At 39.0% G+C, this 72,089-nt stretch overlaps 1 protein-coding gene and 1 long non-coding RNA gene across 12 annotated transcripts in view; both read right to left on the bottom strand.

Moving 5' to 3' along the window:
• The window catches only part of SEMA6D (sema domain, transmembrane domain (TM), and cytoplasmic domain, (semaphorin) 6D), a 382,134-nt gene extending 362,043 nt beyond the window's left edge, over nucleotides 1-20,091 (bottom strand). For 4 of the 11 annotated variants that reach the window (XM_014944560.1, XM_014944559.1, XM_014944564.1 and 1 more), the window contains exon 1: nucleotides 19,969-20,088. The gene's annotated coding sequence lies outside the window, so the exon portion shown is untranslated. Of the gene's footprint in view, nucleotides 1-19,968 lie in introns of all 11 variants that reach the window. The other 7 variants (XM_014944555.1, XM_014944562.1, XM_014944566.1 and 4 more) reach the window with 3 other exon arrangements.
• Nucleotides 20,092-21,778: 1,687 nt separating this feature from the next.
• Nucleotides 21,779-43,840, bottom strand: LOC106889421. Its single transcript, XR_001412309.1, has 4 exons — nucleotides 43,701-43,840; nucleotides 27,288-27,399; nucleotides 26,232-26,272; nucleotides 21,779-21,987 (listed from the first exon to the last, which is right to left on the bottom strand). It is a non-coding gene; the product is annotated as an uncharacterized LOC106889421 (long non-coding RNA).
• Between the last annotated feature and the right edge of the window lie 28,249 nt (nucleotides 43,841-72,089).

The raw sequence follows: 72,089 nt of genomic DNA, 5'->3' as shown, positions 1-72,089 counted from the left end.
GTGAACAGGCAGCTCAGGTGAACTCTCATATCAAGATGGCCTCCTACAGAGAAAGGTGGGTCTTCCCCTGCTATAAGTCCCCAAAATTCCACTAGCTTCCAGAGAGCTACAAGTGAGGATCTAGGAAAATCTGCATCCAGTACTCTGAGGGCTTTACAAATGAAAGGTTACAATTTTTACAGTCAGATAACAGATCTGCATCTCTGTTACTATTTCATAGGGTTCTTGTAGCATCAGGAAAAACATAAAATAGAAGCAGAATAAAGAAAATGGATTGAGCAGAAAGTTTTATGCAATGCAACTGAAAGAATAGCCATGCCATTTCTAGGAAAAAGCTTAGATTTGCAAAACAGCCTCTCAGGTTTTAGAACTAAGGTACTGGAGGGATGGTGTGAGGACACTTCTCCAACTCAGCCTGCATGCAACAGCACCTCTGAAAACAGTTGCAAGGGCAGCTCAGTTTGAACTTGAAATCACTGTCAAGAAGAAAGCTATTAGGAGAGGTGTGTCAGGTGAGAGTCACATCATGCAACCCCAAGTAAAGCTGATAGTGATGGTGCCATCATTGCCTCTCTGACCCTAACGACACTGAGACTGCTCAAAAGGGAGAGACATACCATTATCCACAACAAGGCATACAATTGTGGTAAGGTGTAAGGTTGGGTATAACTTATTACCACAGGAATGGGCTGCTAATGAGTCAATATGATGTCAGTGACTGAATTTGCCCACATGGGGATGCTCAGGAGAGTAAATCCAATTTACCCGTAGAACTCATTTAACAACTAGGGTTTTTACAACTGTTATGGACTTTCACTCGGATGTGAAACAGCATCAATTCAGTTTTTGCCTAACTCACTACCACAATGAAATTAATGCCAGTTTAACTGACATTAAGCTGTAGTGGCTGAGATGTAATTAATTAAGTGATAATCACATATTAACTCTGATTCGTGTACCAAAAGCATTGGTTTGACCAGCAGGGTCTCCATGAAATCCTTGCCCCTCCTTCAGTTAACAGTGCAGTCCAGCAAACGGTGCCAGCGTGATGAGGGGATGGAGTGCCATTGGTGGGAGTCTGAAGAGCTCCTACTGCTGGTGCTGCTGCCAAGTCCCATGTTACCAAATCATATGCCTCCAAACAAGGCAGCTCTTATGCTAACGTGCCAGAAAGGGTGCAGCCTGCATATAAATGGGAACCCTGATGTCCATTCTTGTTTCTGTATCCTCACCATGAGATAGGAAGATCTGGGTACCATCTGGGGAGATAATTTGCTCCCCTACCCACTCACTTTGGAGAGAACCTTTCCAGGAATCTTTCCTTAAGTCTAGCACATGGGGGCAGGGAAAGTTAGAGCAGACCTGTAGCACTTCAAGAACTGTGGATGGATTACTGACTTGGATAAAGTGGCTTCAGCCCTGCCTGACCAGCGGAAGGCTTGGAGCATATCCTGTCCTTTATCTCTGTTGCTACCAAACTATGTTAGCTTTGTCACAGACACCAGGATTCCTTTTCATATATTCCATGTATTTTAATAGACTCTGAATAAACAAAGATTTAATATAATAAATGAAAAAATGCCTTTTTTCTATGCTCTAGCTGACTCCAGCTTATTAAAATGTCTTACATAACTCCTGGTAATATGTACAATATACAGAAAATTATAATGGCCACCAATAACTTTCTTGTTTTGAATACTGGAAGACAAAGTTCTACTATCACCTACGTTTTCATAGTGTCTAGAATATAACGTGTCATAGTCCAGGTCTAAGGACAGTACACAGTAGAACTTTATTGTGTTAGAGTCTAAAGTAATAAACAGTCAGGTTTCTTTTCCCAAAGACATTTCAGCTTAAGTCCTCATTTAAGTGGATGAGGCAATATCTCTAAAATATTTCAGTTTCAAAACCAAAACATGTTCTTCATGCAATTTATCGTTGAGCCAGATGAATTAGACATCTAACTTGGAGAACCGCTGTTGTAAATCTCACTAAATGTCTAAAAATAGATATCTAAATACCTTCATAAATCTGGCTTCTACTCCTTAAAATCAGTATTTCTTGCCAGTAAAAACACTGATGAAAAATGGTAACTGCACTTATGGCACTATCTGTTTTCCAAATACAGCTGGTAATGATTCTTACACAAATACGGAATCAGTTAAAGTAGCATTTTTGACACTTATCTTGATTGCCACCAAGCCCTACAGAAAGCTTGTGAAGTACAGGCAAGAACATACCTTCCTCTGGTGGTCCCAGGGCACAGTAGGTTTACGGGCCTGTATGCATGAAAACCAGGATTGTGGAGTTCATGCCAGTGCTTGTAGTCAGAAAAGTTCACCCATAGGAGCAAACTGGAGCACTGATATTAGTTGGTAGCAACAGATTAGACAAGGAGATAATTTCACCTCTCTTGGAACTGCAATGCAGTTGGAGTTCAAAAGGTCTCAGAAGAGACCTTTTAGTGAAAGCTGCAACAGATAAGCAAAGCATTGTTGTATTTTATCCAAAACAAATCGCTTCTCTCTTGCTATGAAGTCCTTGGTTAGGTTAATCAAACATCTCTCTCCTCCACTGCGTACTAGAGTTTAGGAAAAGGAAAATTAACAACTTGTGCCACCCATTGCACAAATCTCCCTTTCATCTTGTAGCTTCTTAAAGACCCTCTCTCAAAGCAGTCACACTGCAGACTCATTTCCTGTCTAAGCAGTAATACTCACTCCATCCTTAGAGCAAGCCATCAGGTTTTTATTTCTGCTGCTGATCTGCTGTGTGACCTTTCTCACTCTGTGCTAAACCTATCTATATGGACATCGTGATGTCCTTACTGCCATGATCATCTGGGGGCAACTTTCTGTCAGGTTTGCAAATGACAAGTGTTTTGCATAGAATTATATGGGATATGACATCAAGAAATTGTGAGTTCTACAAATGAAGGATGGAATTCTACTCAGCCCTCTAGAATTTCTGCAGAAAGAAACACTGAAGTCCAGGCTATCAGCAGCACCCACATCTACAGAAACTGGAGTTCCAACCGTATTTCATAACTATGACATATCTATTATTTCAGCTGAGAAATTCGGGTTGAAAGGCCAAATCCAACATGAGAAATTCTAGTCAGATGACAGGTCCATCTAGATAGAAAATGCACCTTCAAATTGACAGGTCACTTGTCACCCAAAGAAAGATAAGCAGATCAGAAAAAAGATGCACTGCATGCAGTGAGGAACATGAGAAAACATCCCCAAGGATGCCTCAATTTTGAGGGTCATTAGGGAGAAGAAAAAATGTTCTTTTCTATTTGATGTATGCAAACCAGCTAAATTCTCCTAGGATTACATATGTGGCAAAGGAGAACAGAAATCACTGACTGAGGTAGCCAGAGCAACCAACTTCTATTGGAGTCTCATACCCCCTGAAACAGTGACATTGGGCTTTCTTTCAATGCACCTTACTCAACCTGACCAGTCTTTTAAGATGATAGCCATGGTATGAGACAAACCCACAACCTGAAAAATAATTGGAATCACAGAGAGAGAGAAGATGGACAGAGGAGAGTTTGCTCCATAAAGAAAAATCACATTGTGCATTTACTTGTGCTTCAGATTTCCCTCTGGAAGCTCCCACCTAAGAGACAGCTGTGACATGAACTGGACTCATCTGTGCCAAAGATCACTACAGATTATAAAGTGTTTTTCATGGTCTTGTACAATTTGTTCCCTGGGAAAAGAGGAAGAAAGTATATCATATTGGTCATGATTTGGGAAATTCTAAGGTCTTTCATAGATTATAACAGTCTGAGGCTCAACGTGTTTCTTCTCTGAGTAAGTTTCTAATGAAACTAACTAAAAGTATCTGCAGAGCTTACCAGAAACACTCTATTTCCTAGCTGATCACTCCCAAACACACTGAGCATGTGGGTGGACAACTCATTGTGATACCTGCAATTGTTTGTCTTCTGAACATTCACATCGTCATCATTTTTGATTCTCAGCTGTGCTATTTCTTAATAATAGGCATAAAGCAAATTATAATTATACTTATTCATAGCAAAACAAATAAAATGGGTGGGATTCCAGGTAACCTGTGATATCCTAGCACAATAATATCTTATTTCAATATAGGCAGGCAGAGAGACAATATTGCTAGGGTCAGAACATTGATTGTTACGAAATACACCTAACTTATTTGTATGAAACAGTTTCATCCTCCCTCTCCTACTCCCAAAGTAACTGATGCAAGCAAACGTGAATACAAAATAAGATGATGTGATTCTTTGGAGTCATTTCAGGAAATTGCAAATGTTTCTGAAATGAAAAATCCTTGCAAAGTCAATCAGGCATTGCTGGGAGGTCAGCAGGGAGCTGTGCTGTGTCAGCCTATTTGCTCAGTGGTGCCAAGAGCAAATAATAATGTACTGACAGAGCAGGTTTAATCGAAGGATCAGAAGGATCTTTACAAAACAAACAACCAACCAACCCACCCCAAAACACACAACATAACAAAACCACACAACAACAAATAATCACTATTTCAGAATATCAACAGCTTTTCTGAGGTATTTTCTTATTGGAAAGTTAAAATGAGCAATGATTCCATGGCAGTCCTGTCATCTGTTCTATATATTCTATCATAATCTACCACCCAAAATTATTGCATTTAAATTCTCGCTCCTGCTCCTCTTGAGATCATTAGTAAATCTGACATCAACTTCAAGAAAGCCTTTTGTTTCATATGTACAGTGCACTCAAACTAAATCTATTGGTTTCTAAATTTCAGAAGTTTTCAAACATTGTACATACTTGGATCCAAATGCAATTTGTAGGAATAGATTCACAAACTGTTTTCTTTCAGGCACACAAAGGGCTAAACAATAATTCCTGGAGAAAAATAATAAAAAAAAACCCCAACACTTTCTCAAAAGCAAGAGAGAGCACCAATTAAAAAAACATGGATACAGAGACAGAAATACATAAAAACAAGAGAGAAGAAGAGGAATTAAATGGTATTCAAAAGCAAAGAAATTTGAATGTAGGTAAGATTTATTGGAAAACTATCTCTGACTCATCACTACATAGGTAACAAATAGACTGCTCCCGACCAGTTCTCCACTGCCTAGTTCCCTTTGGTTATCTTGGATGACAAAGTATTACTCTTCCAAGTGAAAGAGTTGCTGGAGCAATTCAGGGTATCTATTGATAAAAAACAAACAAACCCACAACTCCCTAACATATGCTGAACCACGCACAGAGCACTAAAAGAATTGACGCCCATGAGGCAGTCACACACAGAAATCCCACGACAAAAGAATTACAGTAGGTTTAAATGCAGAATCCTTTGAAGCAACAGAGAAACAAATATTCCTTAATCTTACCTCATCCATAGAATACAAGAAGAAATTCCTGGAAGCTAATTAACATTGGCAGCCAAGCTATCCAAGACAGATAAAAGGAAGACACTTTCCTGAGAAAATATAGCCTAGCAGAGTCAATATTGGTGCTAATCTTTCCCCTTCCGAGATAACCTGAGGCATGAATGCCTTTCACTGCTGATACTGAGCAACGAATAAGCCATTTTAGCACACAAAGACAGTCATGTCACTGGGGCAGAGACCATCCACTACTCTCTATTTGTGTTTAACAATGAGATTTTATTCTTGTCATCTCTTAGTCACAGTAAGTGTAATAAATAATGTGATGGAAAATTGGGACTAATGTTCTCAGGGAAGTAGACATTATGTAATCCTATACTGAAAAAGGTAAACTGATTCATATGGTTAAAGAGAAGTAAATACATCTCCTAGGAAGGCTGCTATTAAGACAAGTAGCAGACAGGCAGCCATGATAGATCTGAAACAGAAGGTAAGAAAGATAAGAACACATAGTGATATGCTTGACAGGGCAGCAGGAGATTTCCAAGCTGTCCAAATTCTGGAAGAATTAATTGCAGCTTCTTGTTAACTGCTGAACTTTGGAAATATCACTTAATACTGAAAATCTAGCAAAGACCTCCCACTATTTTTCTTCAGTCTAAACAGAAGAAAGAACAACATGTTGTTTATGGAAAAAATAGTTGAAAAGTTATACCTGTGGAAGTGAGAAGACTGTGAGGGAAGGAGAAAATGTTAGATGCAAGATCCTGTAACTGAACTTTCTCTTTTGCTAAAATCTTCAAAGTCCCAAGCTACACACCTAAGAAGCTTGATCTCACTTGATGTAGAAGAGGATCAACAGCACTGCAAAATTTACCTCTGATAAGGAGCTAGTTCAGTTACTGCACTTTTACAGAAAGATGGTTACAAAATTAGAAATTGAGAAAAATCACACCCAGGTGCTAGGAGAGGGATGCCAACACTGCCTTCTTGCCAGTGAAACACATCTTTCAAACAGGTCTTACTGAGTTTAAGGGTCCACTAGAAGGGAGAGCCTCAGCTACAGTGTAGTATGACAGTACTTCTCTTACTCCTGAACCCGTACATCTGGTGAATCCAAAGTTACAGATAAGCAGTGCAAGACACAGGTATTTCAACTGAGGTGAGAGCAACTGAGTAATTCCAGCATCTTTGTGTACTGGAGGGGGTTCCCTGACATTCTACTTTAGTAGAAGTGCTGACACTTTATTCACTGAAGGCACAACTTCGTATCTAACCTTAATATTCTTACTAAAATGATGCTTTTCACAATTTTAGTTCTGAAGTGATTCTTCCTAATGTCAATGAAAAAAGGATAATAAAAAAAATGTTAGCAACCATTGCAGTGCTTAGTACAGGGGTGGCTTTAGTGACTTTTTTTTTTTAAACTTAACAGCCTGAGAAATCAATGGGGAATTTGAAGCAATAAATGCAGATGATACATTTGGACATGGAAAGAAAGGAGAAAAAAATACCCTGAAATCTCTCATGACAAATTTTTCCATCCCCAACAAGGCTGATCCATTTAAAACTTGCTGATGTTGTGGGGTACAAAGCTAATGCCCAGCAGGACTGTTGTCAGGGTTAGGAGAGGTTATGACTTAGGGTGCCTGGAAGAGAGTTGGAAAACGAAAAAAAATGTAAAGTGTGAAAACAGATTAGCAATGAACAGGTAGGATGAAATTTGCTGATAGACAGTGCAGAAAGCAAGCAAGGAAGAGCAAGGAAGAGCAAAGAAAACTCAAATTAAGAAAAAGATTTGACAGCTTAAATCTGCTACTGCAAATATGCCCCATCCCTCTCCCTCAGGAGGGCGTCATTTTTAATTTCTTCAGCCAAATCCCGTTACTCAGCAGTTATCATGTTTTGAGCTCTCCCCAGGAGATGGGGGAACAGGCATTTCACACTATTGGTGCAATCCATTTCTGGGCAGACTTGCCAGCGACTGTGGTTTCTGGGATTCATGCCAACAGGGATAAGTCTGCTTGTCAGTATAAATCCCATGTATACATAGGCCATAAACTTGTGCCAGCTTTTTTTGGTTTTGTTTGCCCTTCCATCCCAATTCAATGAAGCTCTCCCATTAGCTAGTGTTTTTTCCTTTTACATTGAATTGTCCTTGGAAACCGTAATGGTTTATAAGTTCAGGGAAAGAGGAAGAAAAATAGATCATGGATTTGAACTGGTTTTGCAGACCTGGGAAATTCAGCAATGGTTCAGGAGGTTTGAAAACCCCCAAACTCCAAATCTCTCAGTCCTGCTCAGGACGCAAAACTGACAGAGCTGCATTTTATTAGATTCTACCCTCACCTGGTGCAATTTTTCTTCCCTGGAGTTTTCCATGGGACTGAGGTGGGTTTTTTTGGTGCCAGTAGCTGGGTTTTGTACTTGTCACCCCCTCTGAAGAATCTGTTTGCATATGGTATTTATGCCACTTTTGAGTGACATATGTTTGCATGTCTCACTCTCAGAATGAGAAGTCTCAGGCACTGGGTAGGAGGAGGAACAGCAGGCCAAAGCCTTCTGCTTTTGATTGGAAGAGTTATGAAGCTCCAAATGGTTTCATTTTTGTTTTTCTGAAGAAAAGGATAAACAAGGGCAAAGTATAAAGAGGGAAGAAGCAGTGGTGAGTAGGAGGACTTTATGTAGTGTGTGTGCATACATATGCATATATATACACACACACTCCCATCTTATGAGGCCAGTCTCAAGAACCCAAGATCTCTCCAACTCCTAAATGCTACAGAGGTATGAACTAAAAAAAAAAACCAAACCAAAGTGAGAGCAATTGCATCAAAGGCATCAAAGATGGTTTAAAGCAAGATTCACTGCTGATGGCGGTGAACTCACAGAAATACCTCTCCATTTTTTCAGAGCCATTCTAATTGCACCAACTTTTTTTTATTCCATCCCAATGGTGGGGGATAAATAGAAAAAAAATAATAAAATTCTTCCCAGAAAAATGAACAGCCTATATTTTTCATTAATACAGTTAAACAACTATTTTTGAGTTGTTTCAAGTAAATGCTGCTTTGGTCATTTCTTTTGTTAAAAGAAAATTTAAGTGTCATTGAAGGTGTTTACACAATGCACCACCTTCCCTGAGCACTTCTGGCACAGGGTCCAATGGCACAAGCACACATATATATATATATTTGATGTTATTACTCTGAATCATTCTTCCAGCACAAGTGGAAGAGGATAGACAGGCTGACTAGAGGCTCACTCTATTCCACACACCAGCCAAATCTAACAGAAACTCATCAGATTTACAGACCTCTCCTTCGATCTTTTTGTGCCTCAAATTGCCACTTATGCTACACGATAACTGCATTTCATAGGAAAGCTGCAATGATAAATAGCTGAGTTACTGTGATGCCCAAGAAACTGATGTGGAGGGTCCCATGAGTTTTGAAGATGTATCAAACATCCAAGTCTTCCCAGCTTTGCAGTAACAGCAGTGTTTGAAGTCCTTTCTTAACTGGAATCACCCCCTGTTGGGGTTCTCGTCATATTTTAACTGTTTTGTTCACCAGAGCATCGTCCAGCAAACCACGGTTCCATGGACTGGCTAGTGAACTCTGTGCACTTTAATACAATAGCAAAAGTTATTCTACTACTCCACAGATCATGAATAGGAGAACATCTCAGATTCTTTTTTTACTAATGTCTTACACATCAATACCTTTTCTGGTTTAAAATCTATTCAATGAATATTTTTTTTTCCTCCTATCCAGCTGTAGCAAGATTGGGTTTGTGCCATTATCATTCTCAGATTTGCATGCTCTCCATTTGCAAATGAGCATTTCAAATGAGTGGGAGGTATGTTAGGTAGGGTGAGGACAATATCTTCCTTTCTATTCGAGAGCTTGCCAACAGAAGCATATGTAGGCTGGGCTGATTCCAAAAGTCTCTCGAGCATATGGAACACCAGTTTACACTGCACTCAGACCTCCCGCTTGATTTGGTATGTTGGCAGAGCTCCCACCACAAGCACCTCATTTCATAGTCAAAATTCTTTCTGCTATTATGGCTATTAGTCAAAGCAGCCATAAATCACATGCAATACCAGGAACATATTTTTGTTCTATGATTAGTCATGCAGGGAGTTCTAGACATCCAAGTTTAAGTTACCAAGCATAGAGAAAGAGTGTTGCCACTACTTTTTATATGATGATGCTCACAAAACTGACTTCAATTTTGCTGGCATAAGTGAATTCAAGAGTCAAGCATGGGTATGAAGCATATTCCAGGCAGGTGCTGGAACTTTGGAAGTGAATTGCAATAGGATCTATTTCAAAGCCTTTAATAAATGAAGCTAAACTGTTCTCGATGACAAACTTGGAAAAGGACAAGGCACAATTGGCAGATTGGTACATTCTCCAATCTGTCTGAAATTGCTATCCAGATTTAATCTGGAGTCTGTATATTACATGTGCTGAAGTGACCTTGAAGTCATGCAGTTTTCCTTAGAGTAATAGATAGGAATGCTAGGGTATGAAGTGGTGGCCATTCATACCTGAATCCCATTTTTCTAATTGACTTTTCTGTCTATGACTGTTCAATCTCTTTTGATGGCTCCCAAAAAGTGTTGAAAAATATTACTCCAGGGTTGAATTTCATCCCACAATTTCATATCTGCACAGTGAAGTTCCTACCTGCAGTTATTGCAAATGAGCATTCCCACAAGAAATCAGACACCGTTGATTTATTCCAAATAAGAACATGTAGCAGTCTGCATCACGCAGTTCCATATACTGAAGAATAGCCTATTACATTTAAAGAAAGAATATCTTTAAAGAATCAAGGTAGCGTGAATCACACTTAGAATTCCTATGAATTCTTCATATTGTAGCCTGCCATGGCTCAAGGAGGGCATGGGCTCACTGATGGTGGGTGGTGCTGCTGCTATAGTCTCCTTTTATGTTGCAAGAGCCATCCTGGAGCCTGATTGAAAACAGTTTCAGCCTTTTAAAAAGTGCTGGTTATGGCAAACCATATCAGTAGGAAATGCTGAGTAAAAACTATCTTTCCCAAGATTTAGGCTTATGCCCTCTCTACCTTCAAAAGACTGTGGATACAGTATTAGTTCCTGTTTTCCTATAATCTCTGGTATTGCAAGCTTTCCCCATGGTGTCCTTTATTTTTACCCTTTCTGCTACTCCAAAACAGCAGTCCCAAGCTTCTGATCATTTTTCTTTCACTTATTCCAATGTAGATGGTGCAAATGGCAAAAACTATGTTTTCTGGACTGAGGAAAACTATCAGGCTGCTCTGGCCTCAGGTCTCACAGCCATAAAAAGGTGGTAGAGAAAAGTGAATTCATATGAAAATACAAAAATGCAGATTATTTCTGTCTGAAGTATGGGCAACAGTGCAGTATGGCTTCTATTTACCTTTTTGACTCAGTCTAGTTTCACTGTTACCCTCTGTCACATGAAAGATTTGTGTTTTACCACTATTTCTCTCCTTTCCCTAATTACATTGAAATTCTGAGATTGCAAATGTCCAACTTCACCTTCTATTACATTCTCTGTCTCTTTTTTTAAAAAATAAATTCAAAATATGAAAGGTTTCAGAAGTTCATGAATAAAATAGCATTTTGTACTCACAAAGCTCTGCTCCCAAGAGGTTTACAAGATCTTTTAAAAACATTAATGAATTAAGACTTCTATAATACAGTGAGTGGTGAAGTGTGATCCAGTCCTTCAATTAGGAGAAAATAGCTTGGAGAAATAGCTCACTATATTTTCCTGTGTCTCTTTGGGCAAATCATTTAGAACCAGGCCCATAAAGATATGCAGGCAATTAATTCCCCATTGAAACATGTGGAAACTTAGACAGCAAAGTAGAAGCTCAGTGTTTATAGACTTCTGCATATCTCAGACATTTCATGCATAAAATGCGAAAATCCAAAAGTTGTGGATAATGGGAACAAATACGCAAGTAAATGACTATGAAACACTCACAATCTATGGCTCATGTAGGTTCCCACTACCAAAAGCAAAGAAAGGAATCATATCCCATTCACAGAAAGCAGAAGCAAAGCCAAGAGATTCAAGTGACCTGCTATTACAATCAAAGCTTGGAGAGCTCGATGCTCTGGAAAACGCGTAGTCTCTTGCTTCTCTGTCAGGTGCTTATAAAATGTGTGCAATACCTCCATAACTAATGATCCCTTCTCTACCTTTCTTTGTTCAGTGAAACATGATCTTCTAAAATTTAATTATATACCAACCAACTGCATGCATTTGCGATTTAGAAGCGTCAAGAAAAAAAAAGTAGAAATAGTCCTTGGTGTCAGCACAAGAGGACTACATATCCCTCTGGCCTTTCACCCAGAGTACCGCTACTCAAAGGCATTGAAATACTAAATGTTGCTACAGCAGGAAGTCTTCTCAGTCAGATTACTAGCCAGGAGATAAGCCTTATGCAGCTATATATGCCACCAACCCCATAACGTTTAAGTGGCTGTGCAAAGAAAGGGATAGGGTGGAAGATCAGTAAAAGGAGAAACAATTCTAACTCAAGTTTGATGGAATAATTTGCAGAGTCTAGGGCAACTGTATCATTTTATTACATTTTCCTTTTTCATTATAATCGCTATTTCTGAAAATGAGCTGCGCTTGCTGCTCTCCAAGCTCCTATCACAGTGAAACATCTATGAACTAAGGAAAACAGGCAACACATCCGATACGAACAAAAGAAAATGAGCAGAAAATTGAAATTCTAAGGCTGTGGGGGCAGCCTGTTTTGGTTGATGATGGTGAAAACACGATTTGTTTGAAATACTTTCTTTTGCTATGTTACAAGATTTGTTCCACACGTGTCAAACTGGAACTTCAACACACCCCTCACACCCCCCAAATTAGGTTATTTCACTCTTTACCTGCTGTATTTTATGCTATGGATATCACACTGTATCAACAAATACAGCTTATGACAAGGCAGTAAAAGGTATATTTAGAAGCTGTACTTAATTATTGGATTTTGTGCAGTATAGACAAGGACAATACAGGTGACACAACACTGCTGCATTAGTTATGTAGTCACGCTGGTTTTATCTAGACATTTCATATATAAAGCACAAGGCATCTCTGAGGCTGCAGTCTTCTTGTTTTACATCAAGTCTTGCATTTTGCTCTATTAGTGACCTAGCTTTTTTACTTAACACCATACAATATGTTTTGAGAACACTGAAGTTAAAGCTTGAAGTTGTGTGAAAATCTCTAGCTCATGTTCCTATTCACACCTACAAAGACACATACCCCTAGTTGCTAGAACCAACATGATTCACCACAGAGTTACTGGCGCTCTAGACAAGAAGAAAGCAGAAATTATCTTCACTGTCAGCTTTACGTCTAAGGCTTTGGACACAGCAGAAGTGTATACAAATGTTAACTCACCTGGCCTCCTGCCCCAACCAACAGCAGTTCCTCTGACTGAAAAAGCGGTTTCTTTGAGGTCAAAACAAAGCAAAGTCTGGCTCTGTATTGCCAAGGCACTACTAAAAAAACTTTATACTAAATACTGCCCTTTAATTCCTCTGTTCTTTAAGAACTAAGAAATAGAAACACAACCCCACTCCATAACAGTGTGTAATAATAAGCTACAACAATATTTGTATAGCGATTTGCAAGGTATTACACAAATACTTTGATTTTCCAAGTGCCAACAACTATGTTGCAGTCTCATTGTCTAAAGGCTTTCTGGGCTTCTTCTTGTTCCATGGCCTGTTTTTTTTTGTTCCATGTTTATACAGTTCTTAGCACAGTGGGATCTAGTTGAGCAACAAGGGCCCGCAGGTGCTACTACAGTACAAATAGTAAGTAACGATAAAGTGCGTACACAGATTAGATTTATTGAACTTGTAAATATAGTCTGTTCTGTACAGACTGTTCTGTACCAGAGCTAACTTTGGAGTCAATATCTGAAGAATTTTCCCACTGGAGCTTCTCTGTTTTATCTATTAGAGCATCGTATCTTTCAGCTGCGATCAGTCCTTCATGGGAGAAAACTCCCAAATAAGTTCAAGCTTCTTTTGATTTTTATTTTTTTTTTAAACTATCAAATTATAATTGCCATAATGTTCCCTAGTGCCTGCCATTTTGCACTCTAATGATACTTCTCAAGTGATCAAAGGCACAAAGCTAAGTACACCCTCTGGGGAAAGGAATGTGTTTCCCAGCTTCCTGCACTGCACCTTTTAGTCCCCTGTTGTCTTTTATTATTGAAATCAGCCATTAGAGCAGCCTATGCTGCTCAGAACATCATCTCACACACACTGGCATGAGATTATTAATTTGTTTTTATCATTATTTTTTTTAAAGTCCAAAAAAGAGAAAGAGTAAAAATTTAACTTACAAAACAAAAAGGCCGCAACTCCCATCTTCCTAACAGATGCTTGTGTGGATGCATGCGTTTTCACCTACTTTTAAACCACGATTGAGTCATTTTCCTACAGCTTCATAAAACAGGCAGGCATTGCATGTGTGTGCATGAATGAGTGTGGGTGTTTGCATGTGTTTTGTTGATAGAAAAACAAGGAATGGAAAGCAAAACCATGCAGTGGCAAAGTGCTACGCTTCGTGTATCAAATTATAATTGCCATAATGTTCCCTAGTGCCTGCCATTTTGCACTCTAATGATACTTCTCAAGTGATCAAAGGCACAAAGCTAAGTACACCCTCTGGGGAAAGGAATGTGTTTCCCAGCTTCCTGCACTGCACCTTTTAGTCCCCTGTTGTCTTTTATTATTGAAATCAGCCATTAGAGCAGCCTATGCTGCTCAGAACATCATCTCACACACACTGGCATGAGATTATTAAAAAAAATAATGATAAAAACAAATTAAAGTTCAAAAAAGAGAAAGAGTAAAAATTTAACTTACAAAACAAAAAGGCCGCAACTCCCATCTTCCTAACAGATGCTTGTGTGGATGCATGCGTTTTCACCTACTTTTAAACCACGATTGAGTCATTTTCCTACAGCTTCATAAAACAGGCAGGCATTGCATGTGTGTGCATGAATGAGTGTGGGTGTTTGCATGTGTTTTGTTGATAGAAAAACAAGGAATGGAAAGCAAAACCATGCAGTGGCAAAGTGCTACGCTTCGTGTGGTCACTGTATTGTATGCGACGGTCACTGCATCGCTCCCTAGCCTTTAGAACGCTGCAAAGTGACACTGACAACTAATGATACCAAGATGAACTCCCCCCTGTTCAAAGTGACACTGACAACTAATGATATCAAGATGAACTCCCCCCTGTTCAAAGTGACACTGACAACTAATGATATCAAGATGAACTCCCCCCTGTTCTCTGCGGCTGACTCCCACAGAGAAGATGGTCTGACTCGCCAAGACCGGTGAAGCTAAAGCCCAGTTCTCAGTATGCACACATCAATGTGGTTTCATCCATTTTAAGTGAGGCGCACAAGCTCACTCCAGAGAAGTACCAGCTGAACACGTGTCTCCCACCATTTAACCGATCAGCCCTAGTTGAAATCTAACTAGGCTTATGGTATTTTCACCATCTAGCCTCAGTTTGATATTTCATTCTGGTAGGGGAGAAAACCAGACAACATTCTCATGGAAATCTCCTACGCAGCAGCAAACATATTGGGACTGAAAAAACTGGGGAAGTCTATCAAAGGGAGCCAAAAAACCCCAAACAATCACCCACACACAACCAAAAAAATAACACTACAAAACACATCTGCACTTTAAAAAAACAGGTCCCACGAAGTTATCATTCTTTACGAGTTTGGAAGTACTTATAGTAGATGTTATTTTATACAGGCACAGCCTATTTTATTCTGATGAATCATTTGAAAATTCTGAGCTGTGAAAGTTAGGCAAATATATTTATACCCATAGTCCATTTAAAAAAAAGAGCCTAAGGAGGTTAGTCTTAAAACACTAATTATTTTCTCCTGTGGAAAGTGGGGAATAGCTGAACGATAGGCTATTATACAATAGCCTAACAATAGCAAAGGTTCACCATGAAACTGAAAATATTATTATTTCTTGCGTGGTTTCAGTATGTCTTCATTTGTCAAACTGATCACAAAAATCAAATAAATCAGAGAAGCTAGTAGAGTCCCTGCAAATATAAACTAAAAGCTGTAGACCCTCTATGACTTCAGGCACTTTCTGTTACCAGAATTCCTGACAATAAATACAAAGCTACAGTGAGCTTTGTAGCTTCCCTATGGACACTGGCATAGCAATATGTAACACAGACATTTTTCAGCACCTCTGGAAGAATTATTAGCTCAAAGGAAAGACTAGAAAAAAATAGGCCAAAATGCACTTAAATAGGATTAGGTAAAGGAGAGAACCCAGGGCACTCTGCAATCATAGGCTGGTAACCTTCATTAATCACAGGGGCAGAAACACACAACAGAGGATGAATAGTTCACGAAACCAAAACTTGGCCAAAATGTTAAATAATATATAACTATAGCACCCTCAATACCAAACCAGCACACAATGCATATGATTCTATAGGCTTTTGTGAGGAGATAAAAGAAAATGATATCCCACTGGAGACTTCTGAAAATTAATGAAACTGTTGAGTATACCCATAGCTGAGAACATTCTGTTGTTTTTTATTTTACAAGAAGGGTTGCAAATGTGCTCAAGCAAAATGCACAGTCATTTTTATACACTGCAGACTTAAAACCATTGGTGTGAGATATAAGGAGATAACCAGTTTGCAGCCATGAAACTCCAATCAAAAATGGGACAGCGTATTTGAGCACTTGTGCATTTCCACAGCATTGTAAGTCCCCACAGTATTTCACTGCAGGTCTTTGCTGTTGCTTTCTTTCTTGTATTTCTGTGTGATTCATTTTAAAACTAATAAATTATCCAAATAAACAAAAAAATATAAACGCAATTTTCTTTAGTCTTTGCTGTTTCCCAGCAGCTTATAACTACCATTATTTTTTTTTACTCATTTTGTCCTTTTCCCTTCAATAACTATGCCCCCTCCCCCTTTTTAGTGGTATTTTCAATTAAGCTAAAATCAGCTGGGCTTCTTGTTCTTCTGGTTGCTTCCTTATTTATGTATTGCTATAAATAACTCCTCTAAAACAACCCTGGAAGCAGAGTTTCTTCAGCTTGTAAATACCTTATGTTAATGTAGTCTTTTTGAGTGATGCTTTGAGATCGCTGAAGGACTTTAAGCATAGAAATAAGAGCTAAAATACAAGCAACAACAATACAGCTCTTCCCTCCACCTCCCCCATCTAGCCAGCGTACCTCACACCTGACCTAAGAGGCTAATTTTCTATGGTACACTGAATGCCTCACTAGCAAAGGCCAGCAAGGGTGCCAAGTGTTACATGGAAAGCAGTCCACAGAGCAATTGACTGGTACTTCAAAACCTCATTTCACTTAAAGCACTCAGTAACAATCAACTGATAACAGCCTTTAGTCATTACTGTTCTCGTCCCAGAGTTGAATAAGCAGCTGCTTCAAATTGGACACTAAATCCCCTTTCTAGTCAACAGATCAATTTGAGGTCCTCTACTGAAATCCTCTACAGGATTAAAACACACCATACCTAGTCAGCATTTGCTAGATGATATTCAAAATAGTAATTCTAGAGAAGACCGATTTCCAAGACGAAACTTTAAAAATACAACAACAAAATATCACTACTTATGTCCTGTAAAAAGTACATAGCTAGTTATAACTTATTCATTAGTTACTAACTAGCATGCCAAGTCTTTATAGAAATACCACATGAGAAGGAATCCACTTTTACCCTGGGCACAGAAAATTTCACAGCAAGAGCTAAGAAGTCTTACCAGAAAGTAGCAGCAGTGCTGACACAAGCTCTGTAACGACCCTTTGAGAACTACAGCTGCTTGTCTCTGCCAAATTTAAAGGCAGCCCACACAGAGGCATGCTGGGTAAATTGTATCAGTTGTGTTAATGATTCCAATTGTATCAATGATGAATCCTATAGTGAAGAATTTCAATTTTAGACAGCTTGTTAAAATAAGTGTTCATTTTTTAAGACTAGGAATTTAAACAAATTGCTTTAGTATTGGGAACTTTTAAAATTGTGTTCCTATCCCAAGAGTGAAGCTACTTTTAAAATTGTGTTCCTATCCCAAGAGTTCCTATCCCAAATTAGCCACTGATAAAACTCCAGACTTGCCTCTGGCTACCTCATGATGGATGTAAATTTATTACAAGACCTATTAAATTATAGCCTGGGTATCTGAAAACAAGATCTTTTTTAGTGGCCTAATTGCTCAATAAAGAGTGGAGGAAAAGGATTAACCCTGCTACACACCTCCCCTGTGCGAGCCAGATGTAGCCTGCAAAGTATCCTGAAACTCTGTATGGAATGAAGTTCCATACAGAATGCAAAAGGAGTGAGGAAAACTGCAGTAGGATGGCTTCAGAGCACATGGGCTCTTGAAGTCAGGAGGGAGAATGATTGTAGGCACCTGTGAAGATGATAGGACTATTAGAGACAGGTGAGGGGACATTGTACCAAAACCTGCAAAAACATAAGACTTAATAGTCAAGGACAAAAAAACCAAACCAAACCAAAAACCAAAAAAGTGTAATTTAAATGTCAAAACATCTGGATGTAGCTAGGAGATATGGCACAAGACCCAGTGGAAATCCACACATTTCTGGGATGAGAGTTGGAGGCCAACAACTCCATCTAGGGCTCACAAATACCACTGGAAACCTATATTTAGGTAACAAAGAGCCTTGCAGAGACAATCTGGCTTGCCATGTAGATTGGTCTTGTCTGCATGTTATGTCTTGATGTGAAGGAAGCTCTTTATTGGACTGTTCATGGGCCACAGGCATCTGGACTAGGAAGTCAAAGGAAGGAGCAGCATCCATTGTTTGCAGAAACAGCAGTGCCTTTGTTTTCCATGTGCACATGTATGCATTTTACAGGTACTGGTGACCTTTTTTTTTCCCTCTTCATTGGCCACAGAGTCAAATATAAATAGAAAAACTTTGAAAGTTGGAACTGGATTATTGAATCAGAGTGGACAAAAAGGAATTGAGGAGTAAAAGTGACCTTCTTACTGACAATCAAAGAAATTGCCATATTTACTCAGCTCAGCAGAGCAAATGATGGCAAAAAGCAGGCCAGATTCTCCACCAGAGCATAGCAGCATCACTCCACTGACTTCAATATACTTTAACATAATAGTAGTGTAGCTAGACTCTAATGGATTTCAGTCACATTACACCACTAAGGATCTTTACCTGGAGAGAAAGACTAAAACACTGATCAATTTAACAGTCTTAGTTTCATTTTATCCTGAAATTGCTCCAGTGTAAATGTCTTCAAACACACAAAACTGCTGACAACGAGCACAGTAGCTTTTGCAACATAGTATTAATAGATGTACACAATCTATCAGACAGTAAGACAGGTGTGTTATACTGATAAATACGTTGACCAAAATTAAAGTGACACCAGTAATACATGTGAAAGAAAGAGAGCTGCGTGCTGGGTTGGAAAAATAGCTGCAAAGGCAGAGGGAAACCACTGTGCGAGAGACCTGACACAGGCCAACTGTGTCTGGGTAATACCCCACTAGTCAATGGCAGACTAAGGAGGTACTTCGAGGCGTAAAACAGACACCTTCTCTCCCCACCCACAACATCTGGCAAACAGGAATTATAAGCACAGCTGACTCTTCCATTTTGCTTTGATGTATGAACACTTCCCCCTGCAACGAGGTCCAGTCAAATTGATAACTCATTTTGGGTAAGAGGGTGGGTGGAAGAACTCTTTGTGGTCTTTTTGAAACTTTCCGTTAGCCTAAGAGGAAATATTTTGCAGTGATTTAAGGCTGTATTTAGACTTTGAGTTATGCCAATTTTTAAACAAAAACCCAAACTAAAAATCCCAAAATACTTCTTTTAAAACATTCAGCTTTTCCATATGCTAATCAGTTTCTGTCCTATTCTGTACCCTGAATTCAACCTGACTCTGGTAGAAGTTTAATCTCAATATTCAACTGTCTGTGAATTTACTATTCATCAAGAAAAAATATCACTTAGATTTTGTTACCAAGAAACCTAAAGGAGAGGAATGACACAGCAGTCATAGGAATTGCATGCTGTGGGAGTGAAAAGAAAGAGAGATTTATAAAAAAAAAATGTTAACAAACATGACACATACTAGTCCCTCTGGCATCAAGAAATAAGTAGGGGAGATAAAAGCCACGTACAAATTAGGTACAAGGTAGCCATCATTTCAGATTATAGCAAGAAAAATAGTTCACACTAAATAATAGAAGGACTTGCTAGGGAAATTAAAAGGTACATAACACAAAGAATGGGTTTGAGATAATAGAATCACTTTGAGAATTACATTCATTTAATTTGCATGAAATCCTGAAACATCCCAGCCTGGCCTCACTGGGATAGATTTTTATATTGATGGTCATTAGATACTTATATTGCCAAGGGTACAGCTGCAAAAAAGGGATTAGTTGTAATTCACACTTCCTCTTCATTCTGAGAAACATTAAAAATAGGTTAATAACTTGAATTTTACCTGCATAGACTTTGAGTTTCCCTTTTCTGCTTCGGTAGGTAGTGCAGAAGTTCATTTCTAGAAGTCAAGTACTTTGTGTAAGCACCTAAATATTTAGAGGTATTTAGACCTTGTGAAATGCCAAGGATGTTCAGCGTACGGGTGGAAAGGCTGCAAGGACATCTAATTCCACAGTATTTTGTCATACCAGATGCTGCTGAAGCGGCAGTGAAGCAGTGCAGAGACAGACACACATAGTTTCTTTTGCTGCAGATTGGGCCTATTCTTCATTCACTGAAACCACCTCAAATTCCTGGGCTTTAACACTGTCCTTGGCCCAAATTTCCCTTCTCACTGTTAAAACACTCATTTGTTCATGTTAGGGATCCTCAGATGGCCAACTCTTGCAGGTAAACCCATGACCGTCGCAGTCCCTGCTGGATGAGGCTCTGCAGCACCAGGAGAGTTTCTGCAAAAGGGCAGGTTTAATTCATTCCTTCCCCACTAGATCAGGAGGGGCACTGCCAGCCCCACTGGCTGTGACGGGGACAGGAGGCCTGTGTGCCACCTCAGGCCTGTGCTGTGCCAGGGAACCCTCTGGGGAGACGAGACCTGGAGGAGATGAGTCCATCGGGCACAATGGCGCTTCGCTGGCTTCAGGAATCCTGGAGCACCTCACACTTTCCTGTCATTATGGGGCCGCTCGTCAGCATGTCATCCTGGTGGAGCCCATGGGCCTCTGAGAGCCTTCTGGAAGAGAGAGAGCAGCTGCCATCAGGGCCCAGGGGAGGTGCTGAGGCAGCAGGAGGTGGCTGTGGCTGTGGGCAGTGCCCTTCCCACCACCAGGGTGCAAGGCCTGGCTTCCAAAATGGTGTCCGCCTCAGCCTAAGGAAGACACTGAGAAGCACTGACTGGACCCTACACCACGAGGGTGCTTTCCCGTTTGTTTTGAGTCTCACACAGAGCCTGTATCACCTGCCAGGGCTGTTTCACCTCCTAAGAAGTTGTCTTGCGGCTTATTTTTGCACTTCTACACAGCATGACCTGAGGGCCCGTAAATCTTTCCTGGCCTGACAAGGCCAATTGAGCCAGGCTGAGGCCTGCCTTGGAGCAGCTGGGGGCCACCTGATAACCGAGTGGGATGGCGCAAGCTATCATTTACCTCATCTCTGCCTAGCAGTGCAGCCACGACTTACGCAGATGCAACAGGAACAGAAGCACTGTTCTGACTGTGCCTTACGTGCTCCAACGTCCACAGCCTTGCTGCAAGTGGGCAGAGGAGAGAGGGGTGACAGCAGCACAGGGGGAGGGACACTTCGAAGCTCTGAGGGAGGTGCAGCACAGAGCAGGGACACTTCAGCGAGGGGAGGGAAGGGCTGTGGTGACATCTTCACCAACCTGACACTGCTGGGAGCAGCTGATGTGCCATCCAGCCTCAGATTAGCACTTCCCCAGCCCAGATGGCGTGAGGGAGAGCAGATGCTCTGTGATTCCTTGTGCTTCCGGAGAGGGTCACCTCTTCTACATGCTTCTGAGTCTGGGGAGAAAAGGTGACTCCGGCTGGGGCCTATTTTACTGCTGGCAGCGGGACAGCAACTGCTCTCTGGATCTGCTTTGCTGACTAGAGTTTCAAGCAAAGCAGTACTAATTTGCTTGGTCTCCTGATGATCAGTCTCATTATGCATGCTGCTCTCCTCTTAACTTCCTTGAGCTGTGTTTTACAACATGAGAGTGCAAATCCTGTTCTGCCCCTGAGTTTCTGCAAAAGGGCAGGTTTAATTCATTCCTTCCCCACTAGATCAGGAGGGGCACTGCCAGCCCCACTGGCTGTGACGGGGACAGGAGGCCTGTGTGCCACCTCAGGCCTGTGCTGTGCCAGGGAACCCTCTGGGGAGACGAGACCTGGAGGAGATGAGTCCATCGGGCACAATGGCGCTTCGCTGGCTTCAGGAATCCTGGAGCACCTCACACTTTCCTGTCATTATGGGGCCGCTCGTCAGCATGTCATCCTGGTGGAGCCCATGGGCCTCTGAGAGCCTTCTGGAAGAGAGAGAGCAGCTGCCATCAGGGCCCAGGGGAGGTGCTGAGGCAGCAGGAGGTGGCTGTGGCTGTGGGCAGTGCCCTTCCCACCACCAGGGTGCAAGGCCTGGCTTCCAAAATGGTGTCCGCCTCAGCCTAAGGAAGACACTGAGAAGCACTGACTGGACCCTACACCACGAGGGTGCTTTCCCGTTTGTTTTGAGTCTCACACAGAGCCTGTATCACCTGCCAGGGCTGTTTCACCTCCTAAGAAGTTGTCTTGCGGCTTATTTTTGCACTTCTACACAGCATGACCTGAGGGCCCGTAAATCTTTCCTGGCCTGACAAGGCCAATTGAGCCAGGCTGAGGCCTGCCTTGGAGCAGCTGGGGGCCACCTGATAACCGAGTGGGATGGCGCAAGCTATCATTTACCTCATCTCTGCCTAGCAGTGCAGCCACGACTTACGCAGATGCAACAGGAACAGAAGCACTGTTCTGACTGTGCCTTACGTGCTCCAACGTCCACAGCCTTGCTGCAAGTGGGCAGAGGAGAGAGGGGTGACAGCAGCACAGGGGGAGGGACACTTCGAAGCTCTGAGGGAGGTGCAGCACAGAGCAGGGACACTTCAGCGAGGGGAGGGAAGGGCTGTGGTGACATCTTCACCAACCTGACACTGCTGGGAGCAGCTGATGTGCCATCCAGCCTCAGATTAGCACTTCCCCAGCCCAGATGGCGTGAGGGAGAGCAGATGCTCTGTGATTCCTTGTGCTTCCGGAGAGGGTCACCTCTTCTACATGCTTCTGAGTCTGGGGAGAAAAGGTGACTCCGGCTGGGGCCTATTTTACTGCTGGCAGCGGGACAGCAACTGCTCTCTGGATCTGCTTTGCTGACTAGAGTTTCAAGCAAAGCAGTACTAATTTGCTTGGTCTCCTGATGATCAGTCTCATTATGCATGCTGCTCTCCTCTTAACTTCCTTGAGCTGTGTTTTACAACATGAGAGTGCAAATCCTGTTCTGCCCCTTTTGTGTATGTGTACATACACATCTGCCCAACTAGACAGATGCTGATTTAGCAGAGCTGGGAGCGAAGAAGAGGAAAGGGAGAGGAGGTTGGCCCTCAGTGCAACTGCTGTACCCCAGCTTGTCTTTCTTGAGCCAGAACTCACAGAACAGAAACTACAAAGGACTGTGAGACTGATCTAATCCTGTCCCTCGGCCAAATCACAGGATCATTTCTTCTGCTGTGCCTGAGAATCATTTGTCCAACATGATCTTAAAAGCCTCTGACGTTCCATTCCCTTCAACATCCTCAGGTAACCAGTTTTAGTGCTTACTTATCTTTATTGTTGGAATATGTTTCCCTATGTCTAAATTCATTTGCAAGAATGACACATTGGTCCTTTTGCTGTTCACAGGACTTGTGGAGAACAGTTTAATTCCTTTATTTTTACAGCTCACAGTAAAATGCTGGTCATGTTTGTATAATCAGCCTTGGGGACCCAGGCCCAGGGCCACATGTACAGGCCACCTGCGTCCTTACTTGGTGGTAACTATCCCTCCCATGCCCCCAGTTTCTCCAGCATGGACAAACATACTCACACCTCTCTCAGTGGCAGCTCCTGCTGCTTCCACAACACAACAGCAACAAATACAGAGCAAGTGCTACCTGTGACCCCCAGGATGCATATGTCTTGAACTATATGGGTCAGGCAAAATGGCAGAATTTGCTTCCATGTAAGACAATCTGTGCTCTGTGTTATCTAAAAGTCTATGAATTATCCTCTTGGTCTATGTACAAAGGTGCATCTGTAAATATTACTCAAGACAGCACTCTTTATCTTCATAGTAGTAGAGGTGCTGTGATTTAATAAGGTTTTCTTTAATTTTATGAATATTGAATATAACCCCTCTACAAATCTTGTGTATGTGTAGTGAGATACTGCAAACTCCAGTGATTTATGCACCCTTATTGTGCAATCATTTTTAAAATAGTTTTTAAATTTAATACAAACACTTTATCCATATGATGGAGGTGCATATATTATGGCTATAGTCCTTGCTGAAAGCTTATGGCTGAGAAAAGTTACAGAAGGGTTTTGTAACTGAAAATATCTTTAATAAATGTAAGGTATTGCTATTAAAGAAAATAGTTATCCATGCTATATTTTAATTTAAGTACTTTTTATAGGAGCAGTCTGTAGTAATTTATATGGATATAGCTTTTGAATGTCTGTTTTTGTTAGTAAATAATAACAAAAAATCCTCTTACATAGAAAGTCAGTTACCTGCAGGAAGAGGTTTCTATTAACCTACATAGAAAGCAGAAGGTCTAAGGCCATACTGCTGTGAAAGATCATCGAGTTCAGTACAGTGTTACTTGTCTGCTCTCATGTCATCATGTAGTGGGAGAAGAAAGGCAGTGATATTTTCCTGACTCACTCAAAGGTTGAGTGTTGACCTGATATGTATTGGTAAGCAGAGCTTCGGAGGACCGTATAAAAGTATATTGTTTAAAGGAAAGTTACTCTAAGAACACACCTGAGAACCTTCAGATCCCATATGCCAAGGAATAATCTGCTCTCAATTATTTTTTTTTTTAAAAAAGGTGTGTTTATTGCCTGGAAATTTGTGAACCATTAAAAATTAAATTTGACCAACTACTTAAATTTTCTTCCTTAATTTGGCTGCCTCTAAACTCAAGAACCCCTAACCTTTCCTTAAATACTGCAACTTATCAGCCTGTGAAATAATTAGGCTGAATTTTATGTGAATGTCATTAGTATATTTTTTCTTGAGCCATGAGTAGTGAATAAGTACACATACTTATAAACATTTCTGTGCTGTGGCTTGTTTTAGCAGTTAGAAGTGCAGTTTGAGAAAACCTCTTAAAATACTCACTTAAATACAGTGCTGAAATAGCTTCTAGAGATTTTTTGAAATTACTTTTCACTCATGCTTTGATGAAAGTCAGCTAAAAGTTAGGACCGATGCACAGCTCAAAGCAAAGTAACATGCAAAGGTTGCTCCCTGGGGCTGAACTCACCAGCAGGCCCTAATCCATGTAAGGCCCTCTAAAAATGGCTTCAAATGGGTTTGAATAGCACATATGTCTCTTTCTGGCTGTTGGTGAAGTAGCACTTTTCACTGAAAATCAAATTCAACTATGCAATTTTGAATAATTTTAAATATTACCAGCAGAAAGCATATTCTAAACTTACAGTTCTCATTTGCCTGTTTAAGGTTCCACTTGCCTGTTTTCCCATGGGCGCATTTCACTCAGAAAAGGAATTACAAGTAACTACAAATATTGGCTTCAGAAGCCCAGATTTAAGACCTAAACCCATCCAAACAAAGAGTAATAATATCATGTGATAGACAGTGTTACAGACTAAATTTTGTAAATACGCTGCCAAGAACGCTTAGTGGAAATTGCATGTGTGTAACACTGGATGCGACATCTGGGGAACTTGTAAATAATTTGCAGTGAAGCAAGGTCATATTAGTCAGTTAATCACTTTCCTCTAATCACTGTTGTCATGGTTTACACTATATCTGATAATCTTTCGGTATTGTAACAGTTACAAGTGCTGGACTGGAGCATGACTACTCAGTGCACAGGAAACTGGTGCACAGAAAAGACAGATGTGCACACTCATACGCAAACAATTTCCCATTAAAATCAATATTGGATCCCCTGTTATTAAATCTGAGTATCAAAATACACTCAAGGCACGTTTCTGTAATTCCAAGCAGCAAAATTGTTCACAGGGTGCCATGAAACTGCTAGGAACATCACTAGTATTGATTAATGCAATATGACTGAAGGCAGAAATTAAGCTGGGGATAGGGGTCTCCATTAAAAATGTTTATTGCTAAGTGCTCATGTATCACTTCAGTTCCTCTGCAGATCTGAAAAAAACCCAACATTATAACCTTCTTCAGGGAAAAAGAAAGACATTTAGCTGACGTATTCGTCAGAGAAATTATGCTTTCTTTCTTTACTCCAATCTTATTTAGGGTGCTAAGAGTGCTAATAAAACCTGAGAGAAGTACCAGTTTGGGAAAATTGTTAAGTACATGCTTAACACAAAGCAACACTTTAAGCAAAATATATGCTTTTCCAGTCAGCTCTGTTCCGGATTCAGTGGCCTGAATCTCAGGCTGGGAAAATCAGATCTCTTATGATATTTCAAATTGGATACATAAAAACTGTTCTGCTCTCTCACTGGTATTCTCCCTACCCCACTAAATCCATTAACTTACCCAGCAGCTCCACCAGGTTGTAATCAATTCAGGAAAACATCCTGTAATGAAGAACAGAGAATGTATTGATACCATTCATTCATCCTGCCACTCTCCAAGCTTGACAGCAACTTCAGAACCTGATTGTCTGCCAAAGAGTTTTCAGAATGACCCACTTTGTTCTGCATTACTCTGTGGGCATCTACAGCTGCTCCAAGGTTCCTTACTTTTACATCCATCTCTTTCACTTGCTGTTCCAGGCTTACCCAAATGAAAAACTCACATCTGAGCCTAAAATTTTGCAATGTTTAAACATTACTACAACTGAGATGGGACTCCACTCTATAAAAATCAAAATACAGTTCCTGGTTGGTTTTTTGTGATTTTTTTTTTAATGACGTGTTGAATTTTATGAGCTTTGTAATAAAACTTGCTATATTTGTCTTTGCTGCTACCCAGAGGCAGAGGAAGGGACAAGAACTGGGAAGAATTCTGATGAACCTTTCTTTAAACTCCAGTGAGACATGGATTTGGTTCTTACTTGTTCCTTATTCCTATGCAGTCTTTTGACTAAACACAGGAATTAGCTTCTTTTTAGTGATTTCTACTTTCTTTTAGTGCTAAGTTTTATCTAAGGTTTGTTCTGGGTTGCATAGAATGGAGCGATGAGCCTGGGAAAAGAATGGCATGAGGCTAAGTCTATGGAGGAATAATTTCTGGCATTGAAGAGGAACTTCTGGATAGTTATCAGATAATAGAGACAGTAGGATGCTATTGACACAATACATATGTGAAGTATCCAGGAAAAGCTCCTTATACCCTTGCATTGGTAAGTGAAATCACTGTTGTAGTGGCACAGTCCCTACTTGCATGTCACTGATGAAAAACTTCCACTGCGCTGCCTCCAAGGGAAAACTGTACACTGTCCTGTGTGGATTCCTGCCTCTGTCTCTGGCAATCTGCACCTTTATAACCCATACTCATACATATCCCAGAAAAACAAGAGATCAGTTAAAATAAGACAGGAAAGCTCAGAAGCTTGCCAGTGCAATAGTTAGTCTGCACGCTGCTGCTTACCTATCCTAATCCATCTCAGCTGAAAGGTTTGCCATCCGGTAAGGGTCTTGGCTCACATTCAGCAAATGTCTTTATTTGGTCCAAAGCCTGGAACTGTCTTCCTCTCACGGTTCTAACACACACACACAGAAACAGGGTGATTTTTTTTTTAAGTTGTTTTTCACATCCCAGAAGACAAAATAATCTCTTAACATGCCTTTATTTGTTAATGTGTTGATAGAGTCAGTACATAGATACCAGGATACAGTCAGAAGATACTGCCTGATGCTAATGCACGAGCGCCCAGTCCTTGTAGCAAGTATGGCAGAAGGAGGAACAGCTAAAAAGCTGGAAAAACAGCAAAGGAAGCAAAGTATGCGAGTGAGTGAGAGCGAGAGAAAAATCCACAGCCAGGCCAGACTTCTGCTTGCCAAAAACAAGCTAAGAGAACTATTTCCAAAAGAAATGAGTCAAACCAGGGAAACAAAAATAATAATGCTGTGTGGAACTTAAAGCAGCAGCTGCTATTCGAGAGAAAACATGAGATGAGTTAGAAGACACAGAAGATTAGTCTTTTTTTGGTTTTCAAATTATTACATTTGTGAAGCTTTTGGCTCAAAAATGTTTGACCTAATCACATCTGTTTTAACAACTTAAATGAGAGGCCCAGCAGCTGTAGCTGGCAAAAGAATCTCCAAATCTGCAGACACCATTCCAATATTTGGGCTCTTGTCTGAACAATCTATGGATAACATAAACTCTATACCCTAAAAGTGCCTATGCTGTGCATTACCACTTACCGACTGATTCTGCAGTCCCCCCCCGGCCAACAAGCCTGCTTCTAAATTCAGCTGTTTCTTGGCTTAGCCTCTGGAAATGGAAACCCATTGCTCTGATGTATGCAAATTTATTTCATATTCTTGAAAACAATCAACTGAAGCCTCTTTGTCTACACCCAGATACAAAGGCAAACAATGGGTGCTGAAGAGAAGTGTGTGTTGACAAGTCTGAAGACAGCATAGAAAGTCTCACAAGTAAGGTGAAGCCAATCTGGCTGAGACTCCAGTGAACAGAGAAAAGACTTTTGCAGAAGGTTAAAATAGCATATAGAAGATTTGGTTTTACTACACAAATATACATATAACATATAAAAAAGGAAAAATAAACATTAATATGGTTACATAAAAATGAACTGGCTAGATGATGTAAGCTATTTTTTTTGTGCCCCTGTAACCTGCTGGGTTTTATTTAGTGAGACTTTCCTGTCTGTCTAATTTTCATTGGCACATCAATTTTCTTGCAGTGCCTGACTCTTTTTCAACATCTGCTGCTCAGTTTGACAGTATTAATTTTGGAATTTTCCCCAGATCAGATTATTTGAAGATTGTAGTGAATGCTGGCAAAAGATCTAAGTTTTCTGTCTTTTCTCCTCTCCTTAATGAAAAAATGTTTTCTTGAGATTCATAATCATTGCTATTACTGTATCTGATACAGAGAACATACTAATAGAGGCAGGTTGCCTTCTCCTTCCAAATTTCTCTCCACCTGATGTACACACACTTTATTATTCATGGCTATTGTATCCCTGAGTTGTAAGCACAATCCTCTAAGCATACATGTTGAAAAGGTTCAATTTTTCATGTGTGTAGATACTGAAGCATTATTCCATAAACAGTATTGAAGCAGGTGGGTTTGGATGGGGCATAAACCTAACATTTGTGTTGATAGACTGTGTATTTTCCATATCTGGAGTCATGGAATATCAAAATAAGAAACATGTATACCAGTCCATTTTATTTTTTTTTATTACAGTTAGTAGTCACAGGTGGGTGATCTACCCCATTAACCATGTCTCAAACATAGTCTTTGCCCCAGGGAGCACACAGTCTGTGTTTAAGGAAAGAATCGAGATGTTCTCAAGCAGAAAGAAGGGATATGCTCAGGAAATAATATTTGTCAGTATGATCAGTGGCAGCATCGTACACTAACAACATGATATTATTTTTGTACAGATGATGGCAATTTAGCTATTTAAGCAGAACAATGAAGCACCTCTGTGAAATCCCTTTGACCATATTTTCTGTGCATAAAAGGAACAGAGAAAAGACCATTGGATGTTCATTTGAAAAGTACAAGGGGTAAACCACCACAAGCCAGACTGTAGAAAGAAGCAAGAGGGGCAGGAAATGAATTCAAACTGTCCTCGGTGTGTTAGGAGACGGAAACTAGTCAAGTAGTGCTAAATAAAATAGGGTACCTTCATTTACTTGGTGTAAAAGAGATACAAGGGAACTCTTTGCTGCCCAAATGAAACTCTACTGCCTGCATTTGTCCTGCAAGGATATGGTTAAAACAACAAGGTAGGAAAATAGCCATTATAGCAATGTTCTAGGTGGATATGGATAGAGCAAAATGAATTGGCAATGCCAGTAAACAGGATGCTGCAGTAATCAAGATGCGAGATGGAGAGTCTCCGGATGAGAATTTTAGCTGTGTAGGCAGTACTGGAGAGCGTATGTCTAAGATTTAAAAAAAACATCCAAACAACAACAAAATCCAACTTTGCAAGATGTAGATATAATATGACTGTGAGGACCCAGAAAGCATTACAAGATAAGCATGATACTCCAGTTACTGGCCTGATTAACAAATGGGACTGACTGTTGTCCATGGTGATTAAAGAAGGACGTGACAGGGAGGAAGCTTGGAGAGAAAGATTAAAAGCTCCATTTTAGTCCTGTTCGGTTCAAGGTGATGGCCAGACAACTACAGGGAATGCTGGGAAGACAGACCAATTTTATTTTGACCAGAGTGAGACAGGTCTGGAATGCAGAGATAAAGCTGTGAGTTCTCTACAGAGAAATGGCAAATCTAGATTGGATTCAGAAGGGTTAAATAGTTTATACATAAATAGGTTCTAAATATCTGCAAGTGATAAGAAGGAGAGGCTCTTTACATGTAAGTGTACCATCTTAAATGCAGACACAGTGAATGTACCTCCCCCCAAATCTAGGACCTGTATAATTGCATATGCACTTCATTAATAAGATGCTCTTATTTAAAGCACTGTTGGTGCTACAATTTTTTATAAAGGGGAACAAAATACAGCTGCAGCTTGGTATAGGTATATGGTATCCTGATGTGAGGGTCTTAAATACAATAAATCAAGCTGATCTGAAAAATAATCTCTTCACAGACTAGGAAATCCTGATTAGCATAGAGGCTGATCTTTGCTCTCATTTGTGATCAAACAGATAGTAGATATCCATCAAGCTGTTCTTCCTACAGGTTCTGAAAAAGAATTATTTTGGTTTTTAAATACGTGGGAGGTGTTCAGATACTGTTAGCCAGGGAGATCTGAGAAGTATTGGCTGGTTGTGGGTAATTTATTGCCTGCATTTGGGTATTAGCAAGATCTGTCATTTAGCTTTGTAGAAACCCATATGCTTTCATGAGGCACTTGACTTTTATAGTCATTCCATTTAAAAATCAGCTGTCCTCACTATTTCAGTTCTAGATCTTTTGATCCTTATGCTTTAATGTACTGGACTGTTCAAAGTTAGCAGGGAGCTGCCAAGTGTACAAATGATGTTTTAGCTTGATTAGCTCTGGCTTACCCTCCTTAGCATGAACTACACATAAGTGCATGCAAATATTATTGATTCAGAGTGACTGATCTATAATATTGCTCTGGAGGTGAATTATCACAGACAAAGAGCCAGGAGAACTAAGTGCTCTGTCTAGGCTGCACCATTAACAGCAAGACTTTGGAAGGCTGACTTTTAAACTACAGTCTCCATGGATTTGGGGGATTAACTTCCTCCTCTGACTAGGCACAGACAGGCTCACTTCATAGCCCTAAAGCTCCCCATTTATTTATGTAATTTAGTATGAAACATGCATTTCTGTTCATAATTGGCATTTTATACATCTGTACATACTACTGATAATGTTTAGACCATTTTCATTACGCTACAGTCACAGTAGATATCTTTGCATTTTGATGACACTGAGTGAGCATTCATAGCAAAAGATATGGCTGCCTATATATTCTTAAAGGTGTGACAACTGCTTATGTTCTACAGCCACTTTCCTGGCAGTAACTAATTTGAAAACAGGCATTTTTATCTCATCAAGTACTCTAGGAATTAGCTGGTCGATGTTTTTATCTATATGTGAGTTTTAAGTTTGATTCAGATCAATCCCTAGACATTAGTTCTTTGCAATCCTGAAACCTTGCTGCTGTTCAGTTACCCTGCTGACCTATTCTGGAATGGGCAAAATAGCCTGCTATAGCTGAAGTCACTTTAAATACATTCCAACGGCAAAATTTTAACACAGGTGGAAGTGGTAGTGCCTCCTATCAATGAGTGTGCTGATGTTTCCCATTTTAACACCCTATTTTCAAATACTATTTAACTCTGCCAAACTTTAATCCTTTGGTCTGAAATTTTATTTGCCAGGTGATCTGCATCATAGAGAAGCCCGTAGGAGAATGATGAATTTTATCTCCAGGGCGGGGTCCAGATACAATGTCAGCCATGAGAAGAGAAAAAAGCACTGAACATCTCACATTCACTGCACTAAGAGTGGCTGGGGTCCAGTGGTAAAAATATTGCACTAAATCAAAATGCATATGCCCGAGAAGAAAGCGTAGAAAATTAAAGCTGGACAGCAACAGAGGCTCTGGAAAGCCTGAATGCTGGGGTTTCTGTCTCTGCAATCTGTTCTTGGTAATGTTATTTTTGTATGTAATTAAGCATAGGAAAGAAGCATAAGCTTTCTTTGTTAATAGTTTCAGCATCATTTAAAAATTCCCTTTTTCTGGCTGAAGAAAACATTACTGCAGGAGATGTATAGCCTAGCAATGTGTTGCAGGATGAATGTGAAGGGCTTGCAGCAACACCATTTCATGAGAAACTATGCCATCTGGAGCATTAAATATGGCCATGGCACAAGTTCTTTCTAGCAGGTACCTCAAACACAAAGGATCGTATTTCCCTGAATCTGGTCATAGCTGACTCCACATTTCTCAGTAAATTGAATGGCCTTTGCTTGCGGCTGTATCTGTGCCGTCATGCAAGGAACAGATTGACTCTGGCTTGCAACTGTTGGATTATTCCCTGGAGTTGACAAGCACTCCGTCTTAGCCACATGCTCTTTGTTCAGTCTTTCAAAAGCCCTTTAAACTTCCACTGATTAGAGGTGGCTGAACTGCAAACTGAGCTTTGCTCTGGTTTTGATCAGCAAATAGTAGCTCAGGTGCTTCTTTTACTTAAAGGTACATGTAAAAAATCTAGTCTGGGAAATTTACAGGATACAATTCCATCAGGAGGCGTGAAATACATACTGCTTTATTTTGGGACACAATGATGAGTAGATTTTCATAAGTGTTCTGGCTCTTTGTGATCTGGCTTGAATCTTCCTTTGAAAAGTGAAAATATAGCAATGTCTCTGGATACTTTAGCATTGTTCTTCAAGTTATTCTTCTATTTTAGTATCATTAAACTATTAATATTTTAAGTTATTACTCTTAAATGCATGCAGAGACAAATAAATGGCAACAAAATTTCAAGGAAATGCAATTCAGGAATTTGTTTCTGGTTAAAGCTTAGTTTCAGTTTGTGGAGACTGTTTTAGCTAATAATCTGTTGAGCTGAATTGGGGATCATTTTAAGAAATGCTTCATATTCTGAAATGCCTATGAAAAGGGACCAGGAGTTAGTCTCCAGGATTTGTTCTTGTGGTGGGTGATGGGAGGAGAGGAGTGTACCATGTGTGGATGAATGCACTTCTCATGGTTCTCTGTCCTGCCGCAATCCAGGCTCTGTGGTAGGAGCCTGGGCACAGTTAAACGATCAATTCTCTTTTCTGAGATAACTGATAGGTTTCAAAGATTTCCCTCCACCGTGGCCAGAACAGTCAGAACCAGTAATTCCTCTAGAATTGGAATAACTTTGAGTATGGTTATTGTTATATTTATTTATTCACTGGGGGACATCTTTTGAAAAATCATTCTTTAAATGCTGCAGCATATATGGAAAGTTGGAATGCAAAGGACGAAATGTCTCTTAGGAAAATGACAGGATGCCAAAACACTTTGTATGGACAAGCTAAGGACCTATTGGGAGGTAGGCAGATCAGGGAACATCCCACAGTCAAGAAATTCGGGGTTGAAACGCCCTCAGGAATGGGCAATTTTGCCATTCACTTCAGTCGATGTCTTGCATTTATTCTGTCTGAAGGGAGCTGGATTGTCACAGTATGAAATGCTTTGCCATAATAATGAAGTTTCATACCAATTCTGTTTTCATTACAAAACATTTGTAAAGTGGAACCAGAAAGGTCACTTAATTTGCATCTGTGAAAGGCTCTAAAAATCTCTGGGGTGAAATTCCCTTGATCTCAGTAGAATTACACCTATTTACACCTGGCTGGAATTTGGTCCCTGACATCCTTTTCATGTCTTACTTACTGAAGCAAGCAAGTGTGAACACTCATTCTCAGCAGGGTTCAGTCAGCTGTGTCAAAAGCAGGAATGGGATTACTTCATTTTTGTCATTAGAATCAAGCCAAAAATATTAGGGATTTTAAAAAAGGTTACTTTTTTAAGAGTTGTTCAGTGTTCTCATTGTCTGTTTTGTCTGCTGACTGCAAAAAATGCAATATGAAAGAAGCAGAAGTGCTTCTTGTGGTATTTTCTGAATGACTGAAATCATGAAGTCTCAGAAATCCTTTGTTTTTGTGAGATTTTCATCATCAAGAAGTCTGGAAGGATGAGATAAGCTTCCTGACTTTGGGGTACTTAGCCAGACTGATGAAATGGGTTTGCAGGTAGCCCCCTTTCAGACTACAAGCATTTTAGTATTTCTCTGCCTGCTCATGCATTGATTTTTGCACTTCTTGAGTATATAAAATGTGAGCTTTTAGTACAGGCTTGTGCTAAATTGCTACAGTTTCATAAGAGAATAACAAAAGTGAAAGATTTGGCAGTAAGCCTCACAGAAAACTGTTCCCACTGCTCAAGCAATATCATGAGTTGTGAGGACTATTTGAACGTCATTAATGCAGAATTCAGTGTGCTGTCTAATATACTGTGGTCTGCATGTGATAGAGATGTCTGCCTCAAAGGTTGTACAGTGTAATAGAAAGATATACTGCTGAATTTTTTCAAGACCATCGCTAAGGGAGCTATGAATATTTGCAGTCTTCTTTTTCAAGTTTCATTGTTTTTTAAAATATACTTTTACTCTGAGGCTATGTTCATTTTGTAATTACAACTATCGATAAAACAAAGGACTGAGTATGCTTTGCACAAATCTTTCCTAAAAGTAGCTAGAATAATTGTGCAATGATACACATCCAGGATAAAAACCCAGAAATTGCCCACTGACAGGAGGGACCTATAGGCTAGAAGCCTCCACAAAAGAGCAGGCCCTTATAGACCTGAACAATTCTCAGTCTGTTTACAGTATTTCCCTTTCCCTGAACTAGTAAAGCTAGATATCTTCTGGAGAAGGTAAATGAGATGACTATGCTTTTGCTTAAACTGATAGAGTAAATGGGGACCATTAATACTATCTCTATTCTTTCCATGCGCTCAAGAAATTTCCAGCACATATAAGAACAGAATGTGGGCCCAGGTTATCATCTGTCATAGAATACCTGCCCTGGAAGAAAATCTTTGCCGTATTTTCACTGTTCATCTCCCATTGGCTCTGTTTCCCGTATTAGCACGTCTCCAGGAAACGGTGGAAGACGACCACATCTGCACAGACAAAGACCATCTCCATATCATGGCCTCTGTCTGCCACAAGAGCACTAGATTAGTGGGGAAAATAATAGATGCTTGGACATCTTCAAGCATCTCCTGAGGGCTTTTACCACCTCAGGCTGCCATAGCGCTCGTGTTGCTAGTTCAGCTTGTTCACCATTCAAGCAATACTGAAATGGCAGTTACGTTTTGCTTGAAACTTTGAAACATGGCCAACTATTAGCTGTGCTATTTTTGGCAAACATTTACAGACATTTTCTTTGACTGCTACTTTCTCAAAATCACCATAATTTTCAGCAGTTGCAAAGTAATTAATCCTGCTAGCAACCCCCAACCCTCATTTTCACAGATAATTAGCGGATAGGGGGGCAGCCAGTCCCTACTATCATAGCTGGAGAAATCCATTGTTCTCAGTCTGCAGCTTACATGGCCAAATGTTTCATGCTAAATTTATCACTGTTGATTACTTGCACGAATGCTCTGGGTGGCCTTTTGGGGATTTTTCTGGACTCTTGCTGGTGTGTTACTTGACAGCCTTACCACAGTAAAACAAAGCTATGATTATACCACTAGTAAACAACTCCCCTTCAAAGAAAAAAAAGAAGATAGGAAGAAAAGACACCGAAAGCTGCAGAACATACTGCAAGTCTGTTTCTAGACCCCAGTTCTAATGTTTGATTAGACAATGCTAGAGGCAAAAACAATTTCTTTGCCCTACTGTAATTGCTATCCAGAATAAGAGGCTCTATTCTCATATTGACACTTTCCCATCTATTTTTCACTGCTGGATAAGATTCTTTGTTATGCTGATATGCAGTACCAATCCTTCCACTACTTTCAAAATGGGGAGTACTGAAATGGTAGAAAGCAGTTTCAATGGTGTCTACTGAATTCTGGTGTTCAAGCCCTAGATACTGAATTTCAGTGGAAATAACTGCTTGAATCTCTAAGTCTACCTTAATTCTCCTAATCTATTTTTTTTTATATACTTAATGTTTTTACTGCATGTGCTGTGCATCTTAACAACTCGTAAAGAGAAAGAAATAAGGCAAATCAGCACTTTGACAACAGAATACCAAGCCCTAACTACTGTTAATGTTCAGCTACTAAGGAGCTTAACAAAAAAGACACCTTTAAAAACATTCTCTATACCATCACCCACCCTGCTGTTCTAACATGTCACAGGAGAAAAGCCATATACTACCCAGAATCAACTAGATCTTGTTGCATTAATTTTCAAACCAGAAAAAAAATCTTTAAGGACACTTCCAGTTCTGCCAATCAATACAGTAGTGTGAGTCAGTTTAATATTTTGACAGATGATGGGTCATTGTCACATCTGAAAAATAAATGACATTAACTCTGGGATTAAGTCATAGACAAGACAGAGGTAATCATATACGTGTAGCATCCTGCTAGTTTTATTACCTTGAATCTTTTAAGCCTGCACATTTTCAACAATGAAGTAATGCAAAATGGAAAATCCAATTAGCCCATGCATATGCTTCTTGAATACCACTACCCCAGCTCTGCATGTAGATGAACTGAACAATACATTGATATCTTATAAAAGAACTGTCTACAGCATTTAGTATTGCATTAAGATTTTGCAAAGATGAATTTCCTTCGTTTACAGGTGATGAAAATATTAGACGTTACATGGGTTAAAAAAATCTTTTTATATAAAATTTAAGCAAACCCATCCCATTTAGAAATGAGTTTTAACAGTGGGAAAGCTTTAGGAAAGCTAGAACAAGAATGAGATTACCAGTTTTGAAGCAAGTATTGTAACTAGAAAAAATAATAGAAATAGAACTGCATAATGAAAATCAAATATATCTGTTTAATTGATATACATTGACATTTTATATATCTAGGTTCAAATTTTGTGAGGCGTACAGAAGACATTCCATAATTTGACAACAAACTAATGTCTCTGTAAAGTGTCTGACAGTGTGGGTGCATCTTAGAAGGCTTTTTTTTCGATCTGTAATGAGCAAACTGCAAAATTAAGAGTTGCATTAAGCCCAAGAGAGTCTGTAAGCTCATCCATCACAATGCAAAGACATGTATGTTGAATTTCATGAGGAGCTTCATGTTCAAACTTCATGACTGTTGGGGAGAGCAATCTAAGCCCTTTCAGCTTTTGTTTTGCTAGTCCAAAGAAAATTTCAGCTTTCTTTCATAAGGCAGGCTTCCAAATCCCTGTAGCCATTCTCTGTACCAGATTTTGTTTTCCTGGGCAAGGTTAGCAGAGAACTGTACTCACAGTGTTTACAGTTCAATAGCATCCATACTTCCTCATGTGTGTGAGAATACTTTGAGCAATACTACTAAAAATAAAAGCTAAAAATCACCAATATTATAATCATAAGTCCCACAGCCTGTCAATGATGCAGGCTCTATCTTTCCCACCATGAAAACATGCAAAAAATTTCTCTGAACAGACTGTGGCCAGACGAGGTGCTTAAAAAAACAGCAACCAGACCAACCAGCTAGCATTGGACAAAACAGGTCACTAGAAGTCAATGAACATAGATTGCTCCTTCCTCTCCAAAGACAAGTCCCAAGGAAATTCCCTTGTTTCCTGGTAATTCCCCATGCTCACTTACCCTGGGCTACATCAAAAGGAACATGGTCAGCAGGTCAAGGGAGGTGATTCTGTCCCTGTACCCTGCCCTGGTGAGAGGCATCCAGCTCTGGAGTCCCCAACATAAGAAGGACATGGACCTGTTGGAGCAGTTCCAGAGGAGGCCACAAAGATGACCAGAGGGGTGGAGCACCTCTCCTGTGAGGACAGGCTGAGAGAGTTGGGTTGCTCAGCCTGGAGAAGAGAAGGCTCCCGGGAGACCTTATAGCCCATTCCACTATCTAAAAGGGCCTACAGGAAAGATGGGGAGGGACTCTTTATCAGGGAGCGTAGCAATAGGATGAGGGATAACAGTTTTAAACTGAAAGAGGGGAGATTTAGCTTAGATATTAGGAAGAAATTCTTTCGTCTGAAGGTGGTGAGACACTGGCACAGGTTGCCCAGAGAAGTTGTGCCCCATCCCTGGACCTCCAGGGCTGGACCTTCAAGGCCAGGTGGGAGGTGTCCCTGCCCATGGCAGGGCAGTCGGAACTAGAAGATCTTTAAGGTTCCTTCCAACACTAACCATTCTATGATTTGCCCTAAAAAGAAATGAGAAATATTCCCCGGATTCCTTTGCTACTCATAAACATCTAGGTCTACAACCTCATACCAACAGGCAGAAAGATGCAAGATTTTTTACAGAACATAGGAAAATAGATACAACAATTGAACCACTTCTGTTTCATTGACTGTAAATATCACTGTCACTAAGGATGCATACTACCTATAGTGTTAACAACATATACCACTCGCTTTTAAATTTAGGCAAGTAAAATATATTGTATGTGATTTTACCAGCTGAAAAAGCCAGAAATGGATTTTATAACTTTTAGAGTGCTTTAAGCGTCTGAAATTTACATGCAGTATAATTGGGGCTATGATCTAATTTCAGAAAAGCAGAACTCGCTCTTCATAAGATACAAACCCTTCTTTCTTTTCTTTTTAAGTTAAAGTGACAGATACAGTTATGTCAATTTTTCCCCGGCTTTGCAGTTTTTACATACATTTAGGATCCAGAATAACAGACTCCAGAGTCTGTTGCCACAGCTCCTAATGTCTGTTTAAATTTAGCTCAAAGTTTTGTTTATATGTACGAAACAACCAGGCTCATCACTATAGCAATGCAATTTACAATCCAGTCCTTCCATTTTTACTTTCATGAACATAGTCATTAACTTTTCTAGGATTATGTAATGGTTGAACAATCTGTCCCCAGAAGTCTTAAATAGTAAGCAAAAGTAAAAAAAAAAAAAAAAAAAAAAAAAAAGTAAAGTAAAAGTAAGTCTTAAATATGCAGCATCACATGAACATTCTCCAAACATGACTATCTCATAAGAGAAAGTTCTCACATATGTTTAGTTTAGAACTAGAAAAATAGCAGATACTATGGTGAGTATCAGCACATTCCAGTATCAGCTGTATTTCAAGAAACCTCATCTGTCAGAAGACATTGAAAATAGTAGAAAATCTGCTATACTTTGTAGCAGGGAAGAGGAAATCTGGTCACAACAGGCCTGGGAATAAAAGAACAGTATTAAGGAACATCAAGCACTCTTTACTCAGCTGATGAAGAACTCCTAACACTATATCAAAACACATGTAGACCTCAGCAAACAAGTGTTGCATAAATTAAGATAAACTCAGCCATCAGCTTTCCCATGGAAACTGTTTTAAGTGCGCTGCCATAGATCTCAGCAAGTGTGGTTACACATAAAACAGTGAAAGAGTTCTCCTTTCATTAGCTATATAAAAGATAAATAGGCCTGGGTTTCTCCAGAACTGTCTTATCTTTCAACTCATGATTTCTGAAAGGAAAAGAAAGATTTTGTTGTTGTGCATCTGCAGATACCAAAGAGCTAGGCAATGCACAGAGGGACTTCAGAGAACATGTTCAGCAAGTTCTTAGAAAACACAGTCATTTTTCTGTGCATGTACACAAACAGTAGGTCCAACATGCCCAGAAGAAACACGTTGCACCCAGTGTGCACACATTATCTGGCCTGAAAATCTCAGAGACAACCATTGGTTTCTCTGTAAAAAGTCAATTTGTCTGGATATCAACCACTGAACTTTCTTGAATATATTTGTTTAATAGGTAGTGTGGTATTTATAGTCACCACGTCTCAGATAATTAAGAAAATTGACATTGCTACTTTCAAATATGCTTTTAATTTATTCTCAAAACAAGAGAAAATCAGCTAGGAGCCAAAAGAGATGTCTAAATCAACAGCAGGAGGGGGTCTGGCTGAGTTTGGCTGTGCCGTTGCACTGTTTTCACAGGAACTAAGATGGGGAATGAAAGAGCACCACAGGACAGAGACACTTTCATTCAAATTCATTCTTACTGAAATGAAAGTGAAGTGCAATTAAAGCTTGGAGTTTCTCCAAGGAGCTCTAAATAACAATACGTCTTCTTCCTTTTATTCAGATGTTTAAATAGCTTGCAGAGAAAACTTGGTGAACATTTTAAATGTTATTTTGGGGTTTAAAGCCCAAGAGAAATGGCATATTCCTCTTTAACTTAAATCCTAAAAAAACCAAGGAAAATACATACTTTTCATTTAAGCAAGTTGGTTTATTTTAGATTAAAATGATCCAACTTTAGGTATTAAATGGAGAAGGCTATGTAAACATAGGGTTTTCACCTTATTCTTTCTCTGTTGTCAATGGAGAAGGAACCTTGCAACCAGCCTGAGAACTGCCTACTTTTTGGAAGGGTCTGGCTCCCACCAGCAAATACAGAGTGACTACTCCCAACCCACAGCCAAATCTGACATTAGAACAAAGCTAATCTACCTTCATACCTCTCCTGTTCATCTGACTGCCCCAGTACTTGTCTGGGCTCACAGTGGGCTGGTTCAGGTAGCTAAACCTGCAGAAAATGAATCCTGCCCTCCAAAAAATGAACTGCTTCCTGTCATCTTTAGCTCCCTGAACCAGCTCATACCACAGCAAGAATGATCACGTCAAACTCAGACCAAGGCTAACAGTGCGTCTAGGAACAGAGTTGGAGGCACAAGGAGAGGAAAAAGGGAGTAAACAGACCCATTCAGCAGCTTCATTATGATATGAAACTGGAACCTCCTTAAGTGGTTTGAATCCAAGTCTAAATGATGGACATTTTTTATATATGAGTGTGTGTTGTCTCCATTGTGTATATATGTGTATATTTATCTCCTAGGTATCTATAAAGTTACCTATATATAAAGAGAGAGAGAGAGAGATAGACAGACAGATATCTTTATATAAATATGTTTTTTATCAGACTTTCCAAATTTATGGTACATATAACAGAAATCCTCTTTTCCCATTCTTACATCCTCCAAGGAGGCAATGGTTCATCTTTCTCCTTAAAAGGATGCTTTCCAATTCTTCTAATTGTCAAAGTAAGTGATCACCAGATCTCGAATCTTTAATAATTTCCATGAGGCATTTTCTAATAGATACATTGTGGTATCTAGCACACACAATTGACTTAAAAAGCCCTCATGGCATATATATTGTTAACATGAATGCATTAAAAAGAATACTAATAATAGTTTGCACTTTATTGAATCCATCCTTCAAGGATCTCAAAGCACTTAGAAAATGTTAAATGATTAAGACTCCTGATATCATTAAAGATATAAACAAACACGCTTGTCAGCTATGACAATGCCTGCTAATTAATTTATTTATTGTGTTTGGAGAGAACTTTTATAACTGATTTATAAACCTCCAAAAATAAAGGTTTGTTATTGAAACACTGACATCTCCTTAATTTCAGTGCAACCAGCAATTAATTTTGTAATTTATTTGCATAAAAATTTAAGAAGCAATGATCATTGCCTTGTATATATTATGCTATAGACAGAAATAGCTGAATTTAAACAACAAAAATAAATTAATTCCTTGCACACCAATTAATTGTTCTGCAATTAGTTTATAATGAACAAATCTTGATGTACGCAGCAGATCTGAGTTCAGGTCAAACATCTATGTGGAATTTACATATTTGATAATTGTATATGAAGGCAATACAGACTGTAATTTTTTATCTCTGGAATGGCCAATTTTATTTTGGAATCAACTTGAATAATATTACATAAAAATATTTCCCATATTAACGTTGTAAGAACATCTTCTGCCATTGTAAGAGTTTGAAATGAAAGAAAAATCAGATTTTTTTTTCATCACAGAAGTGAACCCATGCAACTAAATATGTAATGACACCCCCAATTAAATTCGCATACCCAAATAGCAGGGAACATATCTACTACCATATAAAGCAGGAAAAAAAATTTAGTAACTGATTTTTTGACAAATTCTAAACAGCTACATTATTTATGCGACTTTTTTATTCTTAAATGTCCCCAACTGGACACAACACATGTGCCAGGTGTGTGAAATAAGAATAAAGCAGTGACCCTCTGCCTCAGGGAGTTTATAATCTAAGCAAAACAAACTACAGTATCTGCAGCTACATGCCAGTTATGTTGGACACCATTTTTTCAGTAACTTTTCATAGGCCTTTGATTTGCCTATCAAGCCCTGTCACAAAAAACTAACACAGATTTCACAGTAAGTGCACACTTAAGTGCTAAGCTTAAGAAGTTTAAATGCTGAGTTCAAAGAATTTTAATACTTACCTGAAGTTAAAAACTTGTTAAACTTGTTATAATCTCTTTGGCTCTCTTCATCATTTGAATAACAAGCTCATTTGATTATTTAAATTTATATAGGATGAATGAAGATGGACAGAAGCTTATCCTACAGAATCAGTCCTCAGGTTTATGTTAACTATGATTACTATGGGACATCACACCATAATTAGGAGGCAGCCATTCTATAATACTTATACCCCCCTGCTTCCAAAGACTACAAAGAACCATTACAGTATTATGCATAATACAGAATATTTTAGGATTTCTTTGAATTACAGCTGTCTAAAGTATGTCCCAGAACCTTCCTTGTGTGGCTGTCAAGCCTCAACCTAGATTTAGTAACTTAGATATGGTAAGAACCCCAAATTATTACTATATAGTTGGTTTCAGAGCACTCAGGGCTTCTTCTCAACTTTCTGCTACCAGTGAAAGAAACAGGTTTAAGGAAACACAAAGGTGTCACAGCTGAAATGGTCCTTAACTTTAAGGATGTCACAGCATAGGAGAAAGAAATGCAGACTCTCTGCTTGTTCTCAAATGGTGCTGGCATCTTGCTTCACAGAGCATCTCCTACCACTCAGAAATGGGAAGGTAAACTTGGCACCCTGTGCTCTGGATTTTTTAAGACGTCTGTCTAGAATGGGCTTGTTCCTGCTACTGCATCAAGCCTCAGGCTACACTATCTGATCATATAGGCACTGCATCAAAGTACAAAATGTAGCAAAATCAACTACATTAGACAACAAATTCTCTCCTAATAGTGTCTTTATTCTCTTTATACTTCATGACAGTCTCGAACGGAAATTTAAAGTTACATGAATGTTTTCAGGCTGCAGGTCTCTGGATAAAATTTCATGAGTGGCATAGCTTGTACCTTTTTTCTCAATCTGTTTTCTCTTCACCCAATTTACTTTTCATAACAAATCTATGCTAGTCTTCACAAAAAAAAATATTTCTTTTGAATGTGCGATTCACTCCCTTAAACACTTTAAATAGATTTTTATTCTTATTGTCACAAGAAATGAAAGTAAACAAAGCTGCAGTTGCAACTGGGAAGACAGTTCATAGTTTAAAGGAGTGAGAACACTTGGATGGTTTCTCAGTTAAGTCCTACCTTTAGTTTAGCTTGTAGTCTTTGCTATGGCTCACTTAGCTTTGAAAGAGCTCAGCTTCTGATCTCTATACCATTCTCACTACACACCTTGATCCTGTATCAACTCATTGAAGGACCTTTCATCTTACTAAGAGAATCTGGGATGAGGGCCGACACAGCTATGTAAAGTACCAAAGGCAACTTCCATGTGCTTACACACTGCTAAATGTTGCTTAGCAACACATAGCTCTTCAGCATAAAGAAATGCCAAAATTGTTCAAACAGAACTCACCTCGTGTGCTGCTAAAATGAAGGGCAGGCAGCCCTTCAGGAGCACAGGGCTCTTCAAACTTTTTTTGCAGTTCTCTCTTTTTATTCCTTCTCTCCAAGAGAGTGCCCATGCTCCAAGTTCACTTGAAAATAGGTTTTCCATCTGCCAGTCATCTAAAAAAAAAGACAAAAATTTACCTCAAAAATCTACCTTGAACACTTTTCCCATTGAGATTAGTTTGTGAGAAAGGAGCAACATGCATAAACCTTGAACTGCCATCTCTGAAACCATTTCCAATTAACATAAGACTTACAGCAAGTGTTCCCATGCTAGAAAAGAAATCTAACACAGTAACAGTTCCTAAACTATAGCTCTGGTCCGGTTTTCTGTCAGACTAGTAGAAAGGTTTCAAACGGACCAACAGAATGTGCTTGAATTTTGGGTTATGTCTTCATGGAAGAATGCATGTTGCCTGATGACTTTAAGGAGAAAGTTAAATTTCGATGATAGTACGTCCTCATGTAAAGAAAGTAATGGCCATACACATGCAGTACATGCTGCACTTACATCGTAGACAACTCATTTGCAGGGAATATAGGGTAGTTGCTTTCAGGGCTTAGAGTATGAGGTCGTATTATTTTTGCTTGGACTTCCAATTAGCACTACCACCATTGTGCCCCAGTGCTCCATGTGTGTTTTTGGCAACCTGCTCTCTACAGTGATGTGATAACATGGTAGGGTCTCAGCCAGATTTTAAGGCACCCTGCAAATTAAGACATTTTCAAATAAGAAATGTACAAATCATTTTAGTCTTTTAAAATACAATATCCAGCTTGTCAGGTTTCCAGATCTGTTCTGAAAACCGTATCTGTGTGTCAGTAAAAGATATTAGTCTAATGGCATATTAATGTGGCATCAGTGGGAGACACCCAATTACAATGTTTCATACAGCTTGCTTCATCTCTTGCTGTGTATGGTTAATGAACAAGGACAGGAAATTTTGGAGAAAGGGGGGAGAAGATTATCTTTTTCTGAATCTGGCCCTCAGCAATCGTGGTCATCTGTGAAATTACTTTTTCTGTAAGCAGGAAATTCTCCCTTTGGATATTTAACAGAAGAGCAATGGAAAATGGAAAATGCTTCCTTTGTGAATCAAGATAGCAGTATTTAAAATGAAATCATTAATAAAGGATCAATGATATATAGAGGCCCAACTTCATTCCAGAAAGCATGAATACTTTATTGACTGTTAGATTTTTAAAAGAATCCTGGCTGTACTTTGCACATTATTCACAAAACCTTTTGCTCTGCAATTTGGATGACTGCTATACAGAAATTGGAGAACAAATCTGAATGGTTTAAGGGTGTAACATAATGGAGTCAGATACTTTCTCCTCCAAGCTAGCTCAGGCTAGCTCTGGCTGAAAATTGTTACCATGTTGTTAAGTGACCTGTGGAGGTAGTCATTCTCAATCCATCTCAAGTCTCAGCAGATAAAAGTCTGCAGCAGAACATAACTGTATTGGTGAGCACTCTCTCCAGTCTCCTGTTTGCCCCACTAAAAGAAGACAGATCAGCAAACAGGTGGCGTTGCTACCACCACTGAGCCAGGTAATACAAGTTACTAATTTCTGGTGGTTTTCCTGATTCAGGGAGGAAAAATGATAATTCTCCAATATTTTTGTTATAGTAAGCAGGCCAATAAAACACTGAGCTGTCTAGAAAAAACTACCCATCCTATTACTTGCAAATGCTTTCATATTATGCAATTAGTACTAAATATGACACTTTTTCATACATTGGTGGAAGAGGGATTTGGTTTTATGTTTGCAACCTCATCATCTGAAGGTCAGCTCTGAACTTTTTTGCTAATGGGATATTTGCTAAGAGCAGAAAAAAGCAGTAGCCTCTAAAAAGAAATCAGCTGGTGTGGAACCATGCATGAATTAACAGAACATATAGTAACCTTACTTCACCCCATTCTAAGAACAGGAATAAAGGTAAAATGCACAATATTAATGTAGTTTGTTGGTCTCGGTAAGTAGTGCTCCATTCTTGCCATAACCACTTTCACCATTTTCAACTGTTGTTGGCTACCATGGAAGCCAGTTGAGTCTGGAACTAAAGACATATGCAGCATTTTGTCAGTATGTGGGCAGTAATCCAACAAAATAAGAGCTTTTTTTTTGATTGCCATATGTGTCTATTTTCTTTCTTAAACCGACCATCCATCCCATTAGTCAAATGGTGTAAACAATTTTCTTGACAACAAAAAGTTATCATACATCAATCAAAAAGAAACTCTAATGTGCCAACCACTATCTCAGCTGAATGTGTCTTTTTCTTAACTTTGTTTTAGCTGATGTAACTCTGGCAAAAATACCTATATATTCAAACAACCGGACTGATGGAGGGACCTATGCTATTTCTACTATAGGTCCAGGAAATTTCACCTGGACAAGAATAATTACAGACAAGTAGGAGGGATGCTTCTCTGGCAATGTGGAATTGCTCTGTGATCAGTCACCTAACTATGGCACAGCTATTCTACATAAGTGATTTTTAAAGGTCTACAAATTAAACTTAAAGAAAGCTTACAGTGTAATTACTGAGGAAAAAGAGGACACAAAGGGAGGGAGGAAAGAATCTTTCTAAATACCTCTAAACTCCTTAGGTGGCTAATCTTCAGAGAAGAGAGGCATCAGCAATCAAATTTGATGAGTAATTTTCTCTGTCCAGACAGCACTGAAATATCATCTGACACAAACATCCAGTTTAGCCCTCACTTATGTTTAATGGTTAGATAATCATGGATCATAAGTTTAGTTTTAATAACCACAGCAAACGCTTTATTAGCAGATTTTGCAGGCTACAAGGTTGTCATTTGTTATTATAGGGATTTTCTAGTTTAAATATTGCAGCAACTTATTTCTGGTTTTTGCCCCCCAATTAATGAAGTTAGATGTATCTCAGTATTCTGTCTTCATTCTGATTCTCTAGTACTATGAATAGCTACTTTGGCTATTGGGAGTTTACCAGCCTGAGCAAATCCTCTAGTCTATACAGCTACTAACTTACAGGGCTTCTAAGAATCACCAGGAGTAGTATCCTCTTCAGGGCAACTGAAGAATTGCTCAGATTTCTTGTTTTCCTAGGCCTTCTGCAATCAAGGCAAATTCTCTGGCAAATGTGCTGAATGATAAGTAGGGCATGGAGTGGAAAAAACCACATACACACAAACTGCCCACATTGTTTAGCACACACATTGCACCACTAGCTCTGAAAAAAGAGGAGACCTTGCCCTGAAATGAGGCTGACTGACAAAAACCTTTTTAAAAGCAGGCATCAGGTGTAAAATACACCGTCCGCTTGGCTTTCCTTGCATCCCCCACAGCTTTAGTGTCCTGCTAAAGAGTTACATAGCACAGAGCGCCTTTCTTGGCCCTGTACATCAAAGTCTCAGGTGCTGCAGTGTGTTTATCCTCGCAGACCCTGTGCAGCGTGGAATTTTGCTTAAGCCAAAATTGTGCAGTTTGACCAGAATTGGTTGTGGTCAATAAGGGCATAGCAGTGAAGACGCTAATGATATTTAAGATATGATATAAATCACTTAGCTTTTTTGGGTCTCTGTTTTCTAAATAACAGTGTGTTACTACTTGTAAAGCATTTTAAAGTATATCAACAAAATGGCTGATGTATATGTTGCAGCATTAGGCATTATTTGAGTGGGAAAATTAGAAAGCTACTACAAATATGCACTTAAAAAATAAACACTCATTTTCTTTTGAAATTTCTTCTCAAACTCAGCATCGGTCCTGTACTGTAACCTTATTTTTCTCAATCTGAAGCTGTCTGAGAGCACAGGCAAGTGGTTAAATTTAACTTGAATTTTAAACAGAATAACATTAGTGTGTTTTCCAGCTGTTTGTTCCCTTTAGAAGAAAAGCACTGTGGGTGGATTCTGCATCAGGAAGGGAGTGAAGTAGGCTGTTTCACATCAAGAACCAATTTGCGTGAAGCTCTGGTTTAACTTCAACAGCATTTTGTCATTTTCTGGCATCCACGATTTTGGTAAATGATTTTGTAAAGTAACTGTTAAAATCAATGCACAACAGTATTTCAGAACTTAATGATGAGTACAGAGTATTAGAGTGCATATTAATTTTTGTTGTTGCTTTCCAAATATTCTTACCAAAGACCTGACAGTCAGAAAAATATACCAATTATAAAGTGGAGCCTGTTCCAGTATCTTCTCTGATCACAAAATAAATGCGAAGCTGGCTGGCTCCCTGATGCAGCAGGGTTAGAAAATTAGATTTCTCTATTGAGGAGTCCACCCTCTCACACAACCATATACCTGTGGAGGAGGGCTGAAGGGATATTATTACCTTCTTTTTTTTTCTACAACCATTACTGCAGCTTAAAGAAGATCTTGTGGTTCTTTTACCCTGTTGGCACACCATTACCAGGGCTCCCCTGTAGATGCACATGGTCTGCTGGATAAAAAAATCTCCCTTCTCAAGGAATCTTCACAAAGTAAGGTTGAAGAATTCGCATTCTTGCACTTGGTTATATTGTTAGTCAGGCATCCTAGTCAAGAATGAGGCTAGAAAATTAGACCTTTAGTGTTCACATCATGCTTGCTTTACTCACTGTCAGAGCTAAAGTTTGGCATTTCCATAGTGGAAACATGCAACTGCCTGAAGGACAGATGTTACCTTGCAAAAAGAGTGTATCTTCAAGCCACAGAGGTTATTCCAAATTCAAAAGCAGATCAGCAAAGCAGTTTGGCTAGGCTGTCTCCTAACAATTTGGTTCAAACTCAGAATTTCGATGGCAATGATCTGACATCAGTAGCTTTTTGTTTTCCACAGTCCTGGAACTGATTTTACATTTCAAAACCAAATCACTAAAACATTCCTTTGTTTCTGTTCAATGTCCTTTTGCCACATGATCTCTTAAGGCGATAAATTAGAAGACAGAACTTTGGCAGTTCTTTTTAAACATGTTTGACAAATACGTTTAAGCAAGTAGCAAATTCAGAGAGGTGTAAGACTGGTGCTAGGAAGCAATCCTGCAGTGCTCGCAGGCTCTAAACAATATTAGATGTGTATGCCATGCAGGCATGAATGTATGCCTGAGAAATTGGGAGGTAGATACAATGATCAATAATCATCCAGACTCAGCAGATTTAGAAACACCTCGGCTACTACAGAGGTTGTAGGGTCCAAAGAGATCAGTATTCATTCAAATGGTGGGTAGTGAAGGTGTGCCAGTTTTCACTATATATTGTTGAAAAAAACACGGGGCATAAGAGATTTCCAGGGTTGCAAGGTTATCTAACAGAGAACATGTAATTAACAAACTGTAGTGGTTTCGAGTGCCACATTTGAATGCAACATTTCAGAATTTATTGGTTAAGGAAATGACTCATGGAAATCAGAACAAAATACATGTTCTGAATATTAGAAAAAAATAATATTAATTTAAAATGCCTTTTTGCCAAATGTTCATGACCTTCAGTTCAGAATTTGCTTGTGGTTGCATTTGTGCAAGTGAAAACTACACATTCGACCATTTGAACATTACATATAGGTAATATTTTAAATGTTTTACAATTTTAATATAACTGCCAAATTTAGATTGGGATCTTATTTGTATTACATCCTTTAGCACTTTTGCAGGAAAATATATTATTCTCAAACCCCAGAAAAGACTCATGAATTTTTGGTTTTGTTCTTTATCTGCTGATAGAGAAGCCAATAGTTTAAGTTAATTGCTTCTACTCATCTTTCTTTTCCTTTAGCCTAAGTTTAGAGACACTGTAAAATTGCTGTAGTACAAATGTATGAAAAGTAAGTCAACTGAAATGTTATCCGCTTCACAGCTCTTGCTCAAATTAAATGGAGGTTATGTCCATACACAGATAACGTGTGACAATCTGGGCCTTCAGGCAGAGATTGAAAACACGGCCTTAATCGCATACATGTGTGTTTTACACTAATCTCTGTATTTGGACAAAAAGCATATCTTGAGTAATTTGTTTGCTCATAAAAATCCATAGATATGTTCTCACTACTTGATTTGAATACTACTATTTTGGTTCCCAGTAGCATTCTCACTACCAGAGAACAGTACAGCCATAGGATACCTTTTCTACAGAAACCCCAAGTTGCGGACAGGCAATGGTGTGGGGGAGGTAAAAGCCTTGCAAAACTGATTTTTTTCCACTGGCAGCTAGTTACTGAACCAATCAAGAAGCAATATAGCAGACAGCTGTAGTGCAAAACTTGATCAATATGGCAGCAGACTTCTCAGCTCTCTCTTGGAGTAGCGTGTCTCTAACAGCTAAGCAGTTGTCTACCAGTGCAGCTTCAGAGCTAGAGTTTTGCTTCAGTTTATGCTTGAGATTGAATGGTAGCGACTTATAATTTTTTCTTTTTTTGGGGGCTTTGTTTTCTTTTTTGATAGAAAATTTAATCAGAAATAATATAATTAGAAATAATTATAAACTTCTCACCAGGTTGGGATTCCAGATGAGGAGACTTCTAATACCCTTATCCAGGCTTTTGAGAACAAACCAAGATGACAAATTTGTCTTGTAAAGTTTCTGTATTCAGAAGCCTTCCTCAAAGAGGCTTCACTATTAGATTACCCCTGCTGAAAGGAGAAGGTGTCTGTGAGTGCTTCTTCACATTTTACATCTGCAAGTTGGGAGGGCCAGGTGCCTTTTCCAAACCAATTTTTCAGGATTAAAATAACAGTAGCTGCAAATGTATTCAGTAAACAAACCACCTCCTATTTCAAGCATTTAGAATAAAACCATTAGTGTACCTGCTTAAATCTAGCTCATTTCAAAGCACTTCCAACATACACAGGAATCAACAGCAACCTCTGCTACATTAATCATCTGATTTCTTGGAAGATACCTTGCTTTGGAATACATCTCTTTTTGGCATTCTCTGAGTGTACTGTACTTTCTTGTGTCTCTAAAGTGAGTAGTTCAGAGATGACGAAACACAGTTTTCATTTCTATAGAGCAAAATCTTTATAATGCTTTCAACCACTGTACAGCAATTCCTGCAAGAATAATTCAGAATAGTTTTGGGATTTTTTCCCTCCACACGGGATATGTGAGCCCTGTAAGTACGTTGGAGGCCAAATAGCTACTGATACCTACTAAGACAGGATACAAATGAAGATACATACAAATTAATGAGTTTGGTAGCAAATCTGTGATTTAGGAAAAGGAGAACAATCTGTCCTGTTGTGCTGAGGGACACATACCTAGTTTCTCCACCTATTTAGCTATATTCTATTCCCTGCTGGCTTTATGGTATATGCATCAATTGGGGATCTAGCTCTTGGCACCTGCCTACATCACTAGCTGTTGCCTCTACAGCTCAAAGAAACTGAAGAGATTAGCATGTTGAATGCCAATTTGAAATGACATAACAAGCTTATTTCCTGAACTAGACAGAATTAGAATGCGACTTGGGTGCTCAAAGCTCAGGGACTAAAATTGCTTTTGATTTAACTTTACTGACATTAGAAGGGGCATAAAGGGTTATGCCATATTCCTTTAATTAGGGTCTCCTTAAGGTTAATGTGGACATATCTTTGCTACATTAGTCCATAATATTCATTTTGGCTGCTTTCTAATTTGGAGTACAATTGGTACCAGTTGCAAGGAGAGTAACAGTGGGCTGAACATGTGGCAGCTGCTTTCCTCAAGCCATCCCTAGATTCTGACCACCATATTATTATTTAAGATGCTGATATTTGTTTGCTATCTTATTTTCCCAACAGCTAGAAAACAAGATGGCACATAAATAATTAATGGTTCCCAAAATCTCATAATTATAATCTACTAGTACTTTTCAATGCTCTCCTCTATCTGCTGATGCAAGCATCTGCAGGTCAAATAGTTGTCAGAAAATAGCTAATTATATCCTTTCCCATGAGGAAGAAAATCTTTAAATTTAATTAAAAGACCTTAACTCCAGTCCTGTACATTAGGGTCTTCTTTTCATTGGATTTACTTCTGTGTGACTTGCAGTGATAGGCTTAACATTCATATTAGCAGTAACTCTCATCTGTGGGTCTGCTTTTTGCTCAGCAGTGGTTGAAGGATAATTTGATCAAATGAGTCTCTTTCTCACCACCACATCTTGCTATTTCACTTCCACAAAAAAGCTAATAAACAAGATGAACTTTAAAGTTCATTTCTGCAACTTGTGCCAGTGTGTCTCACACTCCAGGTAGCAGAAGTCTCACTCACAACATTTGGTTTGACATATTAATCAACGTAGTGGCAAAGGTCCCAGGAAAATCATGAAAGAAGAGTAAAAGTGTTAAGCAAAATGCTCAGCTTGAGCTGATTTGGGCATGTAGTGTAGGCTGGACTAAATAGGTTATGAAACAAAAATACTCTTTCTACTCCTTCATATGCTTTCAAAGCAAGTAAAAAATATATCACCTTAGTATTTCGATAAAGTTAGAAGAAACAATCCTATAAATCGATAAAGTTTTTGCTTTGGTTTAATCATGCATTAATTATTAAAAGGATGTCTAGCACTACTGATTCCTTGCTGAGAAGACAGATTTATACAGAAAATCTGGATATTAGCAAAAAAGAAGTATTTAAGATGGTTCAGTAATATCCACACTTACTGTAACACCCAGACTACGAAATTGAAAAGGGAACAATTTTCCTTCAGTTCACTGTAATAACTTCAAAGTCATCATACGATTGTTATAGAGCAGAGTTTCACCCAGTACTCTCAACTACTGAATTTCTCTTTCTTAGGGCTATTAGAGTTAGATTGCCATAAGTTATTTTACATTGTTTAAAATTGACAGCTAACATTATATAATTGATAATAATAGTACAAATGCAATTTTGTTCTATCATCTGTTTCGCTCTTCAGATCTATACCAACCCAGATTAAAGCAGATACTTTGGAAGCAGAGATAATAAAATGTTTCCATTCAAACCTCTTTATGGACAAGAAAGTCTTCATGATAACTCTCTTCTGTAAGAAGTTTCTCAATTAAAAAAAAAAAAACACCACAAACTTGGTTTAAGAAACTAGTTTTTTTAAAAATATAAAACAATGAAAAAATCAAATCTTCTTGAAAATGTTCATAAGAAACACTGCTTTATAACCAAATGCACTTAAAAGGAAGCAGTGGATATATAAAGTAAATCCCTCACTAAGGATAGCAGTAGCTAGCCGGGACGATCCATTTTGGAAAAATTGTTGAGTCTTACTTGCCACTTCGTGAACCAGTCATTACTGTCCCGGGCATGTGCGTGGAAAGACTCAGCTCTGCAAGGTGCTGAGTCACAAAGAGGGCTACACATAGAGAACTAAACACCTGTAATCCTAAATGGTCCAAAGCAGTTTGCTTTCGGGCAGGTTAGAAGGTCATCTTTCTACTGCCTTCTGCTCTCAAAGATCAGTAAGAAGCTTTTTTGATACAAGAAAAGGGGACAAAGACTTCGGTCAAAGCAGCACTGAAGTACTGAGTCTACTGACACTCTTTCAGGTGACAGGTAGGAAGAATTCAACTATGTATGGTCCAACAGCGCACCTCATACTTCTACTTCTGAACTACTTTGTAGAGAAAGCTCAGGGATGTGAAATTTTTATCATAGGGCCTTCACCTTAAAGGTAAAATGACATGGCATAGGGGAAAAGTTCACAAACACAGTGGAAAGAACGCTGAAAGAATAAGAGCAGCCACAGTGAAAAGACAGATTTTCCCTAGGTGGAGGCAATACAGTATGACTAATAATGGAAAGGAAGAAGGCGGCTCCCCACCCTCTGTAACTCACAGGATAGATGCTTAGATCAAAGTCACTCCTGGTGTAACACTGAAATAACACTGGGGATAAAGTCAGACCATAAATCTCAATATCATAGCCTGTTATGATGATGACTAATTTATTCTAGATTGAAGACAAAGGGTTATAAAAACAAATTTATGGCCACCGTATTTATTATAATTAATTTTCTCCCCAGTGAAAGCATAGTGATTTGGGAAAAAATGACCTTTTTAGAAGTGCCTTATTTAATGGCCCATTGTTGCATTATGGTGCCTGGCTGCATCTAGCATTTATGCAGTAAGAGAGCAGAGCTCTTGTGCTCAGGGAAGGGATCAGCATCAGTCACAGAAAATCTGGATGTTTCAACATCCAATAAGCGATTGTTTGTGTTTTTTTTTTAAATATCCTTTTTGCCCACCTGCAGCTAACATTGGACATTTCTGATGTAAAAGCAAGAATTACATCTAGACCTGCTTGCTTATTTTAAATAAATGCGTAAAGTACTATTTGTTTCTTCAGCAAGTGTGTCACTGCACCAAACCAACCTGGCAGGGGAACATCAATTGCCCTGCTAAGCCCCTGTGCTATCAGGCCTTGAATAACCCCTCTATTCAAATAAAGGGTGATTACTGCCGAGTCTTACTGGCATCAGTACTAGCTCTGCCCCTGATAAAAAAGAAAAGCAAGTATCTCACAGTGTTCAGGTGAGCAGAGGAAGAGACCGTAACAGAATTTTTGTGGATTGCTTCTTTTAGTTTCCAATAACCTTGACTCCCTTTCTCCCTTCTGCTGCCCAAAAGCAGACTCTTCTTCAAGGGATTTGTGCTTTCTAATGATGATGGGATGGACTGAAAAAAGAGAAACATCTTAAAAATAATATCTGGACTAGTATCTCCAGACAGACAGGACTGCGCTATAGCTAATAGCTCTGTTGAAGCTCTCAATATTGAGATACTGATATATTGAGATAATATGTTGAGATACTTCTTATAACTATACATAAATGGCTACAATTTCTTTTTTAAACATTGATAAAATTATACTAAACATGTGGATTGGCTTGTAGTATTTCTCCCTACTATCTACAGCTTTTTTCTTCTAAAGCCGTAATAATTTCTAGGATGTAAATGTAATTTTAATCCAGTAGCACATTCCAGTGTTTGCAGACACTGTCAAAGAGGTAGCTCACTGTAATTACTTCCTCAATCATTCCCCATGAATGAAGCACTCCAGGCAATGCTAAAACTCTGCTTAATCACTGGAAATAATGTACATTTTAAAATGAGATTGTATTAGACTGCCATCTTTATAACTAATTTCCCAATATTTCCATTTCCTACTAAATTTTGAATTTTGCTTATATAAAGAAACCCAAAGTATCGGGGTTTTATATGAAGCAGAAAAGAAATGTTGCACGTTAGGAGTTTTATTAAAAGTGCTTCTGAATGAAATGATGCCAGTGTCCTAGCTACACATATTTGCAGTGGAGAGAACAGGGTTAATGGCTGACTTTAGAAGTAAGAGTAAGCAACCAAAATGGCTAGGGAATGGATGGATCTGAAAAATGTCAAAAGCCAGCAAACATAAAACAACTTAAATTTGATGATCACTGGCTCAAAGTAACACTTAAACCTCAGACCTCTGCTCTTTCAACTGCAAGCGTTCATCGAGTGCCTGATGTTAGATCACATCATGGGCTAAATGCTATAAACCAAGACTGTGGAAATTATACTTCAAATACTCAGATGCCAAACCATAAATTTCTAGGACTCTGAAGTGTTAGTTCGTTATAAAGTAAGATCCTAGATGTCCCGAGGAAAACTGTTTGAGCCGATTAACATCACTTCCGTGATAAATCTTTGGCCTCAGTAAACAATAAAGATTAATCTTCACCACCTTTAAATACATAACCAACAGCTAAAATCATCACAGTTTTTTGGTCTGAACTTCACCACTATTGTACCACAGTATTTCCAGCTTTTTTTCTTGCCCTGAATTAATGTTAACATATATTTAGGAAAGAAATAAACACTAAACAGGACTTAAAGAAATAAAAAAAGTGCAAATAGTTCCTAACCAGTTTTTCTGTTATATCTACAATACACTGTTTATTCAAATGTATAAAACATTACTGGCTATGCTTAAAGGTTACTAAATATCAAAAAGTTAGTAAAAAGTTCTAAAAAATAAAGGAATAATGCAAATGGAAATCTTATTCAAATCTAGGTAAGAAATAAATATTTGCTGTGCATATAGATTTGAGAGTCAGGAACCAAACTGCAAGACAGTTCTATTCACCACCTAGTCTGGTGCCAATTAATTTCCAGCTCCATTTTGCTGTTAATTAGGGTTGTTCAGAGTCCAAGTTTTTCAAGATGCAGATTGCCAGTAACCATGTGATCATGCAAATGAGGCTCTGCTATTAATGCTGCTAGTCAGGTTGGAACAAAAATAACAACAGTTTGTAAGTTTACGTTTTTAATGCTGTCTTAGTAGAAACAATTAGAAGCAGATAAAATGAAACCAACTGGGCTTTGAATAGCAGGACAGTGCCAGTTTTCCTACCTATAGTAATTGAGAATCTGTTTTTATTAAAAAGAAGGTTATCAGAAACCATATTTTTTTCTATTGGGTCAGTGTTGTAAACACTTAATTCATCTGTCCCCAAGGTAGGTCTTTGGCTTTCTATGAAGAGGAAATCAGAATCCAAAGTTTCATGTTTCTTATCAACCTACTTTGTGAAGACAAAAAACAAAGAAAACAGGGAACTGCCATACGAAATAATAAAAATCTTTTTATTTGGAGACAGAAACAACCAACTATGTACTATCCTCAAAAGCACTGCATTAAAGCAGGAATTTTTTTTTTTTTCAATCAAAACCTGATGGATTTACCTAGAGATCTTTGTAATACGAGATAGCCCTTGTTATTCTGTAGTACCTAACAGTAAGCATTGGCTGTTAACAATGAATTAACTCAAAATTTTCTCTTAACACAAATCAAAATTTGATTGCTATACTATGAAAAGTCAAGTACTAAGTTCTATATGTATTTTGGAAACATAGATCACTTGAAGTTTGAAGAGAACCAAGTGTCTGGATTTTTTCCCTGTCTTTCCTGAATAAAATGCCTTATGATTAGATATAAACTACTTTTTACCAGCTATCCTCTCTTTATTCGTCTGGTCTCAGGATGAGTCTTTTGCCATTGGGCTTCTTTATGTTTTTATTGCATTTGATTTCAAACAGTGACAGGTGAATGCTAACCATATGGACTGCAGAGAGGGCTATATTGAATATTCAAAGTATTTAATTTTTTTACCTCATTCACTCTGTATTTACTTGTTAGTCAAGTTGACACCGCTCTTAAAGTTAATATGTTAAAGAGCAATATCAAGTTCCTATCACATTATCCCCTGACAGTTTAAAAAGATTTTTCCCTTCACCATTGCCACATTAAAATCCTAACTGAATAAATTCCAAGGAGGAACACTTGCTCAAAAAAATGGGAGAGAATTCAAATGCTAGACATTACGGAACATCCCTGAGGAGGGTCAAAAGCATGAAATAAGTTGCAAAATCTGATTAATATTTTTCCAGTTGAGGTTGAGGTTGCTCAGTTGAGGTATCTTCCACAATGGTGTCTGTTACAACCATAATGTGGAAGTCAACATGTTCTTTTTTCTTTTTTTTTTATTTTAAGCAATTGGGGTTTTAAAATGTTTTTACTGTTTGAACCATAGTCAATGGGATTCAGGGGAAGATCCCTTTTACGCTCTAAGGTAATAGCTTCATTTTTCTAGTTCAAAAGAGAAAAGAAAAACTACTGTGAACATATCTGTCAGAAGTCACCATGGTTATTATCATCATAAGAAAAAAAAAGAGAGAGAGACAAAAAAAGATGACCGGCACTTGAAAATTTATAAATTCCCTTTTCCCTCCAAAGAAACAAAGAGAGTTCTAAATACTCATTTTCCAAGGGCAGCATAAAATCTTCATTAATGTGTGGTCAAATCCAAGACATTCAATTAGGATTTTGAAATTCTAATCAGCAAAGCTGTTGCACAATACCATCACAAAACCACAAAGCAAACTGATTCAAAAGGAGATCAAATATCAACCTTGTTTTTACGGACGCTCAGTTTGTATAAGATGAGAACAACCAACTGAGTTTCAAGGCCAGGGTTTCTTTGTGCATTTCCGTATATCCCGCCTTTCAGAAGCCTGCAGGACTGATTCTCTCTTTACACCCTCTCTGATCCATTCATCTACTTTTGCTTCACATCTGTCTTAAAGGAAGGATGTACCTAGTGCCAAGACTTTTATAAATAGCAGCACTTAAATCCAAGATGAGCACAATTCACACTGCTGTACTCGATAGGAGTATGTCTCTAAGGCTTCGTAACCTGTGTGTAAAAGTGCGTTTTAGGCTGAAATCTGGCATGCATAGATTTCATGAAAACAGGAATCTGTGGTTCTTTAAGAGGACAATAAGATGAAACAAGTAGCGGGTTTATGCTTAGCCAGGCAGGCTGCAATCTCAGAAACACCAGCTTTTCAAGTTACCTTTTTTTTTTGCTAAGTGATTACTGCCAAGCATGCACAACAGCCATTAACCGAAACTGATTTCATATTCATGGAGAAGGCAGCACCCCCTGGCATACTATTAATGAACAGAACAGGGAGTTCTAGACTTGGACTAAGTAGCACTTCCATACATGAAACAGTAGAATTACTGAAATGAGAAGTTTCCAGAATTGTCTCGTTTTCATATATGGATATGATTTGCTAAAATGAGACCATCAGGTAAGCTCAGACGAGGGCCACAATTGCTCAAAATTCCTGCTGTGTAAAACTCCAGTATGACAGCAGATATCTGGGGGTAACTGTTGTACTTACTGTGCTGAAGACTAGTGGTCTATCCTACAGGAAAAAACAAGCACACAAAAGATATCCTCAGGTGTTTCTGTAAAGTTACCTGCTCTTTTATGCTGCTGGAATAGTGCAAAGGGATGTAACAGATCACAGCGACTAGTGTACTACCTCTCTGCAAGAATTTTTACACTATTAATTAGAATAGTTCTTCAGTAACCTTATGTTATTGACATGTAAACACATGACCTTTATTTCCACCACAAGGTACATCATTCTTTTCATATTCTTTTATGCCCCAAAGAGGTAACAGTCTAACAAGCACAGCAGATGGATCTAAGAGATGTTAATCTTCCTACTAACTCTCACAAAAACAAAGAAATTCAATGTTAAGGTTAAAAACCCGAGCTATAAACACAGACCGACTTGTGCACATAAGTAAACTGTATTTTAGCATAGAAGTGAATGCACCATCCTCAATTTTATATTCCTTTTTTTTATTACATAGATAATACTGAAAACAAAGAAAGACCTGTAATACATTCTTTTAAATTATTTTTCTATTTCTAAGATTTCTTCAAAACCTCACCTTTTCCTCCATGCCATTGTGGGTGACAACAGAATAATGGGACCAACAACAATTATCTCTTCATTCCACCCCTTCTAGCATCCTTGGAGTCCAGTCTTGCAATTTTTTTAAACTAAAGTTAGAGTTAAATCTCCCAAAGAGTCACCCTGAAGTCAATACAACTATTTAGGACAGTAAGTACTAGTCAGCTTTCTTCTGTTGTATCTATCAACGATAGGATCTTTAGGCCTTAATTTAATGATTTAAGTTCTATTCAGGTAAGTGTTTAAGAACAATTTTCCTTTGGTATGCTCTTCACAGTATGGAACTGCTGACAATACCAGCATCCTTTTCTCTTGAGATCTGAATGTTTCTCTCTGTAGCTGCTTGCTTTATATTGCAGACAACCACCATGTACATTCCTGGGAGCTTTCTACTTCATTCCTTGGAAGAAAGACACCCTATGAGCTTAGTATGGGTAAGTCAAATAAATATTATTCAACCAAGACTAGAATGTATGTGTCCCCATTTTCTTTCCTCTCTCAGCCACAAACTGCCGTGGAATTTCTCCATTATTTTCACCAGTACTGTTATTATACCTCTGTTTCTAACACTTCTGTCGATGGTTCAATAGCCTGACTGTCCAGAAATCATTCATGTGAGACATCATGCAGTGTTGACATCAGTACCTAAACGAAGAATACCTCCTTCTCCAATGTCCATCAGTTTGCATTTAATGCACTATGAAACTCTATTGTTCTTTCCCAGAAAGGAAAATGGAGGATTAACTGGAGCCTGTCAAATCCTTTTCTTGTGGTCTGCCACCATTACAGGTGGTAAACAGGAGTATTGAGTGGAAAGAACTGGGAATGGCATATTTACTCTAAGCCTCATAACAATCCTGCTGTTTGTCCTCCTGGGCAACAGCCCCAGCCCGTGAGCATTGCTCTGCTGCTGCAGCACTGCCTCAGCCACACGACCGACCACAGGCTTCAGTATCTGAACCACATGCTCCCAGAAATATGAACATGCTGTTTCATCTAACCTACCCAAAACCTAAGTCCACATAGACAAAAAGAAGCAAACCTGCAAACGCAAAGCCTAAAAGCTATTATGTGTGTAACTGCCCTGCTTCACACAAAACCTGCTGCTGTGTCAGGACTCTGACCTGGTTGCTCTTGTTGAATCAGAATGAGAAAGGATCAGAAGCTGCCTGCTGAGTTCTGACACAAGGCTCCTCTCCTCTTGGCATCCTCCATTTCTGAAAGTTAATAAAAGAAACCCACTTATTATTTGGCAGTAATTAGTCCTTAAAAGTGCTTTGCAAATACAGCTAATTGATTAAGTAGCCTGTACAATAGCATCAAAACACTAGTTTTAATTAAAATCCTTAAAACCTGCAGTTCATGCAGAGTAAAAGAAACCTTTTTCATCAGCCAGGTGTACAAACAGGGAGAGGAAGGGAGAAATAAAAGGTACAGATCCATTTCTCTGTGAGCCTCCTGTGCTAATTCTGTAGCCTTTTCCATCATTCTGTGCAAGGTTTTTATTTCATACCGAAAACACTTTTTTCCCCCTAAAATAATTTGCTTATATTAAAAAAAACCCACATTCTCAATCTTGGTTACAAATCTTAATCTCACAACTCACCTACCTTTATTTCAGAGATTCCATGTCTTTAAAAGCTATGCCTGCAGGTAAAACCTGCCTTACCAAGGGATCTGGAACCACCATCCCTCTGCAGAAATATCCCACATCTGCAGACAATTTAGGTCATCCCTTTCTCTGTGTGCATCTAATCAAATAGAACAGGCTCTCCTGCCTTAAACTCTCAGATCCCTCTGTTCGTCACTGCTAACGTAACCAATGCCGATATTTCACACCAAAGGTGGTGTGGATTTTACTGGGATCTCGTTATCTAAACCCGTTACATGTTTAAAGTTCTGGGCATGAAAGAAGGTTTGTTAATTGTATAACAGTATGACTTTATCACAAAGTGTAGCAGTGACCCCCTAACTCATGCTCAGCAGATTACAGCTTAATCACCAACAGGGCTCAGGCACTCTGGGCTCAGGATCCCAACACAGGAGGGGAGGAAAGAGAGAGAGACTGGGTTTTATTTTTCAGTCTGCAGGATACCTCCCATCTGAAGACATACATGCAGTCTACACACCCAAAGAGATTGACTCTGCAGTCCAAGGAGCAGTATGAAATTTGGTATTCAAATGTGTATTTCTTTGTATGTGACAAAGACTGGATACATAGGATGCCGGTAACACAGACCAGTCTCTTCCCATACAGAAAAGGAAGCGATAGCAAAGGATAAACAGCAGAAGAGTGTCTTTAGGCTAAACTTGTACTTCACTGATCGATGGCTAGTTATGTATTTGCCTCTCTGTCTCATGTAAATTAGAGCAACCATAAGGCTCTATTACTAACTGAGACACTTCTGCTCTCTATACCTGTAGACAGTCATACAGGTCCAACAAGATGCATTGAAAGAGGCCTGAACAGACATAGTGCAACCCATGAGATCTAGTGGCTCTCAGAAACAGTTTGTTTGCTCATTAAAACTTGCCTTGCATACTCTGACTGCCCCACAACATGCAAATTAAAATGGAAATTGGCACAGGAGCTGGCACTTGGTGATGAAAATTTGAACATTAGCACTACTTTATTTTTTTTTTTTAAATTACACTTTAAAGAGATGGCATCTAATAAATAAATAAAAATTTCTATTTTCACTGTTTGCACCAGTATTTGGAAGAACACAGAAGTCATTAATTCAGCACAATTCCTCTTGAAGGCAATAGTGTCCTTTTCACTTTTCCTTATGGGCAAAAAGTAAAACAGTAACCTGTGCTGCTCTAGAATGAAGTCCTGCACATTCCTCTGGAGATTTACAGTGTATACATGAAGAGTTAGAAACGGTAATAGAGAAAATGTGCCTATATTTTCCTATACAGATTTAAATCTTTCCTTTAGAGACATTTAAATCCTAGTAAATTGCCCCTTGCATATGAAGCTTTCTTTTTAAATCTTAAGCAAATTCCACTGCTTCTCTATTGCATAATGAAATAGCCAATCATGCTGAGGAGGTGATGTTAAGCTTGCCTGAGCTTGCAGCAATGGTTGAGAACATTTCATACTTCAGAAATGCCATAAAATCCTTCATCACAAAAATTCATTTTTTTTATAATCCCCAGGAGTCTCTAGGCTGTATCTAACATTAAACTCCCAAAACAAGAAACCAAGCCCAGACATGTTCACCTCCCATTCTAGCCTCCACCCTCATTTAGCTTTTTAAAACGAATATATTTCTTTGGGGTTTTTCTTCATCATTTTGTTTGAAATCTATCCCAGTGGGAAATATATACATGCACACAATATATGAAATGTATCCCTTTATCTTCTGTAAATGGATATCTAGTCCCAGTTTTGCCTAGGAAATAATTAATAGAGGATCAAGCTTTCTCTTCTACATTGTCTAAAAAAAAGAGCCTTTTCAAAGGACAGCATTCTATTTATTTTTTTTTAAAGAATAGTGTAATAATTTTTAAAGAAGAGCCTTTTCAAAGGACAGCATTCTATTTACTTTTTTTTAAAGAATAGGTTATTCTATGTGTAATATTCCCTCCAAACAGCTATCACTGAAGTTCCTAAGGTGTGATAGTTTATTTCAGATGCATTCACTCTAATTGGCTTACAGTAGCTTTTCCTATCATCCAGCACTCCATTCTGACAACCAGTACATACAACTGTTGTTGCAATTTTGCTGCAATGAGAGCCCATACTCAATTCCTAGGAACATGAGGTATTTAAAGACATGTATATGTGACACTTAGGGACATAGTTTAGTGCTTGATCTGGCAGTGTTAGGTTTATGGTTGGACTCAATGATCTTAAAGGTCTCTTCCAATGTAAATGATTGGCTGATTCCACGTTTGTCTCAGTCTGCGCGATCACAGAGCACATGAAGTGAAGAAACACCCAGGAAGAATCGCATCAACTCCGAACACTTGAACACAGTAAAATGTTTGACACTTGCACTTAGATAAGTAAGATGTAAGTTTGAAAGTTCACTTAACATTACATCCACAGTTGCCATTCTTTGACATTCCAGTTACCTGCAGTCCCTGTAGTTCTCAGTTGTGAAGGAATGGAGGAAATAAAGCAGTATTTAGCCACTGGTACTGTTCATCTGCCAAATGAGGCTGCCCAGTGGCAGGGGAAATAAACACTTCCAGTGGAGCAGAGTCCAGTCAGTGAATAAACTGGTTTCTGAGAAGGACTGTACATCAGACTTCCTGAGCCTACTGCTTCTGCCTTTGTTTGGGGAGGAGGGGAATCCCCCTCATTAGCTAAAAAGTTTTTTAAGCATTGCCTTTTTATTACATCTCTTTTTTGGACTCTACCTTTCTTCTCTTTGTGCCATATTTTCCTACACAATGTTCCTTTGTCCTTCCTTTGTTTCATACAAGATATATACCAGTAGCGGTTCTTGTGAGACTTCTCCAGATAAGAAACTGGCCACATTATTTTCATCCAAGGAGGAGCCTTTATCTTAAGACCTTTATCTTAATTAATTCAGAATAATGGTCAGTAATATTGTGAAAACACATAAATTGTTCCTGTGTCCACAGAGACTAAAATTATTTTATACAACAAAACTAAATACAGTGCTGTTTATAGCAGTACTTAAATTATAATTATTGATATTTATGTTGTATCTCTCAGCAAAGAGAATGTGCTCAACAGCAATTCAATGTCATTTATTAGACATTTTTCAGAGGAGTTCAGAATTTACTATTTGTTGTTTTTATAATCTTCTGGATAGGTCATCTTGTTAAAGAACTCTCCCTGAAAAAAAGGAAACGCTTTTGCATTCTTAATACCTTCAAGTCTGAGGTAACATGAGCCAACAGTCCCTTGTCCAATTCTTCTCCAATTCCAAAGTGTACTGCAAGGTCAACTGAAAACTGACTGAATGACCGGGCCCAGAGGCTTGTGATCAGTTGATCCAAGTCCAGCTGGAAGCAAGACCCCCAGGTGTCAATACTGTGTCACATCTTCATTAATGACCTGGAGGATGGGGCAGAGTACACCCTCAGCATGTTTGCAACAATGTCCTGGCTGCATTCAGAAGAGCACTGCCAGAAGGTCAAGGCAGGTTATCCTTTCTCTACTCGGCACTGGTGAAGCCTCACCCGCAGTACTGCACCCAGTTCTGGGCTCTCCTGTATGATTTTGCAGAATATTTCCTCTCAGTCACAAGGTTGCATTTATTATTTGATTTTAGGGGACTTTAACTTCCCTCCAAAAAAATCTCAAATAATCATAACAACAGTAACGGGTCTGCAGCAGATCCTCAAGAAAAGCCCTAACTGTGTTCTTCTCTGACATCTCCATCAGACAGATCAAAGTAACTTGTCGTTTCAGTGGTTCTGCTACTGTTAAGCTTCTACCTTTTCCTTTCTTGCTTTGTGTTTCTTATTTTTCTCTATTTAACCTCCTCTGCTCTTCCCAAATTGCCAAAGTCAGTAAGGTTTCAGTAAGATACCTTGCTCACTAGTGCTGCAGAACTTGCCTATGACTGAGGTCTTATTTGCACATAAACTGGGCCTTTGCCATCACACAGCCACATGAATGAGGTAGAGGGCACCAGGGATGACTCAGAAGCACAACAGTTCATGCTCTTGCTCTCTGCATTAAATTTTGTCAGCCGCTGTTGGCCTGTGTGCATGTGTGTATCACTCTCAGCCATGACAGAAGAGCAGCACCAGCAAAAAGACGACTGGCAAGAGGTGCCATCAACCAGTTGCTAAGCATGAATCCTGAATATCAAATGTCAGTCATAGATAGGCCATGAATAAATGATGTGCAGTAGTCAGTTTTTCACTTGGGAGTCACCCAGTATTTTCAAATACTTAACACATGCACAGTGCTGAGGATGGGATTGAATATTTTAGGTTCACAGGATCCTCCTCAACTACTTGACACTTCCTCTCTGAAGAAAGACAAATACTGTGTCTGGATAAGGAGAAGAGATGAGATGAAACATGCTGTCTAAAAGGGGCATACCCTAGCAACTCGCCTTCGTGTTGCTGGTCTACCTGCCTGAATGCAATAGCTCACTGCAGTTTTCATCAGTGCTGACGTCATGTTTAAGCAAAAGTGACTTGGTATCTCTGGGGTTCGGTAATTGGATTTGGAGCCTTTAACCTCCTGGTCACAGAGTCAGATCCACCTCCAGTTCATTGAGTCTGAAAATCATTAGTATCACAGATCTGTTCAGTGGTAGACATGAAACGAATGTGTGGCTTCAGCCCAGTTGCTAGTGGGAATGAGTCCCTTGTTGACCCTTTCAGCAAAAAGGCAGGGGATTAAATGAGTAAGGAACACAAGTTAGCTTTTTACCCCAAAGGGTGGTCTCTCTGGTCACAGTTGAGACAATTTGTCTGGTGAGTTTTACTGCTGCTTGCTCTGCACCAATCTTTATGAGTATAAAATTTCAAGCTTGAGGTCTACATATTCCAGAAACCTTAGCGCTCTTACATGTATTTTGGGTAAAAGAAAAAAAAAAGAAAAAAAAGAAAGAGAATGAAATACACATCTGATTTTCCTTTAAAAATTTGTTCAGCTCAGCTGTGTTTGATTCTAGTTTTTCAGAAATCTCAGCAGGCCAGAAGTGGCCAGCAGCGCTGTAGACTGGATCCGATTAGGATGCCTGTACCCGGAGGTAGTTGTGCCTTGCATGAAATTGGACTACCAAAAATGAAACCAGAGCAGAATCCATAGCCTCTTATGACATCTTTGGCTTATAGGAAGCAGAATATCACAAAAAAAAAAAAAAAAAAAAAAAAAAAGAAAAAGAGATGTGACTCTATAAACATTTATCTAACAGTTACAAACTCCTACACTCAAGTAGTATGTAATACTCTCATACTCAAGAAGTTCTCAACCTGTGCTAGATTCTCCAGCTATGACTGTGGCACATACAGACAACAAGACAACACTTGCCAACAGGGAAGGAAAGCGTGGGTGGCTGATGAACCTGGCTCACTCTTGTCAGTGATAGTAGCTTTAACTGTGAAATGTTTACAATAAACACCAAACCCACATAACTTGTTCTTTTTAGCAGATTTTAAAGCCAGTCCTAGTTCCCAAAAAGCGTGTAAGCTTTTCGAAACACATGCTAAAGTCAGACCTTTAGTCCTCAGCACTTAAGTAAAAACAAACAAAAATCCCCATAGATGAAATTCCTAAATTTCACCATACTTTTGTGAACATTTTGACCTTTTGAAAACCAAAACTCAAGGAACATGAAAAGAAAGACAGAGGAAAATAAAATAAAATAAAATAAAATAAAATAAAATAAAATAAAATAAAATAAAATAAAAATCAGAGGCAAGGTTTCAAAATACTTTCAAAGCACTAAAAATTATTTACCTCTTGCTTTACAAACCATTCCCTGAATCCCAAATGTAGACAAAACACTCACTGAATCCCAAATGCAGTTCACATGCATTTTAATACTTGTTTAGTGTGAATTTTTTATAATCAGTTTTGAGTTTATTTGTATTGGGTTTGTTTCTCATAAAGCATCTGTTCTTCTGTTTCTTTTTACATGACTGGCACTCTCCTAGTGTAAATGACTGGACTGACATTTACTGGATTGGGCTTCACACAGAGCACCTGTGAGCAATATGTGCTGTGTGTGACTTTCCTATACAGCCCTAGTAATTTTAATTGTTTTTGGCATGTTTTTCCTGTCATATACTGTAACTTGACCTTTGCAAATATTCATTTCATTTTGATGCTTATGAAATGAAGTAGATTAATATTCCAGAAGAAAGAAGTCCTCTGTTCAGTCACAGAAATAGATACAGAAAAGGCAGAGGAGGCACAATCTTTTTTTCAACCGGGGTTTCCTAGAAACCTTGGGAAAGTAGGTGGTAAAACTATAGAGTGAGTAATGCCTGTAGAGCACAAACCCCATGGGGGTAGAAAGGGGCCCAAAAGAAAAAATATAGGAATATTTAAAAAAAATAATCTCCATCTCAGTTTTCAGGAAACACAAGTTCTGATATCATTTAAATAGTTCATATTTTTTTTCAACCTTATAGCATTACTGTAGATGCTACTATAAAACACCTAGCACTTCTACTATACAGCATTTTATTTTTTTTAAAAAGAGCACAGCAATTTTTGCAAAGACTTGTGAATTGTGCTAATTAGTTTTTCTTACTTTTTCTAAGGTAAAACTGAGGTACTGAATTTTCCCCAAGACTCAGAATGGGCTAGGAATAGACAAGGGATTTCAAGCCAACAGATCTTGAGTTCTGTTCTCATAGCAAACAATTATACAACACTGCCTTATAAATGGTGAAAAGTATGCAACAGCACTGCTTCAGAATTAGTGGAGAGAAAGAATTTCCTTAAGGAATTATGTACAACATACCAGGTATACTAACCCTATTAACTCTTAAACTTTTCAGATTGTTCTATATAGGGTGTCACTAACAATGAGAATAGGCAAATATTTCAATACCACACAGAAGGGTGTTGTCAGACAAAAACGTTTCAGTTACTGGCTATGAAGATTTTACATACCTATGGCTTCAAATTATCTAAGATGGACAGATTTTTGGTTGCATGAATTTAATGATAGTTTGAGGTTTCTACAGTATTTTCAATTCTTATCTTCTATAAGGGAATTGCGTGCACTCTCAGTAAGTTTGCAGACACCACCAAGTTGGGCAGGAGTGCTGATCTGCTGGAGGGTAGGAAGACTGCACAGGGATCCGGACAGCCTGGACTGATGGGCCGAGGCCAATGGTATGAGGTTCAACAAGGCCAAATGCCTGGTCCTGCAAGTGGGTCACAACAACCCCATGCAGTGCTACAGCCTTGGAGAAGAGTAGCTACAGAGCTGCCTGGTGGAAAAGGACCTGGGGATATTGATCGACAGTCAGCTGAATATGAGCCAGTAGTGTGCCCAGGTGGCCAAGGCATCCAACAGTATCTTGGCCTGTATCAGGAACAGTGTGGTCAGCAGGACTAGGCAGCAATTGTCCCCCGTACTTGGCAGTGGTGAAGCCCCACCTTGAATACTGTGTTCAGTTTTGGGCCACTCACTGCAAGAAAGACATTGAGGTGCTGGAGTGTGTCTAAAGAGCAGCAGCAAAGATGTTAAAGGGTCTTGAGCACAAGTCCTACGAGGAGTGGCTGAAGGGTTGTTCAGCCTGGAGGAAAGGAGGCTGAGGAGAGACCTTATCATTCTCTACAACTACCTGAAAGGAGGGTGTAGCGAGGTGGGGGTCATTCTCTTCTCTCGAGTAACACAAGTGATAGGATAAGAAGAAACAGCCTCAAGTTGCACCAGGGGAGGTTTAGGTTGGGTATTAGGAAAAATTTCTACAAAGGGTTGTCAGTCATTGGAACAGGCTGACCAGGGAAGTGGTTGAGTCCCCATCCCTGGAGGGGACTTGTAGAGGTGATGCTTAGGGACATAGTTCAGTGGTGGACTTGGTAGTGTTAGGTTAATGACTGGTCTTGATAATCTTAAAGGTCTCTCCCAACCATAGTGATTTTATGATTCTATTCTATTAATGGTAATTGAGCTCTGGACTCCTTTTTAATTAGGGGAAGAATACTGGAAGACTCTAATTAAAAGCTGTACACATCTGCTCAACTAGTAGTTTGACCAATAATGTATTATTTATTAAACATCATCACTAGTTGGTAGACCACTAAAACGGGTCCAGATTTTATAACAGCAATGATAACCCGATGACATAGTGCTCACTAGCAGAGAGCGGTAATAACGTTTGGCAGGGATCACTTTCCTTCGAGGTTCAGAGGCTACCAGCCTGTGTTAAGGATTACCAGGCACAGGCCTGTGTTAATGATTGCACCACTTGGATTTTCCAAAAGGAAACAATGTAAAGGAAAATGGGATCAGACTGCAAAGTGCTTATGGTAAATGAAAGTGCTATGAGAAATCACATGGCATCATTCTTCAAAAGGCTGGGGTTATTTTATATACACAATAAGGCCACTTTATAATGTCACAGCATCTAGAGGTGTCTTAGAATAAATGAGAATCTGACCCACCATACTCAGCTCATGAAAATTCAAAGACAGTTATTGTTTCTACTCACTTAGCAAGACTCCTGGGTATGAATGCAGTGTGTTAGGTACCTGAGTAGCCCGTAACAGCTAATAGCCCATCAGCACAAAATAATCATCAGCAGGAAAGAAATACTGTGAGCTGGATCTTTGCCTGGTGTAAACTGATGTAACTGAAGACAGTGGAATGCAGCTGAGTCACGCTGGTTAATAAGCTTATAGCACATGTTCCAAACAAAGAAAATCTTTTGTAGTTTGCAGTAATTTTTACATCTGTTTGTTTGTCCCCATTTTAAAACCTTAAAATAAATTGAAAAATACTAACATCAGCTTTAGAACAGTAACCAAATTAGGCCCAGGACTACGACCTTTTCTTCCCACACAGCTATATTCAGTAAAACGGGATCTATTGGTTTCATTTTCCCAGCACAGCATTCAGACAACCCTTCAAGCAGAATTATTGCTTCTATTAAAATGTGTACCATCTTATAACTCTTCCCGTTTTCTCAGCTTAATATGAAACAATTGAGAGTTATATCAGTAGATTAGAAAAGAATTACCGTTATCAGCATCCTCAGAAGTCCTGATTAATGTAACTATCTTTTTCCTCTAACTAAAGATGCCACAAGAGGTACTAGTCCTTCTTGAACAATTATGTAATTTAAGTTTTGTGGAGTGCACATTTTTTGTCAAAGTGGTCAATAACTCCAGGCTGAGTAAAAGCATTCCTTTCAATTAATACAAGTTTCTAAGTAAACTTACACATACAACAGAAAATACAGACTTGGATTCTAAAGCCACCTGCTTATAACAGTATATTATAACAAAAAAAAAAAAAGCCATTTACTACAACCACTACGCTGACATATTCTCCTAAACCTATACTGGTGAATGCTGTGGGATAGATTTCCCCCCTCACTAAAGCAGACACAGGGGTATCTGTGGGTATGTACATATGTACCCACAGAGATGCAGTTCCTGCACCATGGCAACAGCTTCATAAAAATGGGAAGGCGAGGAATTCAGGGCCAAAATAACATGGACAGCAAAGCAGGTCTCCAGAGACGCTGCCTGCCCACAGCTTCTTAAGTAGCCCACGTAGAAGCTTCTCATCTGGAAAGCACAATGTGAGATGTGAGAAATCATTGATGCAGGATTCCCCTCAGTCCTTGCATCCCAGAAATCCTGTTTGCATAATGCTGGGCTCCTAAGGGCATCATATTGCAGAAGGCAGCTTTCATAGGCTGAAAGGAAACCTCGGAGCTTTCTAATAATGCCCAAAGAAGTTTAAAGCCACATCATGAGAAAAAGGTGGCAATGCTGTTGCTCATTTTCAGTTTTGAAACTTGGCCCAAAATGGAGAAAATTCTTTACTTTTTTCACTAAGCCCCTGTGAATTGTGTATACTAGTGATGCATCACCTATGTAGATAAGTGCACAGAACAAATACACTTATATATGTGGGAATGGCAGTGTTAAAAAGAAAATAAATAACCCTGCCCAGCTGAACTTTCACTGTATTTAGCAAGGGACATTTTCCTCTGATACGTGCGAGAGGCTGGATGGAAAGTCAGTGTTATTAGATTTTATACTTTTCTAGAGACTCTGTCACAAGGGCCTAATCTCTTTGTTTCTCTTCTACTCTCTTCAGGGGAAAAAAATGGATATTTAAAGTTTGGTTGAATTTGTGTGCTGAGGGACTTGGTTATTTGGTATAAATGTGATCCACTCCCACCCCTCCCCTCCCGACTCTCTTTTCTGTGCTGTACTTTTTCCAATTAGGGACCCCAGTGACTGAAGCAAGCGCCAAATTACTGGCCTGAGGCTAAACTATAACAGCGGCAAAATTCCAATTTTAAAAATCTGATTAAAGAATGTGGGGGTTTATCTACATACCAGCGTGTGTGTGGAACAGGAAGGTTTTCTTCTTTCCTCTCTTGACTTTGTGAGCAAACAGAGAATCCACTGAAAACCCTGAAATGAGATCATATAAGCCGATAAGAAAACTCAGAAAAGAAGAAAATATGAGTCTGTATAACTGCAGCAGTACCTCCGAGTCAAAATCCCTACGGCAAGACATGAAAGGTCACATTTCCAGAGAGTCCCCTCTGTGTATATGCAGTGGCAATGTGTCTGCTACTGCACAACGTCTGAGGGGATGCTGTCCCTGAGGTCCTTCACATTGTGCTCCTCTCACATCTCACATTTTCAATAGTGTCCTGTAGTTACAGGGTCACTACCTTCCCGTTTTCCCTTGTGGGATTCCATGTGGCATGTGCCATTAATTTGATCTCTTTCTGGATGAAATTGTTGCATCTCTTTGTTATAAGATGTTAACTGAGTGAAATCACTGCCTGTAACTACAAGCTCATCCAGAAATTCAGAATAATCCTTCCAAATAGGCACACTGTCTGTCCAAACATACACAAAATCAGGGAGCAAGGACCTGCAATATCCTTCTGAAAGGCTTATACCCAGCCACTTCTGCCCAAGTTTAGAAAAGAGCATCTCTGTCACACAGGTGCTACAGAAGCTGTTTCCTCAGTGCCATGGCCCTGCTGAATGCTTCACTTCTCTAAGTGCTAACAGCCCAAAACCTGCTGCACAGTTCACCTTGGCAAGGGAGTTACATTTCTTTGTGCTCTTTCAAACCTAGTCTTTTGTACTTTATTAACAGATCTGTCCTGGAAATAAGTGATTGGCATTTCTTGGTGACTATAGACTGATACTTCCTGTGGACAGGTGAGTTCTGGGACTTTTGTTTGAAGAGCTAGTTTCGGTTGTATGATCTGAGAAAGACACTACTAGCATAGGAGACAAGCTCACTCAGCTCTTACTCTCTGTGCCTCTCTGAACAAACTTCTATACTGCATGTTAAAAGTATGTCCTTTATATTATTTTTCTTTTCATTAAGCATCACATTTAAACACTATAATGATCTCACCTACAGTTCATATCTCTAGGACACTGGCATCATCCCCAGAGTCACCTCCTTCTCTTTCATTGTT

This window comes from Calidris pugnax, unplaced genomic scaffold (assembly GCF_001431845.1).
Source record: "Calidris pugnax isolate Ruff unplaced genomic scaffold, ASM143184v1 scaffold70, whole genome shotgun sequence".
NCBI classification, from domain to species: domain Eukaryota; kingdom Metazoa; phylum Chordata; class Aves; order Charadriiformes; family Scolopacidae; genus Calidris; species Calidris pugnax.
The sequence above is the reverse complement of the archived record's forward strand: the minus strand, read 5'-3'. Positions and strand labels throughout refer to the sequence as shown.